Source organism: Hippopotamus amphibius, chromosome 7 (assembly GCF_030028045.1).
Source record: "Hippopotamus amphibius kiboko isolate mHipAmp2 chromosome 7, mHipAmp2.hap2, whole genome shotgun sequence".
Taxonomy (NCBI): Eukaryota; Metazoa; Chordata; class Mammalia; order Artiodactyla; family Hippopotamidae; genus Hippopotamus; species Hippopotamus amphibius.
Window position 1 is genome coordinate 94,180,799 of NC_080192.1, and position 72,089 is coordinate 94,252,887.

Consider the following 72,089-nt stretch of genomic DNA (forward strand, 5'->3'; position numbering starts at 1 on the left):
GAATAACATGAACAGAAAAAATGTTTAAGGCATGAGTGCTACATACACAAAATGGAAGAGAAAGATAATCTTCAGCCAACTCTTTTCTGAGATTAGACTTATCCAACACTTAAAAAAAAAACCCCAAAACCAAGAAATTGTCACACCATTTTAAAAGAACAGTAACTTAAAGGCAGAGACAGTTTTCCTAGCACTGCCTCCACCTGTGTGTTTGAGGAAAGGCAAATAGCAAACACGGATAGCCCGCAAACCCGGGTTATGAACAGCATCCTGCCTTAGGGGACCTTGTGCTTTTTCAGTCGGTTTTTATGTCATAAGAAATTTATTGATAGCAGTCATTAAAATGACTATTGGACATTATAAACAAACATTTCCACTTTTACAAACTTTGGGTCAACCCTGAGAACAAACAAGGCTTCTAAACATCTGATACGCATTTTTAGCTAACTGTGCTATCAGAGGTGGTGCTTAAAAGGCTGGAGGATATTTGCTGTGTGCTCTAGGATGACATGGAAAATGTAAGAGAAGCTGGCATGGTAAAAACAGTAAGAATGAGGAATGCAGGCAAACAAAGAGCAAGAAAATGCCTCCAGTATCAACCACACACTCTTCATCTACAGAAAACGCTAAAACTTACTTATACGGGCTACATAAGAATCAGGTTCAGAAGAGAAAAGCCACTTCCTACTCACCCAGAGGATCCACCAAACTCCTCCTTAGAGAGGGTTCCTGTATTGAAAACGAACCACCTCCTCACCTGCAGCCGCGTCAGGCACTTCATTGTTCTCTCACGTACTCACCTGCAGCTGGTTACGTAACTTCACTATGTAATAGCGGCACGGCCCCCTGCCTCCTCCTCTCGGCTTAAATCTCTGGCTAAAATTATTCCTGCCTAAAAGAGCACATGCAAGAGTCAGCTTTTATTTCTCTCTCTAGCAGCTATCAACTAAAATAATAAAATTCCACAAACTTCAAAATTTTGTAATGAACTGAGCTTATATTTGAAAAAACAAAATCAAAGCTTGAGACAACTATGTGTAGGTAGTCTCCACACTGCATCCAAGTTCGCTTGTATGTTAATTGCATGGAACTTGAACCAGGTATTTCCTCTCCAGAAGTAAAGCTCCATCTGGTAGATGGGCTTCTTGGCCAGACTACAAATCATTTCAGTCAAGTGGCTGAATCATAGTACTAGCTGGGCTGGCTTGAACCATTTAAGTCAGAAGTGAGGAGAAAACATCTCTAAAAACAATTTTGAAATAAGCAGTTTGCGCTGGTTATTTCACCACGTCCAGCACCCAACTCTCATCTACACGGGCCCCTAAAAAGTGAGCTTGCCCCTGTGACTTCTCTACATCTCCTCTGGAGCCTGCCCGTTTTCACCAATGGACTCAGGCCAAACTTACAGATCTTTCCTCCACTTAAATCACAAAGAGCTGCTAATCTTCACTAGGTGTCAGTTTGAGTCGCTGGACTTCCTTTTAACTCACACAAATGTGTAAATGACTGATGGTGCTTTAACCGTCCCAGAAGAATTTGCATTTTGAGCAAGAGTTATTATCACACCTGAATTGAGGATTTGTTTGGGGCAGTGGGGTGGAGGTCAGAGTTGGTTTCCAGGGCTTGTTCACTTCTGAACCTATTTGCTGAAAGCTCCAGAAGTTTTCAGAAGAGTGTGACAAGGGCATGCAGGTGTGGGCCGGGGGGAGTGGGCTGTGCTTTAGAGCCTGTTCATCCTGTTAATATCCTACAGCAGGGGAGTGAGAGCTTTGGTGGGGATCAGAACCATCAGTGCAGCTGGAAAATAGGCAAATCCTCAGGCCCCAGAGTCAAATTTGATAGGTCCAGAGTGGGGCCCAGGAACCTGCACTTTTGAACACTCCATGTGATTCTGGCTTCAGAAAGACATTAAGGGGTAAATAATTTGAATATTTTAAATATTCAATAATTTTAAATAATTTAAATATTTTTAAAGTTATATATAATTACACTCTAGCTACATCATTTTCTATAGGATACTTATATTAAATTCCATCTTGTGGGAAGTTGTATAACAAAGGGAGTTCAACTCGAGGATGGAAGATGCCTTAGAGGACTGGGACGGGGAGGGTGGGGGGAGTCGAGGGAGGGAGGGAATACGGGGATATGTGTATAAAAACAGATGATTGAACTTGGTGTACCCCCCCAAAAAATAATAAATAAATAAATAAAAGAATAAATTCCATCTAAACCGCTAAGCAAAAACAAAACAAGCAAAATGGCTTCCCTAACTGATCAAGATCCTTTGAATTGTACCTAGTCAATAGTTTTAGGTTCCAAACCTACATTCCTTGTCAATAGCTAATGCCAGACACTTTCACATGTAGATAAGATCTAAGAAAACATATACAAAACACACACATATTTGGAACTACACTGAAGGTTTCAAATTAATGGGTCAAATGTATATTATCAACTTACTATTTACATTTGAACCTCAGTTAAGGCCCAAATTTCTTTTCTTTTTTAAAAAACCTATATTGGAGTATAATTAATTAATGTTTTGTTAGTTTCAGGTTCCAGCAAAGTGATTCACTTATACGCATACATGTATCTATTCTTTTTCAAATTCTTTTCCCATTTAGGTTATTACAGAACACTGAGCAGACTTCTCTGTGCTATACAGTAGGTCCTTGTTATCTATTTTAAATATAGCAGTGTGTACATATCAATCCCAAATCCCAGTCTATCCCTCCCCCTCCCCCGCCCCCATAAGTTGTTCTGTTTTGTAAATAAGTTCATTTGTATCATTTTTTTAGATTCTACACATATGCGATATCACCATATCCAAGTTGCTGCAAATGAAGGCCCAAATTTCTTACTCTTCAAACATAAGTTGGCATGAAATATGAAAATATAAACTTAATAAAAATAATTCTTACTCAGGAAATCCTTAGATTTGATTCCCTAAAGTAAGAAAAGCTTTGCAAGTTTCTTGTGCATATGATAGGCCTAAAATAAAAATTCCAAAAACCCCTGCACATCAAGGTACCCGTTTAACAAAAAGATCGAATTAATATTGTGGCAGGTCTTAATCTCAGAATTTCCTGAAATAATCGCTTAAAATGTCAACCTTTACATTTGAATATTTATAATTACTCTTTTTTATGCATAGAATTCTTGCTCTTGAGAGCTGGGGCCCTTTTTTGAGCCTCTATTCAAGGAAGTACAAAGCATCTGACTAGTTTTCTTTTCACTAATCTTTTTAAAAAAAAAAAAAAAAAAAGCATTCAACAGGTAAAAGCTCAGCTTGACCTTAATGACAAAGAGCAGTGTTCTCAGAAGTCTGCCTTGGGCTTGAAAACCATACCTTATCCTTGTGATTGGTTTCGGCACTTCCCAAACCCAAACCTTTCAAATGGTCCATGTAAGCCTAAAATACTCTCTAATTCTTCTATTTCAAAGGAAATTATCTGCCGAGTCCTTTCCAGTCTTTCCTTTTCCCTCCAGCGGGTGGGAGGAACTGAGAGATAGGATAGGAACTCTGTTCCGCCAAGGGGAAGAGAAAGACTATTTGGATTCCTCCTACCCAGTCAGGTATTTTACATCTGCACATAACACAAACTGAGATCCTTACAGTACGTACAAGACTTATTTTCTGTCACTGCCATAGTGCAGATGACTTAAACAAAAGTATAATAGCTTCTTCCTCCCCAACTTCGTATGTTATTTAACCAATGCGGAGCAAGATGCTTTAGGGTGTTTTTAAAATGTTATGCTTAACGTGAAAAATCACTGGAACTTACATACAGTCGGCCCTCTGTAAGGTGGGTTCTGCACCTGTGGGTTCAATCAACAGCAGATTGAAAATATTCAGGAAAAAAAAAATCCAGAAAATTCCTAAAAGCAAAACTTGAATTTGCTGCATGCCCCAGCAACTACTTACATAGCTTTCACATTGTATTATTATAAGTAATTGAGGAATGGTTTATAGTATACAGGAGGATGTGTGTAGGTTATATGTATATGCCATTTTATATAAAGGGCCTGAGCATCCTTGGATTTTGATATCCTGGGGGGATACATGGGTGGTCTCCTGGAACCAATTTCCTGTTGATAAATACTATTAAGAACTGCCTTATTTACATCCCAACTTTATTTTTATTGTATAGCTAAAGTAACCGCAATATGGTGGGGTTAAAGTCAGTAATTTGGTCTTTACAAAGTACTGAACACTCGCAAATATGCTTTCCCAGGTTCTTCCCCTCTCCCTCCTCCACTCACCTCTGATGTGGTACTTTCAAGCTCCTAATAAATAGTTCAAGAAATACAAGCTGAAGGAAAAAAGTGATTCTACAAATACCCGCAGGTACTGTGGTAGTTGGCCAATTGGTCCAAGGTTAGACAGCATGTTAAATATTGAGCTAAAATCAATCCCCAAGTTTCTGGTTCACTTTAGTTGGATACCCTCCTCGATGGTTCTAAAATTAGTAGTTACTAACCACACTCAATTGTACAGCGGTCAAGGTTTTGGGTAAAAAAAAAAAAAAATGAAGAGCACTGAGACATTCATTCCATCAACAATGACACCTAATACAGTGCCCAGGATTTTCTTCCTCCGTAACAGAGATAGCGGTCACACTATTCTTCTGGTGACCAGGAAGAGAATGGATAAAAGACACCAGAGGCAAACCTCAGGAAGTCCTGGGGAACTTTGGCCATGAAGGACAAGGAAAAACAAAAATACATTACTTTCCAGACCCCATCCTCAAAGGCTAGTATAAAAGTAAGAAAGGGTCAGGGAAGCTTAATAAATTTGCATCTGTCTTTAGTTGCTTTGTAAAAATAATATGCCTAAAAGTCTGCAGATGGGCTCAAATGTCCTTGAAAAGAGGCATGTTCCATGTCGGTCTCTCGAGCATTCCTAACACTGCCGAAGCCTTCTTAAATCTTGCGGGAGACAGAACAGTCTCCTAGAAGGAAAAAAGTCTCTAACAGAGCTGTAGCTGTCTTGCTCTTATTTCCAGGTTTTATTTTTCTTATGTACTTAAAATCATATCAGAAATAAAGATCATACAAAAAAAAATTTTCTGTCAAATAGTAGAATGTCACTGAACCAAACTTGGCCTAACAACTAGCATTCAGTTTGTAGATCCATCTTGCATTGGCAAAAATGAAAATATGAATAAAAATAAGAAAATGAAACCAAAGAGAAATACTGTAAAGAGAAAAACAAAGACAAAATTCAAATTTACTTTGAAAAATCTGATTTTATTTTCTGAATCAAAAAGAAGTGTATTCATGTTAAATTTAGAATGTTTAACTTTCCATTGATCTCTCAAAATACCTTCTAGATGTTGACGACAGTGCTCAGAACCGTGTAAAAGTTAACATCCAATACCACATTTTAAAGAAAAAAGTTTAAATGCAGGATCTATCTCTAAGAAACCCTTCTCAAAGGTCAAGGCATTGGCAATTCTAATTTTAAAAGAAAAGAATTTTAATCGTTATTGGAAATTTAAGTGACAATGGTTTTCAAGAGCTATAAATCAGACCTCTTTTTAAAAAAAAGAAAAAAATTTAATTTCTGAGGGACTCATACTGACAACTCCAATTAAACATATCCCCCCCCAAATTACTAAATGCATTATTTCACCCTGGAAGAGGAAAATTATAAAATATAATTTAAAAATCATTCTCTCTATATTAATACATCACTTTAACTGTCACATTTGATAGCAGAATTATAAAATTAAAACCAAATTCTACATTCAAGGGACAAATGACAAATGCTTTCATCATTTTATTTAAGAGTCTATCCCATTCTTTGTTGTTTTCTACCCCCATATTTTAAAATCATGACCAAAGGTCAGGAGTTAATCCATTTACCTGAAATGAACAACTAGTAGATACTGGTCCTACATCTGTGTCCTTTAACAAATCAGTATTCAAAAGGCTGGGGGATTTATAAGAACATGATTTAGGAGCACTTTAGAACTCCAAAGTGACTCTGACACCCACATCCCTAAAATCTAACAGACATTATTCATAGGCTATTCATGTGTACTGAAGCATGTCCAGCATGCAGCCAAAATTCTTTTATTTGTTCAAATTGAGGTAAAACAGACAAAAAATACATAATATTAACAGAAGCTGCATAATTAAAACTAACCTCCTTTTGCTGCTTATTTCATAGAAACTGATTTTTAAGTTTTTGCACACAAAAAAGATGCTATAGCCAATAATTTCTCCAATTTCAGTCACCCAAAAAAGTAACCTTCTTCTTTCAAATAAAGAATGTTTCGAAATGAAGGAAAACATTTTTCTCCAGCATCTGCATTTTGTACTTGGAGTGATACAATTTCTTATTACTTTATTTTTTTCAAATTTAGAAGGAATTCAAGTCTGGGTACTATTTGATTTTTTTTTCAGATACCAAGCAATACCGACAGGATTCATAAATATGATTTTCTGACAGGAAAGTCTGCTAACATTTACAAAATATCAACAACTCTTCTTTCAAGCGTTAGATGGCTGAGATTTAGTAGTTATGATTAGTTTTTCAGTACAAATACACATAAAAATCTTGATTTTTTTTTTGGCCAACATTTTAAATAGTCAAAGATTACTCCACTTTCAGGTTTTAAATCAAAACATACCAACCAAAAAAACTAGTGAAAATTACCCAACTGGCAACAAGTCCCATATTTCAATGTTATTTTTAACCCAATAAGTATAACCTACTGCCAGTAATTATTTATGTGTAGCTACTTGTCTTTATTAAATAAGCACTGGTCGGTTATATAAAAGAATCTTGCAAGAATGGTACTTGGCACTGGGTTACCTTAATGCTTCTGGTATAAATAGAAGCACTCAGAAAAATACCAGCTCTTAAGCACTTTTTGTCTGTAATTTGAATTTCCAAAAACATTTTTTCAATGTTACTTTTCCACTGATAGATTCTAGGGAGTCTAGTCCTGGCTGACATGGTTGATTTTAAAAAACAAATAAAAAATCACTAAACCACATAATAATGGGACGCTACACTTGCTTTTTACATCATAAGGAAAACAGTTCCAGGCAGACCAAAAGTAGAAGAAAACCTGACAAATCAAAGTATTGTAAATAGAGTTCATCTTATGTACCCCAGAGCAGAAAAGCTCAAAAATCTAAAAATTAAAATCAAAAGACCACCCTATCCCTCCACACAAAACCCACCCCAAACACTTTAGTTCCGAGCCTACCATTTCCCTAAATTGTTAATACCAGAAGCTTTAAGGTACTTAACGCTGCAGCAGTAATCGTGAAAGCGCCACACTACAGAGGAAGCGCCACAAAGGCTTCAGCAGCCGCCCACCCCACCCCAATAATATGTAAAAGCTCCTGTTAAAGTTTTTATTCTTATGCTAATAAAGGCATACCACCTAGTGTGCTAAAGACTAAAACTAGCAGCATTAGAGCAGTAAAGTGAAAACAGGAAGCCTACAGGAATGATCTAAAAGCCTACTTAGAAGAAACAAAGCAGAAGACAGGACTCTCGCCCTCTTGTGTTTGCAGGGAAGTGGTGGAATTAAGCAGTCAGATTTACCCACATTAACACAAATTTAACAAAACTTCTGCAAGACACCAGAGTAAAACCTGACCTTTCCAGTCAAAGGGCACAGAGAGGCCTCTTCCATGTCCTGGAGTTGAATGAGTTCAAAGATTGGCAATAAAGGAAAAAAAAAAGCATTAGGGGCGTGATGGGGAGCAGCTTCGCAGTTTATCGAACGGTCACCCCGAGTTTCTCCAGCACACGAACACCCTTTTCTTGGTATTCCTGTCGGGTCATCCAGAAGTTGTCTTTGTCCTTCATGATGTCCGCTAGAACTGCGCCACCCAGGAATACCATGTGCTTTCTGCGGGGTGGGTCTTCGATGCGGATCTTGAATTTCTACAGGTAAAAGAGGAGATGACAAAACGTCACACATGCATGGTGCTTTCTGCTTTATGAAAATTACTTTTTCTTATATTCTCTTGTTGAATTCTCACAAAGGTCCTGTGATGTAAGTATCTGAGGTAGAGAGACATTTTGTAATCTGCCCAAAACTCACAGCCAGGATATCACACGTCCATCCCAGTGTGCTTATCAGAACAGTCCCGATGTACACCTGGGGCTGCATCATTACCTGCACCCCTTGTCACTCTCTAAAGCACCCTGATTTGAACAATGAATTCCATGGTCGCCCTACCAGGAGCCCAAGTACCAAAGCCCTGACTGTGACAGGTCTCCCACTAATGGGCAAATCACCTGGCCAGCTGTCAAATGAAGAACTGGGATGAGAGGACTGCTATAGTTTCTTCAAGGTCTCATGCCCCTACAATTGTAGTCCTGTGCAACAGAGTAAGCTTTAAAATCTTTTCTTATAAGCAAAACTCACTTTCTATTGTCTCAAATTCAAATGAAATGTTCTCAAAATAAAGAAGACCAAATATGGTCAAAATAAATTATGAGGATGTTGGAAAAAATGAACACATTAACCAAAATTAAAGAGAAGGAGGGGAAGTTTTATACTTTGTAGCCACTATTAACTGTCTAACAAGGACAGACCTCCATCTGTATGGTCAGTCAACACCATAAAGGAGAAACCTTAAAATGAAGTAGCAGTTTTATTTACAACGTCACAAATCCCACAAAAAGACTCAAAATAACCATGTCATTCTACATTGTCTTTAAGTCACATAAATGAACGGTAGGATCTGTCATAACATACGACACAGAAAAACATCCGTTTACTTATTAATTCATTCTGAGGCTAACCTGGTGCTCTAATTGTTCTAGTTATTTTTTCACTCTTAAGCAGTGGTCAGCAAACTTTTCCTGCAAGGGACCAGAGAGTAAATACTTGAGGCTCTGCGGGTCTCTGTGGCAATACCAAAATGTGACAATAGGTGACATATCATGTGACAAAAGAATGGGTCTGGCTGTGTTCCAAAAAAGTTCATTTATACAACAGCCGGGTTTGGCCCAGGGCTACGGTTGGGCCAGCCCGCTCTCGGGGAAACCTGGCTAGCCCCTGCAGTTTTCTCAACTGGCCGCTGCTTCTCTCTCACTACCTGCCTACCCCTGGAGGCTGGGTAACAGTAATCCTTCTACTTCACCGCTGTTTCTCTCCCTCCTCCCTGCAAGGCCACAGCCCCCCGGAAACTCATCTGATCAGACTATTCCATCCAGCACCCCTCTCCACCCAGGGCATCTACAGATCCCCAGGTTACTTCTCCTCACACCTGCTCTGCAGCGCGTGCGCGTGCTCTCTCCACCACGTCCTGACATCATCCTCAGTGACCCTGTCCTTCTCTCCCTCACTCGGCAGAACACCAACTCAGGTGACAGCTCTCTGCTCTGCCGCTGCCCTCAAGCAACTGAACAGTGGGGAGAGAAACTCAACTTCCAGCTTTAAATGTTACCTCAACGAAGCCCCTCAAGGCTGCGTGGCAATCCCATGACATTTCTCTTCTCTTCCACTCTCCAATACACCATTTCACACCTATTTTATAAACCTCTACCAGCTCCTCCCTCCGAGAGCCTCCTAACCAGTCTTGTGACATCCATCTTTCCTCCTCCCTTCCCTCAGCAATCTTTTCACCACCCAGACTTAACGATCCTTTAAACAAGTCAGGTCCTACCATTTCTCTGCGCAAGATCCTCCCTCCCAAGACTTTCTCTCTCAACAGGAGGAACGCCAAGCCCTTCACCATGGCTGAACAAGACCTGCGTCCTGACTACCTTTCTGAGCTCCCCTCCCTGCCGCTCCCTTGCCCACTCTGCTCCAGCCACCCCTGCACACTCCCGCCAACTTGGGGCTGTTCCTGCCTGAAAGATTCTTCCAGAGAGAGTCAGGATGCCCAATCGTTCACTCTCTTCAGGTCTTTGCTCAAAAGTTGCCTTATCTCACTGGCGTCCTTCTCTGATAACACTACGTGAAGGAGCACGCCATTTCCCCCAATCACCGTGGCTTTCCAGTCCCTGACCTGACATTTCTGCACAGCGCTCATTACTAGTGATAAACATAAAAGCGGGGATCTTTGGTTTTGTTCACCACTGTTTTGTTTTGGCTAGCATCTAGACAAGTGTTTGGCACCCAGAAGGAGTTCAAGAAGTACTGCTGAATAATCATCTGAGACTGATTCTAAATTCTACGTATAACTCAATAAAATCAGACAAATGAGTGAAGTACTTAGACAACGTGGCTCCTTTTGAGTTTTTTAATTTGTTGAATGTATCAGTCCATACACAATTTCATTTCGACAATTTGAATCACAAATGAAAGACATAACAGTGTATCCAATACATACCGCCCTTGTAGGATGTAACTTCATTATCTAAAACAACTGATCAAAGTTGGTGAGATGAACCTCAGAGATATATTTAGAATTAAATGACTCTTAGTTGAGTGCATACTATGTATAATGTACTTCCCACAGCCCAGGGTTTGTTAAAAAAAAAAAAATCAGTGCCAATAACCAATAACCACCAACTACTACAACTAGTTTAAAAATTTCTTCCTACTCTACACATCAACAACTATCAATTAAAAGTCTGTTTCAAGAGCTATGACAGTTGACTAGGATGCAAAGAATTGGAGACATGGTGTTTTACAATGTGACTGGGGAGACGACATATGCAAGAAACAGCCAAAAAATAACTTAGGATCAGAAATATGAGACAGTCCAAGAGTAGCACTGAACACTGATTGCATATTAAAAGCACAAGTTAAAAAACCCCACAAAACCCGAGGGGGCCTTTCTCTCTCCATAGTACAACAGGTTCTTTCCACGCACTTATAGGCACCTCGGTTGCAGGTTGTTTGCTACAGATGAACCAAAACATTTGGCCCTGGACCTAGTTTCTTCCATCCACTGAATACAGAGGTGAACCGGCACTAGGACCACTCTGAGAAAAAGCTCATCTTGAACTATTTACTTGTTCCTACCTCTTCAAGGGTGCACTAGACTGCATTAGCAATTTGTTTAGGAAGAGTTCTTGCTCCCTCTGGTGGCTGACAAGATTCACAAGCTATTTTACAGGGTTTTAAAAGTATTTTACTGGTTGGGTTATTGATTGATACTTACAGAAAGTTTTTCCACATCTCCCTTCAACACTCGTTCTAAGTAAAGCTGTTTAAGCTCTCGTTCCAACCGTGATGGCAGCCCAGGGTACATAGTAGACCCTCCAGAAAGCACGATGTGCTTATAGAATTCAGATCTAGAAAGACACAATAGGTATTCATTAGGGGTTTCAGATTAGGAAAACAGTATCTAAGAGTTGCTTTTATTTATATCTGCCTCAGGTGGCTGCTGGGAGAATTAAATAAAATTCAACATGTAAACCACAGGGCTGAATGTTTGCTATTACCACTGTTAACCGATAACAAAACCTCTTTATATATGAAAGATTTATTATCATTTTGATAACAATACTTCTAAAGCACATAACACATTTTTTTTGCAAATGCAATTGAGTTTTTTAATAATGACCAGTTTACACTACAAACTCGCAGTGTTTGGACTGTGCTATCACAGTGCTTCCGTGGAGTCACTTAGATGTGGTTGTTTACTATAATTTAACCATATTCTACCATGATTCCAGTTCTTGCTTTTGAATTTTTCCATTTGCCTTTTGTAGTTTTCCGTTTTGTTCCTTAGCTTTGAGGCTGTCAGCTGTACTTTTGGGTAGATTGATGTGCTGGCTTCTTAGAGCAGTCCTCTCTTTCTTCCTTACATATGCTATTGCGCATGATAGCAGATAATCAAATCTAAAATAACTGCATAAGTAGTAACAGTGATATAATCTGAGCGAGGGTCTGAGGAACTCTTCTAGTAAAGCTCAAGAGCTAAGTCACATCTATTTTGGCTTTATTCAAACTCGCTTTCAGGTTTTTATTACTTTCAGGTTCAAGGGCTCAGGCTATTGTAATTCTAGCTCCTAGAAGAAGTTTTGTATTGTATTTAATCACAAAAGTATGCGCGAGAGTGTAACATAAACTAAGCAGTTGAGTTATAACTACACGTGCTATGCGCCCATGAGCGTTTACAGGCATGCTTTCAACACAGAACATGCAAAACAAAATTTGAGTTGTGCTACTTTCCAATGCTAGCAAGGTGGAGAGGGTGCCGAACCTGATTCCAGTGCTTTAGGAATGCCAAAACTTTAATCACCACCAACAGGAATGCACTTTTAAATGCCCAATTTTGCTATCAGTGATCATTAAATCAAGGGACAAAAGCATCTACCCAATCCCTACTATAAGAATTTATCATAATTATTAAGTCCAGATTAGACTTTTGGCCATCTTCCATTAGATTTATAGTTTGTTATAAGCTGACTGCTATTTTTATTAATTTCCATTACTTGGCTGTTCCCCAGCCATCCCACAAAAATTAGGTGGTTATTTCATTCAGGGTTAAATAAAGAACTAAGCAAACACTTGCTTAATAAAATGCTTCTGCGTGAATTTCTCAATAACTTGGGTATAGATGAGAGCTTTCTAACTATGACTCAAACTCTAGATGCAATAAAAGATTATAAGTCTTTTTATATAACTAAATGAAAATGAAATTTTGTATGGCCCAAAACACCATAAGCAAGAGACAAAGAAAAAATTACAAAATATCTGTAACACTATCACAGAACTGATATAAAAGGAACTTTTTTAAAAACCGAGAGAAAAAAAAATTACAAAAATTCTATAGAAGAACAGGCAAAAGCCATAAACTGATAATTCACCAGGAAAAGATATAAAAATGGCCCTAGACATAGAAAAAATATATTCAACTTCAACATTAAGAGAAACGCAAATTAAAACTACATCAAGATGTCATTTCCCACTCTTCATACTGACATAAAAGTAAAATCCTGACAAACTGTGAACAAGTTGTGGGGACACAGGTGCTCTCATATTTGGCTGGTAGGAAAGAGAAAGGGTACAGACTTTACAGAAGGGAACTGAGCAATAACAAAACCACATGCATTTACCCTTCAACCCAACTATTCCCTTCCAGACATTTTTTTCAGAATATATATGCCCAACAATACAAAGACACTGTGCACAAGGTTATTAACTGCAGCATCATCTGTCAGCACAAATACTGGAATCTACCTAAATAACCAGGATTCACTGAAGAAACCACAATATGTACACACTGGAAAAAAGAGTACGGACAATCCCTAGGAAGTGGTATAAGATTGTTTAGAATATATTAAGTGAAAAAAGCAAAGTGCAAAAGAGTATTTACAGTACGCTACCTTTTGTGTAAGAAAATAAGAAACAGAGGGAGGAGGACTAGGGTGAAAAGACAAGGGGTGGGGAGAGTAATACTTCTGAGTACACTTTTTTTGTATAGTTCTGACTACCTATTCAGAAACCAAAGTTAAAGATGAGCCGGGAACATCCTGTGCCACAAAAGAGAATGAAACAGAATGTGCTCAAAAAGAGATGAGGGCACAGCAAAGGACAAGGAGCTTGCTTGAAGGGGCTCTCACAGGCAAAATCAGGAACAATTTAGCACAAAATGAAGTCAGGCAGTAATAAATCATAATCCACTGAATAAAATCATGAATCCACACTGATAATAAACAAACAAAACAAGGGAGAAGGAAAAGCACTTCCTTATGCTAGAATGCCAACTAACAAATATAGAAGGAATGACAATTAGAAGAGGTACCTTTTTGCAACAATCACAAAAAAAATGGATTTTGGCAAGAATCATCAACAGATGCCTAAAGGGCTGGGGGGCAGAGTCTGACAAGGAACAGGAGATTTACACAGTCTCAAAGTGTTTCCCAAACTTGTAAGTCAGGAAAGGAAAACAAAGCAACACAAAACAAAAAAACCTATACAGTGGAAAAAACAAGAAACTTCATTAAGAGTTTAACACTAATATCACCAATCAGGCACAAACAGACATCACTTCTGGGTGTGATAACCTGAGAAGGACACATCACTTAAGTAGTGTTCTAGACAAAAATGCACAATCTAAATCTAATTATAAGGAAACATTCAAGCCCAAGTTGTACCCTGCAAAGATATCAATGTCATGAAAGACTGAGTGAGGAATTATAACAGATAAAAGGTGACTGAGAGACATGACAACTAAATACAATGTGTGATCTTAGATTTGATCCTTTATTGGAGAAGAGAAAAACTGTATAAAGGCTATTATTGGGACAGTGAACGAAAGTGAAATATGGGGGTGGTAGATAGAAGTATGTCAGTAATCGATCCCCTGAACTCGGTAACTGCACTGTGGCTGTAAAAGCATAGCCTCACTCCTAAGAAAAACAAAGTGAGTAATAAGGAGTAAAGAGGACTTACCCATTCAACTTACTCTCAAATGGAGAGGGAGAGAGAAAGAGACAGCAAGCAAGCACACTTGCAGAATGTTAAAATCAGTAAAATGGAAAGAAAACTGGATAGTGTACAGGAGTTTTGTTTTATTCCTGCAACTTCCAACATTTAAACTATTTCAAAATAAGTTTAAAGAGGCATCTGAGACACAATGATATACGCTGTTCAACAACCAGTGTCATCCTATCAAAAACCTGAGTGAGACAATAGATAGCTTGGTCATTCTAGCTATTTATATTCCATCTATTTCTGATAAGTAATTTTGAAACAACCATTTCTAATGTACCTGGTATCAATGTCAGCTGCCTGGATTGTGTTAAAAAGCAATTCAGCAACACCTACTCCCTCAACGTTGATTAAGTGAGGCTGAAACAAAGCTTCTGGTGCTTCAAATCTCTCTCCCCCGACTTTGATAATGCGGCCATCTGGGAGCTGGAAACCAAGAACAATCAGGTAGCAGCACAAGATTTTAGAAGTTCCCAGGGTTCTTTAGACGTTAGTACTTATAATAAACACACCTGTTGTATAACCAAAATCATTATCAGCAATACATTTCTCCTAAAATACATTTTTGGAAAAAAGACAAAAAAGGTAAAATAAAATACCTTAAAATAATTGTTTTTATTAATTATCATGCTCTGTTCTGCTTTAAAAACGGTACTTCAAAAACAAAAAACAAAACAAACAAAAAAAACGGTACTTCATGCCCCCAAATAGCAGGAATTTTTGGGAGGATTCGCCAGTGCACGAGCGTGTGATGTTCCACTGGTGTGTGCAGGTGAGCACTGCAGGCAGCACTCATCACCCACGGCAGCCGGGTTTTTGCTGGAGTGAATGCTGCCTATCATTTTACCATGCATTTATGAATATTTTTACCATGGAGCACAGATCAATGAAAAATTTTAAGTAATTTCTTTCATCAAATAAGTACTCTGGGAAACTATTATTTTGCCATCAAAACATTTTATTATCATGCGTGAAACTTCTATCAAATCATTTAATCCAAAAAAAATTTTATGATCAAAACAGCTTAAGGAATATTGATTTACACTTTTTTATTAGGCAATTCTATTGTATCCTACTTACTAGGTCCTATTAAATTTTAAATGATGGATAAATATGATTTTAAGAAAATGAGATTTAAACAACTGGTCAGATACCATTACAACATGACTTTGTGCAGAAAACTCTTAATTTACATAATGTTTATAAGTTTATATTTAATTAAATGAGAATTGTTAAACAAAAACTCCTTCACAATTCACTGAGTTGACCTAAGTAACAAGCAGGCTTGTATACGCTGTCATTTGACACATTTCTGTATGACATACCAGAATTAGTTTTACATTAACATTTCTAACAGTATATTTATTTAAAATAACACAATTACAATAATTATATTTAGATTCCAAAACTGACTTACTAATATGACAAAGTACCACAAAGCAAGTTCTTTAAGACATTTACCCCTTGTTTGCTATAACTGTTTACAAGTATGTGCAAAGCAATCACTCCAGAATTATCTTTTTAATAAAACATATCAAATTTCTTCAAAAACAAATTTATGCTTAAAAAAAAAACCACACCGGGGACTCTCCTGGTGGCACACTGGTTAAGACTCTGCACTCCCAATGCAGGGGGCCTGGGTTTGATCCCTGGTCAGGGAACTAGATCCTGCATGCATGCTGCAACTAAGAATAAGCATGCCACTAAGGAGCCTGTGTGCCACAACTAAGACCCAGAGCAACCAAATAAATAAATATTTAAAAAAAAAATGTTGTGGCTTTAAAAAATAAATACATAAATAAAAGAATCTGCCTTCCAATGCAGCGGACATGGGTTCAATCTCTGGTCAGAGAACTAAGATCCCACATGTCAGGGGGCAACTAAGCCCCCGTGTTGCAACTACTGAGCCCATGCACTCTGGAGCCCACGTGCTACAACTAGAGAGAAGCCCATGAGCCACAAAGAAGAGCCTGTGTGCCACAATGAAAGATCCTGCATGCCACAACGTCCCACATGCTGCACCTAAGACCCGACACAGCCAAGTAAATAAATTAAAAAAGAAAAAAAGAAAAAGAAATTAATTAAATAAAAACAAAACAAATACAGCCATCCACTGACTTAAAAAACCCGAAATTGAAATCACCCAATATATATGGAAAAACTTCACGTGGCAGACTATTGTTAGCAAAACCTCTGTACCCTGCCCTTCCAGCCTTTGATGGTATGGCTCTTCTCAAAGCTCTGGTTGCAGGCCAGCCTGGGACCACCCACTCTAGGAACTACTACCTCTGGGAACTGTTAAAAATATATGCTTCCCTGGGCTTCCTAGGTGGCTCAGTGGTTAAGATTCCGCCTGCCAATGCAGGGGACCTGGGTTTGATCCCTGCTCCAGGAAGATCCCACATGCCGCAGAGCAACCTAAGCCTGTGCGCCACAACTATTGAGCCTGTGCTTTAGAGCCCGTGAGCCACAACTATTGAGCTCATGTGCTGCAACTACTGAAGCCCACATGCCTAGAGCCCGTGCTCTGCAACAAGAGAAGCCATGGCAATGAGGAGCCTGCGTACCACAACGGAGAGTAGCCCCCACTCACAGCATCTAAAGAAAGCCCACGCACAGCAAAAAAGACCCAACACAGCCAATAAAAGAAAGAAACAAACAAACAAACAAACATGCTTCCTGTGTCTTTGCACCAAATCTTACCCTACACTTTATTTGTTCACTCTTATCCCTCTTCATTTACTCATCAGTTCACTGTTTATTTGTTGCATATACTTTTGAAACGTACCTTAAACTTTCTGAGAAAGGAGGGAAAAAATAAATAAAATACCCCTTACACTTCCAGTTCCCTTATCCTCTGCCTCATGACACTTTCTTCCAAAGTCATATAGATGAAAATTATAAATCTAGGGGAACTGTCAAGAAGGCTTCAGGAAAGAATCCCCAGGGCAAATCTGGAGATTATTAAGTTGCAAAGTATAGTCTTATTGACTATTTGGATCAGTATCATCTAAAATTAAATAATATAAATATTTTGTTTCTTTGTTTGTTTGTTTTTGTTTTTTTGGCCACACCACGCAGCATACGGGATCTTCCCTGACAAGGGATCAAACCCATGCCCCCCTGCAGTGGAAGCACGGAGTCTTAACCACTGGACCACCAGGGAAGTCCCTATAATTATTTTTAAAATGACTATTTTGTACATAATTTGTGACATGTTGAGTTTACATGAATCAAATGGTTTAATAATACTTGCTTTTATTGCCTATCACTCACTCAATTAAATTTTTGTAACTACTAGATCAAAGATGCAGTTCAGAGTGCTTTATACCCAGATGAAAATGACAGACTTAATAAATTCAGGGAGGATCAACTCCTCTGGTGTAAACTATAAAGGTTCTAAGTCTCATTAATTACAATTTCAAGTTAACATTTGTTTTCAACATCTCATTAAGAAAATATTAAGTCAGGAAGACTGCCACCTACTGAATTATTAAAGCAATCCTATTAGATGACCACTTCCCAAAGTATCTTAGACCAGTCCCATGAAATGCTGAAGAACTACTGTAGTCATGTACAAATGAGCAAATCAAAGGCTCTGAGAAGCCTGTTAATAAAGTGAAATCAACTCTCTCCCAAACTTATCTGAAAATATAACCCCATTTTAATTTCTGTGAAATACCTATTAACATCTCAGAGAAATAACATTATGTACAACCCACGTTGAAAAATGCTGTTTCGGGTACTAGAATCTCAAAATTATATCTCATATCTAATTGTATCCTAACGTAGAAAAGCAATATATGATTTTTGCCTTATTTCACGTTATATGGTGTTCTACAATAATTAAATCATAGAATCATAATGTAGAAAGATATTAGAGTCGCACACATACATATTATAACTACCCAAACCAAAAATACTGGATTCCAAGAAAACCTCCTTAAGCACACATACCACATATATTGTACACAATGGAAATACTTACTGTGTAAGATTCAACTAACACTGTGGTTTCTAAGGCCAGTTTCTGCTCTTGCTCAATATTGTAGCCCACATAACACAATTTTTCTTTGATCATGCGAACCGTTTCAAAATCAGCAGAATGGTTGAAGGCGTATCCCCGCAACAGAAGCAGCTGGTACAAAAAAAAATAGCAGTAAATCCACAATTAATCTGAATGAGTTCAACTCTGCAGAAGTGATGAAGGCTCTCTAAAATAAGTCACATTAATACCACATGCAATGGAGAGTGGCGCCTTAGCTCTTACTATTTCAGAAATGGGAATATTACTTGCCACAAAAGGATCTGTATTTCAGTTTCACAGAAAAGTTTCACAGAGAGTAACAGAATTAACAGTTCATGAATAATAAATGGGCAAAATGAGCAAAATATCTATTAATAATACTTTAGCACTGGACTCCTATAATTCTATAATTCTCAGGAGGTTTCAGCCCTAACTTCTAAGTACTAGGTCTGACACATATTAGACAGGCAACAGCATTTGTTAAAAAAAATAAGAATTCAACCTGACGGGGAGAAAAAAAACCCCACGTAACACATCATTAACTGGACATTTCATATAAAACCTTAAAAAAACAAATCCCCTTATCTTTGTGCTTATGTTCAAAAGATATCCCTTGGGCACTCCTTTGGTAGTCACTTGCAAATAGAATTTTGGCTTAGAATGACAGTATTATAATTCTCATTAACAATCTTATTATTACTTTAAATGAGACTAAAGGAAGCCAATATCAAGGTGAAGACTTCATACAACCCAACTTATTGCACAGACTTCACCCCAGAACAGTCTCTCCACAGCAGCACCAACGACATACTGGACCTTACAATTCTTTGTTGTGGGGGATGCCCTGTTCATTGTAAGATGTTTAAGCAGCCTTCCTGCAAAGCTGTAACAACCAAAAAAATGTCTCCAGATATTGCAAAATGTCTCTGGGGGGCAGCATCATCCCTGATTGAGAGCTACAGACCTGGAGAGAACACACTAACTATAGGATTCTGGTACACACAAAATTCTAAACCTCCCTCCCCTCGCCCCACCCATTACAAAAAACCCACATGCCTCCAAACAGTGGCCTTATATACTTTATCCAGCAATGTTTTAAAGAAAATTATAACTAATTATATTCACAAGTACACTTTAACACACACATCCTCAAAGAAAGGTTTTATGGCAGAAAAGGTTGCCTAAGTTGTTTCAAGGAAGTTTTAGAGTCTTCTTCCATCTTTGAAATACCTCGCTACCCATTCCTCAGGAATAGTAAATATAATTATGTAACAATGAACTGTCACTAGTATACAAGAGATCACGTGTATGAATCTCATGTGGATTTTCTATGACTAATAAGGTAACTGGGCCACTTCTCTGGTGCAGATTCACTAGAATCCTAAGGTGATACATTCAATTTTGTGTTAAGTTGGTACACACAAACTACAAAATTGAATTCTATGATATTTTCTTTTGCTTACCTTGATAAGATATCTAGTAATATCCCTCCCAGCAATATCTAGTCTCCTGGTAAGGTGAGGGAGAGAAAAGCCTTCATACACTGGGCAAATGTGAGTCACACCATCTCCAGAGTCCACCACTACTCCAGTTAATAAACCTGTGGAAGAACCATGAGGTTGCAAATAAAAAGCCAAATCAGAAAAATCAAAGCCGGAAAATTTCAAATATTAGTAAAGAAGCCAGACTAGAAATGTCACCAACCAGAATGGTCTAAAAGCCAGCATTTCTTTATTATTTGTTTATCTCGCAGTCATGTTCTAATACACAGACACTAAAGTCAGTGTTCTCTCACATGCCTCCTGTGAGACTTTTAGTCTAATCACGTGCTACCCCAGGAGATGGGAAGAAACAGACCCCCAGACCTAGGACTGAAAAATACAACATGGTCTTTATTTTTCTTTCCAACTTAATCTGGATCCCTAAGTTCCCATGAAGTAAAATTTTCTAAAGCATCATAGATAACTTTTATGAAAACCACTGTGAAAGGTAAATATTATACAAGTTGATAGTGAACCTGTTGAAATAATCTAGTTCTTTATTATTATTATTTCTGTCATATGACAAAACTGTGTTGTTTGGAAAATGTGTTGATACTAGATAGCTAGAAAGCTGAGAACAATTCATCTTGACTAGCCAATTATTCCCCAGAAACCAAAAAGATAATGTTAGTTAAATCTTTTAATAAAAGAACAGCAAAGAAGCTGCCTTGTTTCTAGTATGTGCTACTTAAAGGTATAAATGGGGACTTCCCTGGTGGCACAGTGGTTAGGACTTCACGCTCCCAATGCAGGGGGCTTAGGTTTGATCCCTGGCCAGGGAACCAGATCTCACGTGCATGCTGCAACTAAGAGTTCGCATGCCACAACTAAGGAGCCAGTGAGCTGTAACTAAGGAGCCCACCTGCCACAACTAAAGACCCTGTGCAACCAAATAAATAAATACCTTAAAAAAAAGTATAAATATAAATGGCTGCAAATTAGTGTTTCACTTTTTGTGCCAGGGTTAATTCAGGAAAAACAAAACAAAACAACTTTTTCTAACTCATGTTTTCTAGTAGTTTTTAAGAGTCTAATAATATTTTTAGCAAAAAAATTTTTTGACCAGAATATGCATTATGTACAATTTGCTTAAGCATTATTTTATCACTGTGCCATCCCTGAGTAGGCTCTCTTCCTCTTTCTTATTATGCAATAAGTATCTGATTTATCTTTAAATACATTTATTCAAACCACCTCCTACTGAAGTTGATATAATTTGTTTTTCCTTGACTGATTTTTTAAGTTTCATAAAAATCATACACTGCCTCTTAAGGTTGCATTCTTTTAAACAAGAGACTTTCTATTGCAAAAGAGAAGAATCCACAATATTGATATTCCAAAAATACTCTCAAGTAATACAAACCAAAGCAGGAATTTACATATTTTATTTTCCAAACAGACCTTCCCATCCAACCTCACCTTATTTTCTATACTCCCACCAGGTTACATACTGGCCTTTTCCTGCATATTTGAGCAGTTTCCAGTGCCACACCCTTTTTGTCACTGCACTATCCATTCTTTCCACTTCAATTCCTAAGGATTCTTTAAAGCTCAATCTAGTTCTTACCTTTCCATTTATACCTTCCCTGACCACTTTAACCTCCAGCCCAGACTCCACAATTCCAGTTTTTCCCCTCTATCCTGTCTGCAAAATGCAGTCAAACATACTTTCCTGAATCATCGTGCCACCTCTCTTATTCAAAAACCTTCTCCGGCTCCCAACGCTTCTTCTTACCTTTTCTGGGTTTAACTGGTAGCACTAGCTACCTTGTTTATGGAGGAGAATTTTTCCACAGCTTAGAGTTCTTTTGATTAGTATTACTGGACTACCATTTCTCAAAATTAAGAACTCAACAGTTAAACAAAAATAGCTAAATATCAGGAATTAAGAGAGGATATCTTCTCCTTGGACAAAAATAAATTTATGAATACCACTAGAAAAATCTGTTAAGGTAAATTTTACTCAAATACAATTAAAACAAAAATTCATTTCAGCATAAATGTCCCATCCCCACCCCCTAAATGGAACTATTATCACCAATTTCAAAGCTTAGATTCAAAATTTTTAATATCTATTTTTCCAAAGTATTTTCTAAAATAATTTCTGAAATTTACTTTAAAAAAAAAAGAAACAAAATTACGTAGATGCAGACAAGCACTAATTACTCACAGCTGGGCTGTAACTGCCTTAAGGGCAAGGAGACCACAAGTAGCTTACTGAGTAGCTTACTCACTGCTGTACCCTCTGCACTAAACAGAAATCGAGGCACATACCATACTTGGTGAATGAATAAAGCCTCTTTAAAAATTTAACTCCCCCCAAGTATTTTCTTAGTATCTATATGTAGTAGTAAAGACAGTTTAAAAACCAAGTATGTATTTTGAAAAGTGATTTTTACTCATCCATGTGTAGAATCAGATGGATTATCACAATAGTAAAGTTTTGTTTCCTAAGTACAAGTGACACTTGAACAACTCAGGGGTTAACCTGCATATAACTTATAGTTGGCCCTCTGCATCCATGGTTCCTCTAAATCCCCAGAGTCAACGAACCACGGACCATGTAGTACTACAGTATTTACTATGAAAAAATATCCATGTATAAGTGGACTCATGCAGTACAAACCAGCGTTGTTCAGGGTCAACTATATTGTCATACATTGCTTAAGTATTAAGGCTTGAGACTTAACTCAGTTGTCACCTCCTTCAGAAACCTTCTCTGACATGCTGAGTCAATTTCTGTATCTTTTTCCTATTATATTCTAAGTCCTTGAGGCATCTTCACATTTAAAGTGCCTAAAAGACTCTGTGGCATATATCTGATGGCCCCTTAAGTTCTCCATAAGACCATTAGGATATAAAGAGTTCTCCCTACATGGCTATAATTTTATTCCCAATGGATAGGGAGGCAGTTACTAATGGCCATACCAAGAAAACACAGTAGGTCCCCTCCATTAAATCCACCTCAAAAGATAGGAAGACACTCTCAAACGTCTGCGTTCTCTTTTGTATTTAATCTATTATGTATTTGACAAACATGATTTATACTAACCTTTTTTCAACTCTGCCAATTCTGAGGACAAATTCCACGTTCATTCTCCACTTCATAAAAAATTTTTTACTTTAAATAGGGAACCTCCTACTTTTAAAAAAATTGAGAAGTTTCTTTTTACCTTAAGTCCCTCATTGTTTAGTAAAGAAAATAAAAATGTGTATGTTTTATTTGCCAAATTTTAGAAATTGTGGAAATATTTGAGTATTTAAAATATTTAAATAAATATACATATATAAACATCATGCTCTCCTGGGACTTAAAACTTACTGAAAAATCAAATTCCTCTGACATAAAACATACTTAATAAATGTTTGCTGAATTGATTATACTAAAAGTTAAGCTTCACCTACCTTGAGCATACAAAGTCAAAACTGCCTGGATGGCTACATACACGCCAGAAAACTGGTAAGTTTCAAACATTACCTGAAAATGTAAAAGGAAAGGGAAAAAATTAGTATTTAGAAATTACATAATAAGTATTTATAAGCTTTCTTGATGGTCAGAGTGGATTAGCTGTTCAAAATAGAATCAAAGAACCCAAAAGAATCCTCCCTTCCCTTCAGCTCTTCTTGTCTCTATTAAAGTCCTGCTGTCACAGAGCTCCAATTCTGGGGACAGAATTTTGAATACACACTGAGTCCCCAAGCATTTCATAAATGCTACAAAGCAATGATTTCTGAGTGTTTTAGTTAATGGCAAATTAGAGTGAAAGAAAGCGTTCTGCTTTTGAACAAGGCTTTCTCAATGTCCCTTAAGGGAAATATCTTTTAATTTGAAGACAAACTATAGAAATTGCTCAACTGTTTACATCCCCATCCCTCTCCCTCAACCTGGGCCAAGCAAGACTGTGGCCCTACCACCAACTGTTTAAAATAAAAAGGTAATAAAATGGTAGGGCAGGAAAAATAAAAATAAAAACAGTAACTCTTGAAGGCTGGCACATCCAGAAGCTGCTCAGCAGCTGAGTCTGCCCTCCCCACTGGAGCCAAGGCTGCGCGCCACTCTCCGCCAAGGTGCACTGCAGGGAGGAGTTCCCTCACGCCCTCTCTGCTCACAGCATCCTCTGTGGCGAAGGTTGGCTGGGAACATCCTATAGGATTTTCTCTGTCGTCTACAGTGAGCATTCCTTGACTGGCTACCAACTATGAATATATGATATTTAGAAATTTTACAACTATACAGAATTATACAGAATTAAAAATTTACAACTTTGGGGAATTTCTTGGCGTTCCAGTGATTAGGACTCTGTGGGGACACAGGTTTGATACCTGGTCAGGGAACTAAGACGCCACATACCTCGTGGTATGGCCAAAAACAAAAACAAAACTGAATCACTGTGCTGTGCACCTGAAACTAACAAAACACTGTAAATTAATATACTTCAATAAAATTCAATTTTAAAAAATTAAAAAATTCTCAAATAAATACGTAAATGAATGAATCAATTTTATAACTCTGAAACACACATTCATCAATTAAGCAACTAGATATTCTAACTAGTATTCTAGTCCATCATCCTTTATTCCCCCCCACAGGGATGAAAATGGAAAAGTGATGCTATACAGCTGACCCCTGAAAACACAAGTTTGAACTGTGCAGGTTCACTTCATTGCAGATTTTTTTCAATAAATAAATACTACACTACTACATGATCTGAGATTGGCTGAATCCAGGGATGCAGAACCTGTAAAAGAATGAAATCAGGGATGCCAAACCTGGAATACAGAGGGCCAACCATAAAGTTATACACAAATTTTTGACTGAGGGGGTTGGCACCCCTAACCCTGCATTGTTCAAGGGTCAACTGCATTTGCATGTATCAACTTGACAGTTTGCTAGAATTTGTTTTTTACTTATAAGATCATTTAAAAAGTGTACCTCAAAAACTGGTACAAGAGTGTAAAGCAATTATATTCCAATAAAGAGCTTAAAAAAAAAAGTATTTGTAGTTCTAAAACAACTTTCTGGATGACATTAATGTAGGGCATTATCAGTCACAGCCAAATTTGCACTTATGAGTAAAAAGAGCATTAAACTAAGATGAGACCTTAGAGTGCAGTAGGACTAATTCTGTCATTTTTTCAGATTAAAAAAACGTGTCCTAGTCAAATAGCCTAGTCAAACAGGCATTATACCTGTCATCCACTAACTAGCTAATGTCATCTCCCTAACTTCTGATTTGAAAGAAAACTTGGTCTTCATTCTGGTATCGTGTTACTTTCCGAAAGAGGCTTCCTTGTGTAGTGACCTTTTGATTTAATGCAAAAATATCTCTGCACTCTGATTTTGAAATGTGCTGCTAAAAATAAATAGAAATTACAAATGACTACTTAACCATCACCAAGTATCAGTGATTGTAAATCATTTAGAAAGAGTAAAATGCAAATAAAGTACGAATGAATACAATAAGGCCCATTTTTTGTAGTTTTAGGGGTGGCTAGGAGGGAAAAAAAAGTAATAAAATATGAACCATAAGAAATGATATGGATTCTGTAGCTAAAACCATGATCTTAAAATTTTTACACACTTAATACAAAAATTCTAAATCTCTTCCAAAATTTCCATCAACATCTAAACACAGTCACTGAGTAAAAACAAAGTATGTACATTAAGCAGTATCTGAAAAGCTACTAAAATACAAAGCAATTGTTTCTATCTCATATATAATAAAATGAAAGAGAACCTTGAAAAGTTACCTATTTAAACTATTAAGAATGTAGACTTTCTGCTCTCTGTAACTGCCTACCTCATTAAGCCATTTCAACCTCCCTTCCCTAGCCCTCCCCTATCTCCCTGGTCCTTAGCCTTCTCACCACTGTCTACTATCACTTCTTTGGTGACCCATATTATCTACATCCTCATGAGTCCTAAGTTTGTATCTCCAGTCCCAGACTTTTTCTCCTGAACTTGATCTTAATAACCATCTACTCGACATTTTTGCTTGGATGTCTAATGAAGACCTAACATGTCCAAAACTGAACTCCTGACCCATTTCCCTCCCAAATCCTGTTCTACTATCTCAGTCTTTCCCCATCCTCCAGTTACCCAAGCAAAACCTTTGGCGTTATCCATTACCTATATCTAAGAAACCAGAATATTTTTTGGCCCTACCTTCAAAACAGAGCCACAATCTGGTCACTTCTCACTATCTTCTCTGCTATTACCTCTAATCCTAAGCATCATTATCTTGTGCCTAGATAACTGAAAAAGTCTCCAAATTGCTCTCTTCTACCCTTCCTCCTTATGTTCTATCAATACATTCAACACAGCAGCCACAGGAACCTAAATCTGAGCATGTCCCTTCCTTGTAATAGCCCTACATTTCACTTGGCGTTTAAATCTAATTCCCTCTAAGAGCCTACAAGGCCCTAAATGATTTGGCCCCATTACTTCTCCCACCTCATCTCCTGTTGCTCTCCCACACTGGCTTCCTTGCTGACTCTCTAACACGCCAGGCTTGTTCCCACTTCAAGACCTTTACACTAGCTACTCCCTCTGCCTGGAATGCTCTTCCCACATACATTCTGGCTAACTCCCTCTGTTTAAAGACACATACTACCACATCCTATGAAAAATGCACAGACACATACTTCTCACAGACACATACTACCACATCCTATGAAAAATGCAGTCTCCCTACAGTCCCCATCCCCCTTAATCTACTGTTTTTTCCCTTTAATATCTATTACCTCCTAACAAATCATTCAATTAACTCACTCTTTTTTCTTTTGGTCTGTTTTCCCCTGCTAGAGGGTAAACTTCGAAATTATACTATCAAAGCTTTAGACCAAATTTTTGGCAGCAGGATTTCACTTTGTTTACTAGTATATTCTGCTCATAAATAATGACTAACATACAGTTAGGTGCTCAATAAATAGGATCTGGGAGAAAATAACAACTATTCTTATTCCCTTTATTCTTAACAACAATGGTAATTAAGATAAAAGAAAAAACATTTGCTTTAACAGCACATCACAGAAACATATACACACAACTCATCTAAAAACTCACCTCTACAATCTTCTCTCTGTTTTTGGTTGGGTTCATAGGAGGTTCTGTGAGTAAGATTTTACAATTCCTGGTATCTATGTTAAGTTTCTCTGGTCCAAATGTATAGTCCCACAGGTGTTTCATGTCATCCCAATTCCGTACTATGCCATTTTCCATAGGGTAATTAACTTCTAACATTGAGCGTAATTCACTTGCCTCGTCACCAACCATAAGATCCTAGAAAATTATAATATCAAAGTTTTAGACCAAATTTTTGTATAAAATAACTTCAGAAAATTATCCTCCCATGGTATGTTGGAAAACTTGGGAATAATTAATTTTAATCTTTCTGGCACTTTCAGATAAAGTTCTTCATTCCACAAGTTAAAAAGATCTTTTCTTTCATGAACAATGCCTTGCAGATCTTAATCATGAATAATAAATTTTTTATGTACAACATGGTTTAAATCAATAAATTGACCTTACCTTTAATACATATGTTTCCAAAAGAAGAGCATTAGCACAAATAAACCCCACATTTTCATATTTTGGAGGGTTTTGTATGAGGTTTCATCTGTTTCTTTTGCTCAAATGTTCAAAAAATAAGGCCTGTGATATGTGAGATAGTACATCAGGGAAAAAAAAACTTGTAGAAAAATGCTCAATGCATGCAGCACATTTTTTTGCAGTAAGTATCAAAACGATAAGTGTGAGTATTACAAAGCATAATGAGAAGCAAAAAATAAAATGATTTTTATTACACTATAATAATGGATATATGCACCAGAAAACTTGTAAATTTCACAAACTTCTACCTACATATGTCTCAATAAGAGTTCAAATTAAGTTTCAACATGCCTCACCAAGATGAATAACTTGTAGATATACAAAAAATTAAGACACAGAGAAGCAATTCTTCTTTAAAATTATCTCATGAGCAACATTTTCAATCTTAAAATTTAATACCGAAAAACTATGCTATCACACATGAAGCAGAATACTCACAAGTCTTGTCTCCAATGAGAGCGTACTTAAGATGACTCACATTTTGAAAGTCAAATTTTAGGTGTATAATAAGGCTAATGATGTCCCAGAATCTAAACTTCTTTTAGAAATCGGCAAGTCAAAATACTAAACAATCCTGATTTCTACATATACTGATGAATTCAATTAAAAAAAAACCCCCTAGTATCAGAAATAGCTACTATAAATGTTTTAAAACAGAGGTTTAAACATATATATGACTTTAAAACTTTTGAAAATAACAATTAAAAAAAGAGATAAGAAATAAACCAGGATGAGGACTCTATTAAAAATAAACAACAACAAAATCAGATTTCTGGAAAATCCGCTGAAAGCAACAACAAAAAGGAAAAACAAAGTTAAAGCAGATGCTAGAAATGGTCACTAAAACTTTTCTGTTGCAACAAATTTCATATAAAGTTAATTTACCATAACTCAATACTCAAATTTCTTAAATATTAATTATTTAGAATCATCTGATAGGAAAATGCAAAACTAAAAATCTATATTTGTGAACTCTAGTAAATGACATGCATCTGCTGAATTACTTAGCGAGAAGTATACTGATAATTTCAAGTATCAAAAGACAAGATACACTGATGGATTGACAGATGGATAAATGGATAGATATGCGATATATCAGTGAAGTAAACAATGTCAGAATCTAGGTGATGGATGTATGTGTGTCACTGTAAAATTCCTTCAACTTTGCTGTGTATTCTAAACACTTCTTAATAAAATGTTAGCGGGGAGGAATCTACACCTTGAAGTACATAAATTACTTCTGGCCATCAATATAACTTAATATACAATTTTGTTACTTTCTTCTATAATATATCTTTCTTTGTGTTATACAAGGTAATAATAGATTAGATAATTACAGGGTTTATATCATCTATATATATTTACAACTATATTTCAACAAATTTAACAAATATTTTTCAATAAGTCTTGTCAGATTTCATTCGACTATTCAGTTTCTATTCCATGAAAGAATAGGGGTTTACATATGTCTGATCTAATGCCAACTCAAAATAAAAGTGTCATGTATCTACTTCTAGGACACACATACTATAAAGAATTAATTGAAAGAAACATCTGACATTGAGTATCTTACCATCTCTCTAAACAAAGAGGACATTTAAAATGGAAGAAAACAAGTATTACCTTATCAAATCAGTGCAAATATTCTTGAGTAACTCAAGCTACCTAATTCAAAAATTTATCCATATCTAACATTTTATTTGAAAAAATCCTAAAACATACAGTTTTCCTTAGAACATTTCAACTTCCAAAACCCCCAAGTGCTAATTATGTAACTTGCCCTCATCTGCAACACCAAAATTATAAGCAATCAGATCAGGCCTTAGTTTTTTTACCACCCACCTCATCACTGGACCTCAAGCCTAAACCATCACCTATCACCTGAAAGAATGAAAAATTACAGTAACTGTCTGAGAGCTGTTTTAAAAGCATTTAAAAGTTTTATGAAAAGCAGGCAGTGCAGATGAGATTTGCCAAGAATCATTCTGAACAATGTCACCTCAAATTGGAAATTAGAGCAAATATACTTTAAAACCACAATTAAATTCCTAGAACAAAATTTCGTAAAAAACACTAAATTAAGGCTACACTGCTCTCTACAAGTACACTTTTTTCTTAATCTCTTTAGGATTTTAAGACAAATGCATAATCTTTTATTTAGGATAAATATAGGAATCTCCACTTTTAAATGTTTTTGTTTATTCAAAAGAAAACTTCACAAAGTTAGTTACTAGTTAAAATACATATCACTAGAATGGCCTGATATTCATCTCTGTCAAAGTTGTTTATAAATAATATTAAAAACAAACTTGAAAATATCTACTATAGAAGCACTTAGACTATCACAGAAAAATATGATAAGAGTCATTTGCCTGGGATATGCCTAGTTCTAGTTCAAAAATAAAAGGTTCCACACAATGGTATTTATTTAGAGAGAGAATCTATTGTCTATGGAAAAAATCTCACAAGACTTCCACCTTTTCTTATTTATACTCAGATAATGCAAAATCTGCTCATCAATAAGGATAATATAGGAAACAAGTCAATCTCTTTTTCTCCCCCTTTATTATTTATAGTTCATTTGCATATTAAAATTTTACTTAGTTTATTAAGTACATATATGATACTGTACTGGATGCAAATATGTATACACACACACACACACACACACACATACAGGCTATGACAGGCAGTGTTCAATTTAACAGTGGCCAATAAAGTGGATTTATCCAAATGCAACTTCACCCCAATTTTCTAGATCACACATATCCTAAGTAAAGCCACCTGGTTTCTAATATAATGCACACCACATTCCATTTCAACCGTAACATTTATCTACAAAAAACACAAGAAAAACAATTCAAAGCTATGTTAGTAATTAGTTCTGGTTTGGTCCATTGTATGCAATCAGGAAAGTATAGGACTTAATTAGTTGCTACCAAATTGAAGCAATGAAAAAGGTTAAAAATCAAAGTACTTAAAAATTAAAATATGGAATTACCCCCCTCCCCAATACTAAAGGGACACAAAACAACAACTACTGTCCCACCAAGCAAAAGTGGAAAACAAACAGAGAGCATGTGTGTAACCTCACTTACCATCTTTTTGTTATTCTACTTCAACAGGTCAAGAAAGGTGAAGAGAGAGAAGGTAGAAGTAAGAGTCAGAAAAGGCCTAAATAAAATCCTCACTGAAATTTTTAAACATACAAGCAATAGAGACAAATTAGGTTGAGGTCAGATGCAGTACTACTATAGTTTACGGAGTTAATAATTAGGGCCAAATTAACATGGACAGCTATTACTCCTGAATGAAAATAAACAGATTAAACAATTTAAATTTCCAGTTTTTAGTCTACCACATTTTAGCTAACAAAACACAAAAAGTATAAATCAATCCACTAGGCATAGGAACTCCAAAAAAGTCAATTTTCTTTAATTCATTACTGAATTTAAGAACCTTAATTAAGGAAAATAAATAGCAGAAAAGGTTTAGCTGAGTAGGTAAAGGGTGTTCAGAGTTGATTTTCCAAGCTCTAGTACTCAAGTTAAATCTGACACAGGTCTCTTTCCTTTCACTGTTTTCTGCTGGAGGAACAAATTAACTTGAAGGACTTAAAAGATTAAGCAGATTGAACAGAAGTGAGCCAACTAACACAGACTGACAAAGCATACAAGCAAATGCAACTAGCGCATTCCTCAGCAAAAATGTCTTCTTCGAGTATCATCTAGTTTATCATTTCTATCACTTGGCCTTAAAAAAGCAAGAAAGTGGGAGTGAAAAAGATAGGTAGTTATTTGTGACTACGCTGGACAATAAAAATAGCTATATGTGATGTTATCTTAATAACTCAAAAATGTTATTATCCATAAAATATATAAAAAAGCCATTCTTTAAAAGGTTGATACTGAATAAAAGTGTGACTTCCAACATCATTAAAAAAAGTTTATCCTTATCACTATTATTAGCTAAATTTTAAGCTGAAGTTCCTTTAAGATTGAATTCAATCACAACAAAAAGAGTTCACAAAAAGAGATTATGGAATTCCATAAAATTCCCAAAAGACCTTTAAAAAAAAACCCAAACAATAAAACTCTCATATTGAGTATCCCTTCTGATTGTAACATAACAAAACAGAGGCCAGAATAACTCACTCTTTTAAGTCTTTAAAAAATTAACACAGAACCTAAGTTTCAGTTTACATTTTTATTCCTTGTGTAACTCAATTCTCTAGTTCCAACAGTAGAGAGCTACCAGGTAGCAAATCTCTACCACCTGTTACCACCTTCCCAGACATCTGAAACAAATGTCCCAAAGAGGTACACCCTAATTCATAATCTAACAGTGAAGTCTTGCCAAGAACTGTCTGGATACGACCAACAATGCTAGTTTGTTCACAAATAATTCAGTAAGAGGGCCCCTAAATTCTACTGCATTTTGTATAACCTGATCCTAAGGCCACTTGAAAAATTTAAGTCAAGTGGTCACCACTGACTTTTGATTGTTCTTTTTTTTCTTCTAAAATACTGTAACTCCCACTTGATTTCTAATCCCTTAATAGAAGATAAAAATCTATTACCCTTAATGTCCAGTCTCTCACATTAAGTACAGTGTGTAGGCAATGACAATGTTCCCTCCTCTCTCCCTGGGCTAAGATAAATAATGCAAGGCCAAATAAAAATTTGCACAGCTTCCAACTGCACACTCATTGGTTACTATATTGGTGAAAAAAGGAACCAATAAGATTTATATTCTGTGTTTTCCTGAGTAGCTATATAAAAATGTAGGGGGAATCAGGCCATGAAACATGGGAAGGAAAAGTCTTAAGTCCCAACGAGACACTAACAAGAATAACAAATATATGGAATTGAAAGACATAAAAATACCAGACTGATTTTTAAAAAAAATTATATCATGTAATAGGACTTTAAGTCACTAATACAGCAGTCACACTGACATAAAAATCTTAAGTATTTTACTGCATTCAGAGAGCAATGGCATCAAGCCATGCTTAAAGTCAGATGAAATTAACTTCAGTTTCTGGTGCCTTTCTTCAGGTGTTGATAAAAATTTAACTTATAAGAAATTCGGCCCTCCTCCTCTGCTTTTCAAGGCATCACATTTTAAAAACTAGTTAATTCAAAGAATACCTCACAGGTTTTGCTCCTCATTTATCAATAAATAAAATATTACCTTGATTTCAATGTTTCCCACTTTGGTGGTTGATCTGATAATAGGTCTTCCAACCAAAGCTGGGAAGATGTGTTCTGGAAAGTTAGAGCCTGCATATCCACACTTCACAAACTGGAAAAGAACAGTAAAAGTGGGTTAGTGTCAAGGTATTTACGATATTATCCATTTAAAAACTGCATCTGAAAAGTACCGCTTTGCATTTTACACAGTATTTTAAACTTTCGGTGCTTTCAAATTACCCAAAGTAGTCATCCTGTTTATCATATCCTCCATTTATTTCCTTTACAGCCCTACTACCAGAGTTCCCGTTTCTTTACTGGTTAACTGCTTATTTAGTGGCTAGGTCTCCCCACCACAGAAAAAGCCTCAAGAGAGCAGGGAGCTAAGCTGAGCAGTTCATGCTGGAGCTCACTGCCTTGATGCACAGCAGAGAAGGGACAAGTTCATTCAACAAATGCTGAGGATTTTAAAAGAGAAAATGTCAGTAAATGAACAGAACGAAAGCAAGCTTTTATTCATGTCTGGCAAATTCTCTTAAGCAGCCCCATTTCCCCAAATGGGAAAATCAAATGGCATCTGGACTAATATCAAGTTAAAATGAACATTTATTAGGCATTTTGGGCTATTTACATTTTTATATTTAGACAACATATTTAGTAACACCAGGTGACATAATTTCATATTCAGACTGTACTTCTTCAATGAGGACATATCAATGATTCTAATAACACTTCCATTTTATGAATAAGAAACTGATATACTAGCAGATTTAACAACTGCAGTGAAACTGAAAATAGAAGCAAGGGTTTTTAATTCTTATACCAATAATAGTCTGTTTAGTCTTATTTTTAAGACCAGCCATTACAAGGAATAGGCAGTTAAAAACTTCAGGGTGGGAGGAAGAAGCTATATAAGAAAGGAAATGTAATCAGTCTCTACCCTCTCCCTTAACAAGCCTTTATTCAATGTATGGTACACTGTGCAAGGATTTTTGTGTCTACTGATGAATCCCAAGCACCTAGAACAGTGTCTGACACATACTAAGTGCATACTATTTGACTTACCTAAAATAGTAAAAGTTTTGCTTTTGCCTCAACAGTACAATACTATGATTATTTTAATATAGAGAATATGTTTAATATTGAGAAAGTCTATTGTTCCATGGCTTCAGACACCATATTCTCTCAGCAGAATTAAAGAGAAAAACAGTCTCTGAATGTGACACATGATGGTAATAACACAAAAGTGGACAGAAAGCTGTTACGTATAAGGAACTGTTTTGTTTGATGGTGGTAAAAGTTAGCAACAACCTGAAACTCACTGACTTCTGACTAACCCTCCAAAATATAAAATTTTTCTATTTCAAAGACAACCTGGGACTTCCCTGGTGGTGCAGTGGTTAAGAATCTGCCTGCCAATGCAGGGGACACGGGTTCGAGCCCTGGTCCGGGAAGATCCCACATGCCGCAGAGCAACTAAGCCCGTGCACCACAGCTACTGAGCCTGAGTGCCGCAACCACTGAAGCATGTGCCCCTAGAGCCCCTGCTCCACAACGAGAAGCCACCACAAGCAGTCAATGAAGACCCAAAAAGCAGCCAATAAAGAAAAAAAGAAATTAAAAAAAAAAAAAAAGACAACCTTGTTGGAAATGATGTTGATGAACCACATTTAATTATAAATAGCCTAGAACATTCTGCCATGCATAATTTCTAGTCTTTTATAAATAGAGCTTTTAAAAATGTTAGTCAAGTCTTTAACAGACTAAAGCTACTAGCATGAAAAATCTAAGATTTAAAAATTGCATACTTCCAACACCACCTGAATTCGTATCTCCTCAGTTCACATTTACATTTCATAACCTACATAAAACATACTGTTTAGATAGCTTTTCTTCTAAACCCATAAAACCTAGTCCTGCTCAGTTCACCACTGAGCCACGTACCCATTTCTATAACTATGATACAATGCTTACTGGATCACCTTCCAAGGCAGAAGTTAGTGTGATATGATGGCATGTGCAACATATAACCTGCTTGCTCTTCTCTCTCTCTCCATTTGAACAGTGGTTGATAATAAAGAACAATGTACCTCCCACCCTAAAAAAAGTGCTTAACAGAATTCAGAGGTGCTAGCCCATTTTCCCATAATGTCTTCCCAAATAATTTATCAACGTGACCCAGAAAGACGTGGAGTGACAACTGCCACAGAGGAAAAGAATAATACTTAGTATTTTCTATCGTATTCAAATTAAAAGAAAATGAAAAAACCTCTCACACTCTTCTAAATCAAACTCTTTTGTCCTTAGGTCAAAAGCCAGCTCACATGATGTGAACTGAAATCAGATGCAATACCAGAGAATCTCTTCTCATTATCCCATCACATCCAAATTTCTACATAAATAAAATGTGTCATGATCACCAGCCTAATATCAGCTTTAGTCATAATTTATACATGTATTCCAAATATAGAAAGCAAATACAATGCAGACATTAAATTCTTATGTATTAACATAATGAACAGATGAGGACACTGGGTGGGTCAAAAGTAATGAACAGATAAGGACACTGGGTGGGTCAAAAGTGTCCATTCACCAGACTGAACATGCTCACATGGGTATAAATGTTCTTAAAGAAAATTATAGAATGAATGAAAAAAGAGCCTACAAAAGAACCTACAAGTCTGCAAGGGCATTTTTAGTATATTAAATGTAAATAAATGATTTAAGTGAGAAATCATAACACAAGGCGAAGGAGGGAGGAGGAGCCTGGGATAGGGCATAAGTCAAGTTCTGGTGTGGAAAGGAAGCTGCCAAGGCTGATGTGCCTCCCCTCATTCCGAGCCACACACACTGGGAAACGTGCACCATGGGAAATCCATAATCACATCACTCAGTGTTTACTGATTGTAATTTGAACAATTATAGATGGGTAGTTTGCATCTTAAAATTCTTGTCTGAGTATATTTCAAGGGACAAAATATTTGCCAAGTGCCTAAAGTAAGAAGACAAAAAATTAAGAATTCCTGAAACTATAAAAATAATTGTCAACTACTATTCCTGTACTTTATAAAAAATGGAAATTTGGCTTTTAGTTCAATTTAAAGATAGCGATCACTTTTTAAAATTTTATTTATTTTTTGGGCTGCATTGGGTGGGCTTTCTCTAGTTGTGAGCAGGAGTTATTCTTCTTTGCGGTGTGTGCTTCTCATTGTGGTGACTTCTCTAACTGTGGAGCACGGGCTCTAGAGCACAGGCTCAGTAGTTGTGGTGCACGGGCTTACTTGCTCTGCAGCATGTGGGATCTTCCCAGACCAGGGATCGAATGTGTCCCCTGCATTGGCAGGCAGATTCTTAACCACTGTGCCACCAGGGAAGTCCCAGCAATCACTTAACTAATGAAATTATTTATGCTGCTTAAGCAGTAGTTTATTGGAAGCAGATGCTGCTATAGTAATGCAGTGCTAACATTCCTACAAGGTACTAGTGTTCAGTGAAAATGGCAATAGCTGTACTTTTTCACATTATTTCAAATGTGAAAGCATTAATAGATATAGTGACAAGAATATAATCACAAAGATCTATTTCTCAATAATATATAACCAACAGACAACCTGGCATTTCCATTCTTGAAAAGGTCAGTATTTTTTGAAAGATCTAAACCACGATGTAATAAAATACAAAGAAAATGTTATTTTCTAAACTACTTGTTTGGTATCATTTTAATCCTTGAAATACCTCCCCCCACTCCAATCATTTTAAGACTTGGTGACTTAGTTCTCTCTTTGTGTGCAATAAGGCTGTGTTTAAGAAATAGATTTTACCATATATAGTTTCCTCTTCACAGCACTGTGGTTTAAACTGGCTCCCTTACTTCCCACTGAGTCATCAAACGGTAAGAACATGAACAAGATAATGTTCTCTCAAGCAAAAAAAAAAAAAAGCTCATATACATTTGCTCTGAAAGTACCTTTCTCCTTTCAAAAAATAAACTGGGATTTATAAAGCCTCATTTGGGCTTATTTAATTTGTATTTTTTCCTTTATTAATTTAAATTGATGGTACTGATATATTAATTTAATTATACAGTGATTACTCTGATCTTAGACCACCAAAATATTTATAATATTTACTCCAAAGCATTTTGTAGGGTGAAACCAAATCTGTTTTTGATTTGCTTCTACTTCAAACACTCCTGAATTCATCATATAAATTTGTATAAGCCTGATAAAGCTCACCATAATCAACTACAAATGTGAATTGTGAAAGTATAATTATCTTAACACTATAAGCTACTATCACTAGACCCTAAAAATTATACCAGTCACACGTAGGCACTCCAGAAGTCTTCACTGTCAGTGAACTCAATGTTGATGAAATCACCCAAGTTTGGTAAAAGAATACACAACACCAGGGGCCTGGGCCCAACTCTTGAAAGGCACCTAAGCCTAAGCAGATCTCCACATTTTCATCTATCTGGCCACTTTCCACAGCTCTATTTTAGGTGGAGGTTTGGACAAAGGCTCCATTTTAGCTTTGAATGGTTATGAGGATGACGTGCATCAAGTATTGGAATCAGATGACCTTTCTTCCTCTAGGAGGCCCTAAAGAGACAGTGGTCAGCTTGGGAGCTAGTGAGGAAGAGGAGCGGGACCAACATCTGGCACGTGATCACAGGAAGTCACCTACTCTTAGGGCATTTGATTTAGGGCCTGCCACAGGCGCATAAAAAAGTTCTCTCAATGAAAGTTCTTAAAAAAAAAAAAAAGCAAAATAAACCCAGTACGTGTTAACATATTTTCCCAAATAAAACAACCGGTATGAAAAAAAAGAAAAAATCAAGTTCTCAAATAGCCTATAATTTTAAAACCTAAAATGTGTTGAGGTAAGTTGCTTTAGAGTAACAACTATTCTCATAAGTTTTTAGAAATTAAATTTTAATATCTTCTTTATTTAATCACAGAGGAATCATAAGACCTTCAGGTACCCAAATAAAATCAAAATGACTATGAAGTATAACCATAAGAAATACAGAATCTAAGTGGTTCCTAATTCTCTAAATGTTCATTAATATCATAGCATTCCTGACTACATACATCAGAGTTGTTTCTTCATTTGAAGTCAACTATGTCCTATAGAAAATCTGGATTAAAATTTTAAAGTAACTAGAAACGTTAACACCAAATGCATAAGTTTTTGTTTGAATTAACTATACTTTTCTATTTATGTCATAGTAACTGATTTTTTGTCTTAAGGAACAAGATTCTTAAATTATGGATTAGACCTAAGACTAATCAATAATATATAATCAGTTTTCTAACAGATAAACTATTTAAGCAGTAATATAAAAACTAAATATTATGGGAGCTTCCTGGCGGTCCAGTGGTTAAGACTCCACGTTTACATCACAGGGGGCACGGGTTGGAGCTCTGGTGGAACTAGGGATCCTGCGTGTTGGGTGGCCAAGAAGAAAATTTTAAAGAAAGAAAGGAAGGGATGGGGAGAGGGAGAGAGGGAGAGGAAGAAAGAGAAAGAAAGAACGAACTAAAAATTATGAAAAAACATATACTACAAAAACAGGGTTCACTGTCCTTCAAAGAGGAGGAATCCATTAAAATATAACTGATTTCAATTTCTAAAGAAAAAAGCTGACATATTCACAAAACAAAATATATTAATATCAACTTTTACAGATTTACATTTATTTAGAGGTCAATTTGAGACTACAGGGGGAATCAGGCTAATATTTTTTAAAAAGCACCTTAGAGTTTTAACTGTAAAAGTAATACATGTTTATAGTTAATTTCATTTAAAGATAGTTTAACAATACATGGTTTGTCAAAAAAACAAAGAACATTTTTCCAGTAATTCAGAAGCGTCATGAAGTCCTTCCCACCTTAACTCACTCTTATCCCTAGTCTCACAGGTAACCACTATGAACATACATTTCTTACGCATTCCTCCAAAACTTTCATATACACATACACATTCACGGACACATAAATATCTTCAATAAAGAACACGCACATAAACGAAATTGTTGTAAAACTTTTTTTTTAACTTAACAATAAATCTTAAAAATGTTTCTATCGTGGTGGACCTGCCTCCGTTTCTTTAAGTACTATTCCATTTTGTATGGATTTCACATTAAAGGATAACACTTTTCTTACCGTCATCCGTTTTTAGTCTAGGTCAGATAAAGCTAATATAATCACTGCTTGTAAAAGTATGTAACAAGTTCAATCAAGGACAACATTACGGCAGTCAGCATCAGCTCTTTTTGCCCCTCAACAATCCAGTTTCCAAAGTGCTTTGAAGTTCAAATAAAATCTATTTTAATTCATATATCACATTTATAGACGGAAGGGGATAAAAGTCACAAAATACTGCAGCTCCAAAATGGTTAGAAATTGTTGTAATGTAGGGAGAAGTGATCGCTACAGAACTCACCCAAAATAAATAACATTTCTGTCTCCTAATTTGCTGACTTTGCTGCCCCCAAAGAGACTTTTTTAAATGGGGGGAGGGGTCACTGAAAGAAACAACTTTCTAATAATTTCTAAACCGGTGTTTTACTCAGATTTTTACCATTATGTGCATTTCAGAATCTTAAATACTAACCTGTATTCTGCACGTAAGGAAAAAAAGGAGGAGGGGTACCCAACTGATTAACTTCCCTTAAGGTTAGTGGAATTAACACTTGGGCCTTAAGGGTGCAAGATCAACCACCGGAACACACTGGTCCCTGTGGAGCTGCACCTGGGCCAAATTTCCAGCATGCCGAACGAAAAGTAAATGATGCGCTGCCGATCTGGCCTCCCCCTCAAAAAAACAAGAAAACAGAAAAACAAAACCCGCAAACACTGCAAAAGGACTGAGGTTCACTGCATGACAGCACTTCCCTTTTTTCTTTAAACCCGTTTCCTGCCTCCCGTTCCGGATCTTCAACTGTACAGGAAGAGGAAGGCCTCTCGGTCTTTCTCCCTTTTCACACACCGGCCACCCTGGCAAATGGAGCCCTTCTGGAACACACAAACCCAGCCTTTTACCCCTCCGGCCCTTTACCCAAAATCCCGCGGCTCTAGCGCGGGGCTGGCCCCGGCCGGGAGGCAGGTGGGAAAGCCATTCCGCGGCGGCCTCGCCCTCCGTCCTGACCCCGAGCCGCGGGAGGGGCCGGCTCAGGGAAACGAAGGGCAGCGGCCCGCTCGCGCCCCACACCCACGCGGGTGGGGTGGGGTGGGGAAAGCGCAGCCCCGCGCCCCTTGGCCCCGGCGGCCGAGGGCCCAGGGGTGCATCCCCGGGCTCTAAGGGCCCGGGCGCCCCCGGCACATCCCCTGCCCGAGCCAGCGGCCACTGCAGCCTTCCCGCCGAGCGCTTACCCCGGTGCCGTTGTCGCACACCACCACCTTCCTGCCCTGGCTATCCATCGTCCGCCCGGAAGAGAGCCGGAGCCACCGCCGCCGAACAACCTACAGCCGCCGCCGTCCGTCCGTTCCCCTTCCTCCTCCTCCCTCTCCCCGGCCCCTCCTTCGGCCCGACTTTCTTCCCCCACCCGGAAGTGGCCGCCCGCCACCTACTGCCTGCCTGCGCGGAAGAGGCGGGGACGGGAAGGAGGAGGCCGAGACTGGCAGCGGTGGGCTCCAATAAGAAGCAAAGGAGCCCGAGGCCCCACCCGCGGCGCCGGCTCCGGTTCCGGTTCCAGGGCTGCCGTCGCAGCCACCGCCCACCAGGGTACTTCCTGTCGGCGTCTTGTCCCGGCACTTCGCCGGGCATTCGTGGCCGCCGAGTTGGCGGGCGCTGCAGCCTTCTCCGTAAGGCTTCGCAGGAGTTGGGGGCGCCGCTTACCCGGCTGCAGGAGGCGCAGGCAGATGAAAGAAATCGGGTCTGTGTCGAGATGGCAATGGGATGTGACAGAGAAGCCTGCCGGGAGGGCGGGAGGCGGCAGACACCCTTGCTAACCCAGTTATTGAGTGAGGCTTGGTGTGTTATTGGCTTTTAGGCCTTTTCAGTGGACAGAGCCGGGGTGGATATAAACACATGAAATCGTACATTTATACCGATATCTCCAATTCCAGCCCAGTCAGTCTTTGCCCGGTTTGCCCTTAGTCATGTGAACAGGAGTACCTGCTTAGGTTTCCAGCCTCATTGCTCACCACTTCCCTTCCAGCAGCACCATGTTGCTTCACACCTCTTCAGTATGTGTACCTGTTTGAACCCAGACTCTCTGCTTTGAGATCAGACAGCCCCAGTTTCAAACATGGCCCTGCCGCTCAAGAATTCTGTGATCTGGGCCTACCCTACGTGAACCCCCAGTTCAGTATTGTAGTGCTAGACTGCCTCTCAGTTTCACTTTGTTCTTTTATTTGACAGTGGTTTTCAAAACTTATAAAGGGATAGAATGCTTTATTCAAATTTAATTTTATATGGAAACCCAATATATAAAAACAGATAAAAATATGGGAGTTTCTTGGTGGTCTAGTGGTTAGGATTCCTAGCTTTCACTGCCAAGGCCCAGGGTTCAATCCCTAGTGGGGGAACTGAGATCCCATAAGCCAGACAGCTAAAATTAAAGAAAGAAAGAAAGAAAGAAATAAGATCAAAGTAAAGCTGCCATAGTTGTTGGAAGTTTGAGAAGTTAGGATGGGTAAGAGGCCTCAGGGGAATCTGTCTTCTCTGCATCTGCTTCAGTAGTCACTGAGGTATCTCAGTCTGCTGAACTTTGCAGTAATTCATAAATTACATGTCTTACTTTTGTGGCCCCAGTGCCTAGCATTGTGCAGTTTTTCTGGAAGTATATTTAATTAGTCTCAGCAAATTGAATTCAAGCATTTCTCTGTCATTTTACTTTTCCTCTTTATGAAATTAAATGGATGACTAATTTTTACTTTTTAAGAGGTAACATTTGTTTACTTCTGATTATAAAGTCACTATATGCAGGTGATAGAAAATACCAACAAACATCTATTTGCTACACTAATGAAAATGCAGCAAAACTCCTTGATTATGCAAATTCAGATATAATGCTATTGGTGACTGGCTCCTGCCTTCTACATCAGGCTCATCCTGGTCATTTCACTTTCCTCAAAATAATGTGACCTCACATTTTAGGTGACTGAATTTTTTTGTTTGGGGGAGGGCTTCATTTCTAGCTGCCTGCTGAAATTTGATGTATATTATTCTGCACAAAAGTCTTGCCAGGCAGGTATTTCCTTTTTACACATGACAAAATGGGGACTTTAAAAAATTAAGTCTAGGGCTTCCTAGGTGGCGCAGTGGTTAAGAATCCGCCTGGCAATGTAGAGGTCACGGGTTCGATCCCAGCTCCAGGAAGATCCCACATGCCCGGAGCAACTAAGCCCATGTGCCCAAAATAAATAAATAAATAAAAAATTAAATCTACGAAGATCTACATGCAGAAATCAATATATTTATATATGCCAACAGCTAATAATCTGAAAATTAAGTAAGGAAAACAATTCCATTTACAGGAGTATCAGAAAAATCCAAATAAATGTAATGAAAGTAATGCAAGACCTATACACTGCAAACTACAAAACATTGCTGAGAGAAATCAAAGATCTATGTAAATAAACATACCATGATCATGGATTGAACACTTGTTGACAGTTCTCTCCAAACTGATCTACAGATTCAATATAATCTCTATCAAAACCCCAACAGCCCTTTTTTCTTTTTAGAGATTGAGAAGTTTGATTCTAAAATTTATATGGAAATGCAAATGAACCAGAATAGCCAAAACAATTTTGAAAAAGAAAAGCAAAGGTGACAGACTTCTGCTACCTGAATTTGAACACTTATTATAAAGCTACAGTAATGAACACAGTGTGGTGTTGCCACAAGGATAGACATATAGATCAATGGAACAGAATAGACAGCCCAGAAATAAATCTTTACATTTATGGTCATTTGATTTTCAACAAATGTGCTAAAACAATTCAATGGGGAAAGAGGTTTTTTTTTTTTTTAAGCAAATAGTGCAGGGATAATTGAATATCTCTGGTGGGGGTGGGGGAGAAGAACTTTGACCTTTGCCTCACTATACATAAAAATTAATTCAAGTGGATCATAGACCTAAATGTAAAAAAGCTAAAACTCTATAAATTCTGGAACAGAACATAAAAATCTTGTATTTTGCTTGCTTGGATATGACACTGAAGTCATCCATAAAGGAAAAAATTGACAAATTATACTTGAATAATTTAAAACTTTTAATTTATGTATTAAGAAAAGACAAGCCACAGACAAGAAGATATTTGCAAATCATATATCCAACAAAGCACTTGTATCCAGAAAATATTAAGAACATGATAACAATAAGACACATTACCTAATTTAAAAATGGGCAAAAGATTTGAATAGACATTTCACCAACGAAGATTTATGAATGGCTAATAAGCACTTGAAAAGATGCTCAACATCATTAATCATTAGGGAAATGCAAATTAAAATCATAATGAGATACCACTTCATACTTACTAGAAACTAGAATCCTTATACATTGCTGGTAGGAATATACAACGGTGTAGCAACTTTGGAAAGCAGTTTAGCAGTTTTTCAAAAAGTTAAACATAAAATTACCACACTCAGCAATTCCACTCCTAGATATAGATGCCAGAGGAATGAAAGCATATATCCACAGACTTGTGTCCAATGTTCATAGTGGCATTACTCATAATAGGTGAAGAGTTGAAACAATCCAAATGTCCTTCAGTTTGTGAATGAGTAAACATGGTATATCCATACAATGGAATACTGTTTGGCAGTTAAAAGGAAACTACATGCTATAACATGGATGAAACTTAAAAACAGCTGCAAAAGATGATGTATTGCATGGTCCCATTAACATGAAATTTCTAGAAAAAGTAGATATGTAGATACAGAAAGCACATCCATGATCACTTGGGCTGGGAGCCAGGTTTGGTTGAATATAGGCATGAGAGAACTTTTATGGAGTGATGGAAATTTAAAACTAAACTTTGGGGATGGTTGCACAATAGTATAAATTTACTAAAATCATGAAACTGTACATTTAAGATTTGTAAATTATACTTTGTAAATTCAACAGAGTTGTTTTTAAAAATTGTTACCTGCCCAATTCACCAAACTATCGTATATCAGAACTAGGAATAGTCACAGGTATGCCTGACTCCAAAGTTCCGTTTACTCAGGATTTGGGGGAACTTCAGATCTGTTGTGAAAACCTGAACTTCAGATCTGTTTCAGTTGGTTCCCAGTTGGAGATGACTTTCTTAGCATTTCACTTGGCCCTGATTTAGCTTGTGTGCTTAAAGGGAAATGGACCATTATGTTTTTATGGTTACAGAGCAATATAATGATTGTTAGAATACTCTTACTCATTGATATGTATCCTACTTGAGAAGGAAAACAGTGTCTACTAGTAATTGAAGTAAAGTAATAAAAATAATTAAGTTAAAAGAATTTATGGATGAGAATGATTTCCTTGCATTCTTTTAAAAATGCAGTTACTTGTATCCACAGTTTCTAATTTAATGAACACAAAGTCATGTTGGGAATGTATTGAGTAAAACTTTAATTCACTCCAAAGGTATTCACTCATTTTAGAATCTGATAGTGTTACCACATATATTACACCTTATTCTGTATCTGAAGAGCTCAGGAAGAGGTTGATATATCTCTTAAGATTATTTTAGTTTAGAACAGTTCCCCACCTCTTTTTTACACTATATTTTGGGTGAATAAACTGGATCATTTGTCCTCTAGATTTTCCCACATTCTGGACTTGGCTGATTGTATCCACATAGTGTTGTTTTTCTTGTTCCATGAGCCTCCGTATTTTTTGTAAACTGGTAGTTAGATCTATTGATAGAAGCATGATTAAAGTTCAATTATTTTAGCAAAAGTATTTCATAGGCAGTAGTATGTACTTCCTATTGCATCACATTTGAAGAAACATAATGTCTGGGTATCCTATATTTAGTGATGTTAAGATTATTCACTGGATTTTGCTGTTACCAAATGATCTATTACAGAGTTCCCCATGAACTCGTCACTTAGGAGTTTAAGCAGCCATCAATTATTGTTGCCAGATTAGACCGAAAAACAATTTCAGTTTGCCTGACCCACAATTTCTCATTTCCAAAGCTAACAGGTATTGACCTAATTAGCCGCTGTAATTGCTTTCAAATAAGAGTTATAGTTTTGAAACTAGGCTAGTTAAATGATTTTTAAAATAAAAAACAAAACAAAACAAAAAAACTAAATCTCACAGACATTAAGTATATAAGCTGTAATTTTAGTTGGCATTTTAGCTGTGATATTCCTCATTCAAAAGGTTAATCCCCGCACCTCACCATATATAAAAATTAACTTGAAATGGATCAAAGATGTAAACTTAAGAGATAAAATTATAAACCTCATAAAATAAAACATAGGGGGTAAACCTTCATAACCTTGGATTAGGCATTGGTTCCTTAGATGTGATGCAAAAGCACAAGCAACAAAAGAAGAAACAGATAAATCGGACTTCACCAAAATTAAAAACCATTTGTGCTGCAAAAGACATGATCAAATGAGTGAAAAGACAACTCACAGAATGGGAGAAAATATCTGCAAATCATATATCTGAAAAGGGACTTCTATCTAGCATATTAAAAAATTCTTAAAATTCAATAATAAGACAAATAACCCAATTTAAAAACAAGAAAAAGTTTTGAATAGACATTTACACAAAGAAGATACACAAATGGCCAATAAACACATGAAAAGAAGCTTAGCATCATTAGCATCAAGGAAATCATGAAGTAAATGCAAATCAAAAACCACAGTGGGGTTCCACTTCACACTCACTAGGATGGCTATACTCAAAAAGACAGAACATGACAAGTGCTGACCAGGATGTGGAGAAATTGGAACCCTCATACATTGCTGGTGGGAATGTAAAATGGTGCAGCTGCTTTAGAAAGAAGTCATTAAGTTTCCCAAAAGGTTAAATATAGAGTTAACATATGACTCAGCTGTTCCACTCCTAGGTATATACCAGAGAAATGAAAACATATGTCTATATAAAAGCTTGTACACAAATGTTTATAGCAGTATTATTCACAGTAGTCAAAAACTGGAAACAACCCAAATGCCTATCAACTGAAGAGTGGATAAACAAAATATGGTGGTATGTCCATACAATGGAATACTATTCAGCCATAAAAGGAGTGTAGTACTGCTACATGCTACAACAGATGTGAACCTTGAAAACAATACACTAAGAAGCCAATGACAAAAAGCCACATATTGTATGATTTCATTGATATGAAATGTCCAAAATAGGCAAAACTTTAGAGACAGAAGTTAGATTAGTGATTCTCTTATGATTGTCAGGGGTTTGTCAGGGAGTAGCAGAGAAATGGAGAGTGAGTGTCAATGGTATGGGGTTTCTTTTTGGGATAATGAAATGTTCTAATATTGCTTGTGGTGATGGTTATACAACTCTACTATTATAGTGGGGTTTTTTTTCTAGTTTTATTGAGATGTAATTGACATACAATATAGTATATACTTTAAATAAGTGAATTGTATGGTTATGTGTATATCTCAATAAAGGTTTGTCTTTAACTTTCAGGATAAAAATTAAAGCAGTTCACTCAGAGACAAGCTGCTCTGCTGTTTATGATGGACTAAAGCTTCAATTCACTGATTCTATCAGTACTTCTTTCAATCCAAAAGCTATTCTTCCTATCAAACACTCTAATTCTGTCACTGAATAAACTCCAGGTCCTAAATGCTGTCTTGCTTCACCAATTAAAGCTTTCTGGCATAAATAAATAAATTAAATAAATGAATGGATGGATGACTGAATGAATGTTAGTGTTCTTCCTAAGTTAGTTGAGGGGATGTTCTAAAATATTAGGACTATAATACTGAGAAGGATAGCCATGGAGGCCATTTTAGTGGTGGAATGGTATAGAAGTTAAGGGCTAAGGATCCAGCATCATAAAGACTTGCATTTAAAACCTGGTTCCCCTGCCTCCAGGCTCTGTCCTTGAGCAAACTGCTCAATCTCTCGAATGCATTTTCTCACCTGATCCTCACATCAGTCTTAAACTATAGGTATTGTTAGTTCCATTTTTTACAAAGGAGGAGACTAAAGCTCAGTTAATCAACTAGTCAAGTTCACCTTTCTGAAATGGTAGAACTGCTATTCAAACTTTTGTCTGCCTACCTTGAAAGCTATGCCTCCTAATCAGTTATAAACTACACGCCAATTTATTAATTTATGGTGGGAGACATACCTTTCGCTTGACTGAGAGGTTTAAATCATCTCTTCAAAGGCTAATTTTCTAGTTCCAAACACTTGTGAAATTGAATAAGTAATTAGAAAGTTGATATATGAGTGTGGACTCTGAGCAGAGAAAATTTCATGCAGGGAGAGTCTAGAGAATTCTGCCTGCTTTCCTAATACCAGTTGAGCTCTGACCAGACTAGACATCATTATTCACTTAACAAATATGTTTAGAACACCCACTCTAGGTCAGGTCCCATTCTAGGACCTGGATGTGGTCCCGACCTTCATGAAGCTTACATTCTAGTTGGGAGAGATGAATGTTAAAGAAGTAAACTTGAAAACACGATAAATTCGGATAAAAAGAGTGCTATAAAAAAAAATAAAAAATGACTTGGGATAGGGGACTAAGAAGGTAGCACTAACTTGAGCCTTTGTGTCTATTAGGATTAGATTCAGCTGTAAGTGACAGAAAACCTAGAACAAAGTGACTTAAAAATGGTGTTTATTTCTCTGCCACAAAAATGAAGTTTGTAGGTTAGCATTCTAGGGATGAATGATACTCTACAGCAACAGGGATCTAATCTCCTGCGTCTTGTTCCCCCCACCTCCCTGCCCTGTGTAATTCATGGTTGTTTGTGATCCAGATTACCGTTTCCACATGCCAGCCAGGAGGAAGGAGGAAGGCAGGTTAGGGGCATGGAGATGGTCAAGAAAGACAAGCATCTTCCTTTTAAGGACCTCTCCTGAGAGTCCCACATACTATTTCAGGTTCCATCTCACTGGCTAGAATTTGGCCAGCCATATATAGCTGTTAGAGAGGCTGGAAAATGGAGTCTCTTCTAGATGGCCATGTGCCAAACTAAAAATGGGGAGTTCTATTTCCAAGGAAGAGAAGAGAATGGATATTGGGGATGACTGGTGATCTTTGCCTCATATAATGAGAAGAACCTAGCTATGTGACTATCTGGGGGAAAATCTTTACAGGGAAGGGAACCACAAGTACAAAGATTCTAGGAGGGGGGAAAAGAAAAGAAAGAAAAATTGAAAATGAGGTTGTTGTGTTAATTCAAGGAACAGAGGAAGGCTAATGTGGCTGGAGTGCAGTGAATAAAGGGAAGAGGGGTACACGTAGAGCTTTACAGACCACAGGAAAGAGAGCAGATTTTATTCCAATCTCAGTGGCACACCTTTGAAAGTTTTGAACATTGTGGAAGGTTTTGTTTTAAAATTTAACTTGGAGAAATGGTAAGGACATCAGTTAAACATGACACATTTTCTCCACTTTCTCCCTAATTTCACTAAAATGACACAAAATGGTTTTTTGTTTGTTTTTTTAAGCATAAAACTCACAGGACAAGAAATGTGGAAAAGAGATAAAAGAAGGCTATCAACAAATATTTGTAAGCTGGAGAGCAGATGAAGAAATGATAGTTACTAGCCAAGGCCTAGAAAGCTGAAAATTTAATGCCTGAGGTTGCTAGAAAGCTGAAAATTTAATGCCTGAGGTTGAGATGGGAAAAAAGAAGCAAGTCCATTCACGAGGCAGAAACCTAAAAAGGAACTGAGTGAAAATAGGTTAAAATCAGTTGGACTCCTAAATATCCTCCTTCACCCCTTCCAGTCAGATGATACCCTGCTCTGCACCACAGACCTCTCTGCCCCCGTCCCACTTCTGTAATGGAATGGAGTGGCTTTACTCTAGAGTGAGTTAAAGTCAAAGGGACTCTGTTCTCAAGGACAGGCACCACTGAGGACAACAGGAGATTAAGGGAAAATCTACATCCAAAAGAGTGAGGCACCCAGCCTCTTTCCAACTGAAATGCCAAAAAGCTGGTAATCAGTTTTGCACCTCTATCTTACTTACTGTCCCACTCCACTCTTTTTCCTCTCTCAGGAAAAACAAAGCAAAACTTATACAGAGGTGAGACCCACTGATCCTGACAGCTGGGAATCCCCTAACAAAAATAGCCAGCCTCTGTTAGGTCACATTACAATAAAACCCACTAGTCAGCAAGACCTGGTGCCCAACAGGCAGCTTCCAATCAGTTTTTAGTGTTTCACTCTTAAATATCATTGGACAGCCTAGGATCATCAGACAATTGAGGAAAATGTCTAATACCTGAGACAAAAAACAAAACAGTGACAACGTAGAAACCAGAAGAGAACCTTTTTTTAAAAAAATAAATTTATTTATTTACTGGTTGCATTGGGTCTTCGTTGCTTTGCATGGGCTTTCTCTACTTTCAGCGAACGAGGGCTACTCTTCATTGCAATGTGCAGGCTTCTCATTGTGGTGGCTTCTCTTGCTGTGGAGCACGGGCTCTAGGCGCACTGGCATCAGTAGTTGTGGCACACAGGCTCAATAGTTGTGGCTCACGGGCTCTAGAGCACAGGCTCTGTATCTGTGGCACACTGGCTTAGTTGCTCTGCGTCATGTGGGATCTTTCCAGACCAGGGATCGAAACTGTGTCCGCTGCATTGGCAGGCGGATTCTTTTTCTCCCCCCATAAATTTATTTATTTATTTATTTATTGGCTGTGTTGGGTCTTTGTTGCTGCACACAGACTTTGTCTAGTTGCAGCGAGCAGGGGCTACTCTTTGTTGTGGTGCTGGGGCTCCTCATTGCTGTGGCGGCACATGGGCTCAATAGTTGTGGCTCACGGGCTCTAAAGTGCAGGCTCAATAGTTGTGGTGCACAGGCTTTGTTGCTCCTTGGCATGTGGGATCTTCCTGGAGCAGGGATTGAACCCATGTCCCCTGCAATGGTAGGTGGATTCTTAACCACCGCACTACCAGGGAAGTCTCAAGAACTTTTTTTTTAAAAGTCATCCTAATTAATATCTTCTTATCCTCAGAAAGATAACATTTTAAATATGATAGAAGAAAATATTCAATAGAAAAATTAGAATATAAAATTCAAGAAGTTTTCCAAAAAGTAGAGTAAAAATACAACAGAATGGAAAATAAGAGAAAAAAATTTAAAATTAGAGGATCAGGACAGAAAGTTTAATATCAGAAAACAGAGGGAAAAATTATTTGAGAAACAGTACAAGATTATTTCCAAGAACTGAGAAACAATTGTCTAGACATGCTCTATTTCTCAGAAGGTTACTAAAGGATGTCTTCCTGGAAAATGAAGGAGTTATTCAAGAAATATGAAATCATGAGAACTAGGAGACCAGGGATTTAGGACTTGAGAGAAATAAGAAGAATTCCATGAAAAATGGTGGGACAAAAATCCCAAGTAACAGGACTAAGTACTTCAGGAGGGAAATTCTCTCTCTCTCTCTCTCTCTTTCTCTCGCCTGCCCACCCCCCACCCCCACCACACACACACACACACACACACACACACACACACACACACACACTTAAATTTTCTGATGTATTTTAAGTGTTTGAGAGATATATACTTCTAGTAGAGAGTTTGGTAGTGAATTAGTTATAACTTATTAAACAAAGGAAAAATGAGGCAATGATTAAATCCAGGGAAAATTTTTAAAATTGTAATACAGAGGAAATGTCATCATGTATACTACATGGCTCAGTATGAATGTAAATACTAAATAATGGTCTAATCACATAGCATGACATGTTGATGTTAGGAGGATGAGGAGAAGGGAAGTATGTGTGTATTGGGGAGGAAATGTAAGAGAGTGAAATGATCTTTTACAGTAGATGGTTAATAGATGATGTCTAAAGTGAGAAAGATCAGGAAATAGCTGAAGAAGCACGTTCAGAAATAAGGAGTTAAATATCAGAAGAAACAACTAAAAGATTTGAAGGTAGTTGCCTTGGGGAGGCAGATATTGAGAGCAGATATTCATCATTAAAACTTTGTTAAACCATTTGACTTTTTAACCTGTGTGTGTGTCTGCGTGTCTGTGTATGTGTATTGATGTAGATGGAATAGTCAGTACTAAATAAACAATGGCTGATTTTTTTGCTTTTTTGGTTTTCTTTTTATCAAGTCTTTATTACCTGATGTAACATAAATTGTAAGATCAGAGAGTATCCTGCTTAAATTAAATTTTAATCCTGGATTTGAGAGCTTCCTAAGGCTTTTAAAATATAGAAGACACTACCATAATCTCATCAGCAGCACTTTTACAAATTTTGAAACTTCATTATGTATGTTGCTACCTAAACTCAGCCACTTACTGTTGATGTTTTAAAATTATTATTTAAAAAAAAAATTTGGCCACGCCACATAGCATGAGGGATCTTAGTTCCTGAACCAGGGACTGAAACCGTGCCCCCTGCAATGGAAGTGTGGAGTATTAATCACTGGACCACCAGGGAAGTCCCTTTTGTTTTCTTTTTCTTTTCTTTTTTTTTTTCTTCGTTTTTTTTTTTTTTTTTTTTGGTACCCCAGGTGGGACTATTGATTCTTATAAGCTTCTATCTTGAGGTTTAATTCTCTGTCCTTGAGTCTTGCTGACCGTCAGGTACACAATGATTCTTTTGTTGTATAAGTTTTATTACAAGTTGTATAATAGATCTGTACTATAATAAAATGTATATCACATGTATAACACATATGAGTAAACATATATATGTGATAAACTTCTCTCTGTAGAGTGTATTACAAAATGATGTATAATTTTAGTGATGTTATTAGAGGTTTCTTAGTGATATTGTTGATACCCAGTATTACTGAAAGAAGCAATGCAAAGTCTATTAATCCAGACAGTTTTAAAAAGAGCACAGAACTTAAAATACACACACACCATGATACTATATATTTTCTATATGTGCTTACTTAGGTATGTAAATGTATGTAAAAAGGATAAACTGACACTCTCTTGGGAGAGTACAAGACTTGAAAGGGACCAAAAAGGATTTACCCTAACTAAAATATTCCAGTTTTCTTTTTTTACAGAGGGGATGTTTTCATGTATTTCCCATGTAATTAAAAATTAATGTTTAGGGTTTCCCTGGTGGCGCAGTGGTTAAGAATCCGTGTGCCAATGCAGGGGACATGGGTTTGAGCTCTGGTCCAGGAAGATCCTACATACCCGGGAGCAACTAAGCCCGTGTGCCACAACTACTGAGCCTGTGCTTTAGAGCCTGTGAGCCACAACTACTGACCCCACACACCACAAGTACTGAAGCCCATGTGCCTAGAACCCGTGCTCCACAACAAGAGAAGCCACCACGCTAAGAAGCCCGCTCACTGCAATGAAGAGTAGCACCCGCTGGCCGCAACTAGAGAAAGCCCGCATGCAGCAACGAAGACCCGATGCAGCCAATAAATAAAAAATAAATAAATAAATACATAAATACATAAATAAATAGATAGCCAGTGGGAAGTTGTTGTATAACAAAGGGAGTTCAACTCGAGGATGGAAGATGCCTTAGAGGACTGGGACGGGGAGGGTGGGGGGGAGAGTCGAGGGAGGGAGGGAATACAGGGATATGTGTATAAAAACAGATGATTGAACTTGGTGTACCCCCCCAAAAATAATAAATAAATAAATAAAATTTAAATAAATAAATAAATAATAAAAGTAAATAAATAAACGCTCCCCTTAAAAATAAATAAAAATTAATGTTTAAATAAATGTATAGAGTTTAAAACAAATTTTATTGAGGTATAATACACATATAGAAAAGTGTAAAAATGACGATTTTCTGGCTCAAGACATTATCACTAAGTGAACACAACTATGTAACCACACCCACATCAAGAAAGACAATATTGCAAACACCCCAGAAGATGCCCCCACACCTGCTTTCCATCACTGTCCCACCTCTCCTCCAGAGGAAAACATTACTGAGCTTCTAACAGCACAGATTAATTTTGCCTATTTTTCACTTTGTATAAATGGAATCATCACTATAGATTCTTTTGTCTTGTTTCTTTTGCTCAGCATTATGTTTGTGAGATTCATTCATTCATATGGTTACTTGAAGCTGTCGTTGCTCTCAGAATTTAACTATTAATAGACAACTTTAAATAAGGATCCACTACGACTAAAAAGTTTTTAAAATAACCAAGTAGGTTTGATTTTCTCTTTTCACATGAGTTAAGGGGAAAAGTGTGCCTGACATCCGTATGCAACATCAAAATGTAAGCGCCCGAACTCCAAGTGATCTGTCATCAGTGAAAGAAAAGTAAACTCTCAGAACAGCAAAAGTTTCAATTTAAGAATCATTTCAATTTTCTACATAAAATGTATAAAATTGGGTTAAATTCAGAATTTGTAAATCTTTAACCTAAATAAGATACTCTGTTACTTCAAAATTGCGATTAAAACCTGGTGTTAATAATTCGGTATAGAAAAAGGAAGAAACACAAGGCTTGCGGGGGCAGTGATAAATTTAAATTTCTAATGAAAGATGAAAAAGGAATATGTTCCATGGTCAAATGCCCCAACAGCAGCGTGTGGAACAGCATGAGCTTTTGTCACAAGCTGTTTGGGGCTTGAAGCTTAACAAAAGAATCTAAAATAAAAACATGTGAGTTTATGGAAATAAAAATAGAACTAAATAAGACAAAGCTCAAGCCCTGCCTCTTCCATTGGCCTGGAGGCCTATGGTCGGCTTCTTCTACCTTCCCGGGATCGCTTCTTATCTGTATTCTGGTCTTTATAAGTTCAGCTGAGATCTTTATTTACAATTGCCAGAGGAAGCCGTGATCCCTCTTCAAACTCTGACTCATCTCCTAGTTCTGGCCTTCAGAGACAGTGTAGACAGAGAGAGGAGTGAGCGGGAGTTAACTCTCTTTCTGCCACTGCTAAAGCAACATAGCAGTCTAGTCCTGTGGTTTCCAACCTTCCAAGCACGAGGACCCCACACAGTACACTTTGCTGCTTAATTGTGGCTGTTGCTCTGAGCTGCTGCGGGACAGAGCACATCCTCTAGGTGTTCATCATGCACAGGTCTGACATGTGCTCCAGTAACCGTTCTGGCACACCTGGAAATAATCAGTATCACAATCATGGAATAATACTTTGGCAGAATGTTGAAAATAGCCCCCAGATGCCCACGATTACCTTCAGACTTGTTACCACCCCGTCCTTTTAAAGATGAATCGACTGAGGTGCAGAGAAGTTAAATGATGGAGTAATGGATATAGCTATATCATAGAATAATGAATCTAGTGGAAAGCATCTTGTACCACGAATAAGAAGACCCGGGATCTAGTCTGCATTTTAAGAATATTTAACGTTGTGATCCCGAACAGACTTTTTAAGCTTTTCTCACTTTATACAATTCAGTTTGTTTTTTTGCCCCCAATAAATGCATTACTCTGTTAACTTATAAAATATTGTTATTAGTTATTATTATTATTTTACAAATCACAGTTTTAACATTGAAATTCACGTTCCCTTTTATTTTTTCACTGGGTGAGCATTAAGATTATTAGATAGGCTCACCTCATATTCTTGTTCCTTATTCTCCTTCCTATGTTTCCTTTTTCTCTATAATTATCAGAATAAGATTCACCATGTTCACCCCCATGACCTGTATTAACATTTCTAGAAATGCAATCAGTTCTTTATATGTGTTCAGGTAAACATGGATAATTGACACATTACACTTGAATGGAATTCACGCTGTAAATGAGAAATGCGACGTGTTGGCACTTTGAAGAGTGTTTGCAGTGATGACCAGACATCAACAATGGGAGAGAAACCGAAGTGTGCTGAAGTAGACTAACTCATGTTGGAGACCTGTCACTTAATTTTGGTGACATGGCACCTTCATTTATCACATAGTGCAGAGAGCTTGAGTTTCTTTTGAATATCTGGATGAGATTTCATCTTGGAATGTAAAGTTGCCACAGCGAAACAGATCTGTTCAAACCTGTTTGGGCATTCTTAAGGATAAATGATGACTCTTTACTCCTTGGTTAAGATTGTGGGACAGGGATACTTTCCATTGTTAATTTGTTCTAACAATTACACCGATGTAGAAGAAGGCTTTGGTAAGCGTTATAAATATTTTTGTAAGTTTCGAAGACCTCAAGGAAAAGAGTTTACTAGGGATTTGCTGGTGTCAACTTTGTACAACCTAAAAGCGTAACCTATTACTCATTTAGGAAGCATGGAATGAAATCACTAAGCATGTTACAGCATGATACTATTCCTGAAAATGAACACTAGTCCATTTACTGGAGGTTAAGCAGAGTCAAAGATCTAAATAAATTAAATACTAACAAAGTCTCATTCTTAGTAGGAATAGCTTACTGCTATTTATTGAGCAACTCTTTTCTGTCACATACTGTAGTAAGCCCCTTTAAGATATTACTTAATTAAACTAATTCCTCACAACAATCCTATGAGGGGAGCGCTATTATCCCTATTTTACACTCAAGAGAAGTAAGACTAAGAGAAGTTAAAATCAACTACCTAAAGTTCACACTTTGCAGGAACATTAGAATTCAAACCCAAGTTTGTCTGATTTGAAGTCAGAGCTCTTTCCATGATAAAATACTCCTTCTGTTTTTTATTCTGTGCTTTTATGTTTTTAGTTAGTAATTAACTACATAAATAATACATGAATTCATTCTTCTCTTAAAATATAATGTATTACAGGGCTTCCTAGGCGGCGCAGTGGTTGAGAATCTGCCTGCCAATGCAGGGGACACTGGTTTGATCCCTGCTCCAGGAAGATCCCACATGTTGCAGAGTAACTAAGCCCCTGCACCACAACTACTAAGCCTGAGCTTTAGAGCCCGTGAGCCACAACTATTGAGCCCATGTGCTGCAACTACTGAAGCCCACGCACCTAGGGCTCGTGCTCCACAACAACAGAAGCCATGACAATGAGGAGCCTGCACACCACAATGAAGAGTAGCCCCCACTTACCGCAACTAAAAAGAAAGCCCGCACACAGCAAAAAAGACCCAACACAGCCAATAAAATAAATAAATTAAAAAATATATATGTAATGTATTGCAGATACACTTTAAGTCCCTCTTAACACTCATCATTAACTCCAGTTCCTTCTCACTTTCCCAGAAATAATACTGCTATAAGTTTCGGTGGATCCTTAGAGATTATTTTTTAAATATCCATTAGATTCACAGGAAAAGATATTCAATATCACCAGCCATTATAGAAATGCAAATTAAATCCACAACTAGATACTATTACACACCTATTAGAATATTAAATGACTAACATAAAAGATAGTGGTAATATCAAATGCTGTGATGATGCGGAAACTGGATCTCATATACACTGCTGGTCAGAATGTAAAATAATACACTCAGCCTGTCAGTTTCTTATAAAACTAAACATCACTTACCATACAACGCAGCAACTGCATGCTTAAGCATTTACCCCAGAGAAATGAAAACATACATTCATTAAGAAACCAGTATAGGAATGTTCATAGCAGTTTTATTTGCAACAGCCAAAAACTGGAAACAACCTAAATGTCTTTTAATGAGTGAATGAGTAAACAAAATGTGGTACATCCAGATTATGGAATATCACACAGCAATAAAAAGAAACTATTGGTATACACAGCAACAACTTGAATGGATCTCAAGGGAATTATGCTGAGTGAAAAAAAGCACTCTTAAAAGGGTGATATACTGTTTAATTCCATTTATATAACATTTTAGAAATGACAAAATTTTAGAGATAGAGAACAGATCAGTAGTTGCCAGGTGTTGGGGATGAGATGGGTGGAGTAGGATGGGTATGATCTTTATGTTGATGGAGCAGTTCTGTATCTGGATGTATATATACATGTGATAAAATTGCGTAGAAGTACACACATACATACAAATGAGTGCCTATAAAACTGGTGATATCTGAATAAAATTGTGGATTGTATCACTGTTATTTTCCTGGTTTTGTTAGTGAACTACACTTATGTAATGTGTTGATATTGGTGGAAACTGGATCAAGGGGCCTTGCTATACTATTTTTTACAATTTCCTGTAAATCCGTAATTGTTTAAAATTTAAAAAGTCAGTACAAAACATATCCATTACATCTATCACATACATCTGTTCCTGTGTAAAATTTCTAGTATTGACTTTGTATGTAGGTATTTTTTCTGTATAAATACTATCATGCTGAAGGTATTATTCTGCAAACTTGATTGCTAACTCAACATTCTGTTTTTGAGATCCACCCACATTAATGTATAGAGACCTAGATTTTGTAACCCCTGCATACGATTCTATTATAGGAATGTGTCATGTTTTATTTCTCCCTGCCCAATTATGAACATTTAGTTTTTTTCTGATTTTTTTTCCTATTACAAAACTTGCTGTAATGCACATTCTTGTACGTGATTTGTGCACATGTGTGAGAGTTTTTCTAGTGTAGTATTTATCACACTTAGGGGTGATAATATTACTATGACTGGTGAGGGAACTGAGAAGTTAACTAACTTACCAAAAGTCACACAGCCAGTAAGTGGCAGAGCCAGAATATGAACCCTTCCTGTACACCTCTGACACCCATGTTCTTAACCACTGAAGTATACTTCTGCCTCCAGCAGCGCTCAGTGAAAATCTTCTGGTCTTTCCTGAACGTTTAGCTAGGTGTCCTCAATCTATTCCTTGTAATTTAATCTTTCAACCTAAAATGGCATCTTTTAATTTATTCTGGTTAATTACATCATCTTGATTTGAGACCATAATTCCATCATGTTGAGGTAAATATTTATTTCAAAAGCAAGGGTTTTTAGAGCTTTACCTAAAAAGTATTCCTGCCCCCCAAAAAAGTTGAACTTGAATCTAACTGAGCTTCTAGTGTTAACTTCCATTTAGAGGAAATAAAAGGTGTGGAGGAATAGTTAAGTGATACCACAGGGAAGCAGAATGACATACCCATAATGTAAAATATTCTATAGGACAATTAACACAGTTTTTGCAACAAATCAATGCTATGAAAAAAAATATGTGCATAAGTGTGTGTACATGAGTAGGGGGACTTCTCTAAATTAAAAAAAAACCTTAGACACAACAACCAATTGTAATGTGTAGTCCTTATTTGCACCAAAATTTAAATAGATCAACTTTTAAAAAGGACACTTTTGAGACAATTGGGATAGATGGTACAAGAGGATACCAAAGGATTACTGTTAATTTTGGTAAGTGCTATGAAGGCATTGTGCTTATGTTAAAAAAAAAGTCTATCTTAAAAAAGAGATTTTTACCAAATTATCTGCAGGTAAAATAATATGATGTCTAAGATTTGCTTTAAAATACTCTGGGGGAAAAATAAAGAAGGATGGATTCAGCAAATGGGCAAAATCTCGATAATCATTGAATCTGGAAGATAAATACATAGGAGTTCATTGTACTTTTCTACTTTTTACTATCTTAAGCAATTGTATAATAAATTTTAAAGTGCTTTATTATAAAAGTAATAGAAAACATGGCAAGAGGAGGGTAAAGTTTAGAAAAGTAAGAGAAAAAAATAGAGCTTACAACCAACTACCTTGAGACAACCACTGTTAAAATTTAGGTGCATGTTCTTCTAGTATTCTTCTGTGTGAATTTTGATTAGGTTTTCATAATTAAGATGAAAAGCTGCATATAAACTTGTGTTCCACTTTTTCCCTTTACACGTATAAGCATTTTTAATACTATCATGGATTTTTTTAAGCATCATATTTAATGATGGCATAATAGTCCATTGAGTAGTTAGAGCCAGGCTGCATTTGCTACCTCTCCTCTGGGCTCGCATTAAGATTTCTAATAAGGCATTTATTCTGTATCATTTTTTTGTGGGGGAGGTACAGTCTCCTCCTGTATACCAAACCTAACACAGTACTTGACACATACTAGATGCTTAATAAATATTTGTTAATTAAACTTAAAAAATCAATACTTTATTTGATTATTCAATTAGCTGCACACAATGGCCCATGTTACTTTATTTTACCAAGCAAAATATCATGAAAGACCATGTTGGAATTCTTATTTGAACTGGTATTTTACTGCATTTCAGAATATTAACCCAATCAAAAATTAAAATGACTTTTCTTAATAAACCTCTACTGGTTCTTATTGCCTACCACCTCTCTTAGAAGAACTTACCAGGCATTCACATAGCAGTCTATTCTGCAGTTGTGCTGGGGATCAACACCAAACTTGTCTGGCAGCAAACAGGTATTCCATGAATTCCTCACAAGAATGCCACAAAATTTTAACTAATGTGAAAACTTAATATTTTCCATAACTGAGTATACACATGGTCACGGTGATGCCTGTCTGCCATGACCTGGAGCTGAGAAGGTGATGTGATACAGCACAAATCGACATCTCGCTTGCTTTGAGGTAACTGCCTTATAATGTGGCAAAAAGCAGGCACAAAGAAAGTTTGCTTGTATCCTAGACCATTAATAAATTAGCTGTGAGAGCATAAGATTGTCAGAAAAATCACAGAACAATTCAATGAATTACTAGTATGTTTTTTTATTTGTATGCTAGAAAGATAAACTGACTGATTCTATCGAATACAAACAAGAACAGGATTCATATAAGGAAAATGGGAAAGGGATGAGAGAAAATACAGTTTGAGAGCAGTGAGCTTTGTTTTCCTTTTGCTTAGTTAAGGGCTGACTGGAGGCAGCTAGCAACAATTTAAGTTGTTTACGGATTCTCTAGAAAATCTTGAGAGGTTAGCTGTGGGATATTCATGATGGACCATTGCAATAGAGAAGAATGAACCTGACTCCATATTGGATCTATTCCTTTAGCTCTAACCCTGGTGCTCTGTTGCCTGTGCTTGGTCACGGGGGCTGTGCACGCTTTGCAAAAGAATGTTGCCTGCAGCCTGAAATGTATATGATAGCCCATTCTCAAGGCTCTGACTTTTAAAGGTGTAACACTTTTCCATTCATATAGAGATAAAAAGTTGCAGAACAGAGAATAACGCTTGTCTTGCTGGAGCTTTATAGGAATATTGTGACCAGACCTACAGTGAACTACAGCTGCAAGAACATAGGATTCTGTCCCCAAGAAGTTTGCAACAACCAGCCACACCCCTTCCCCTTTTCATAAAAGAAGCCTGACTTCTAACTTGGGTAACATGGTTCTTTTGGACACGAGTCCACCATCTTCTGCATCTGCTGACTTTCCAAATAAAGTTGCTGTTTCTTGTCCCAACACCTCATCTCTCGATTTATTGGCCTATCGTGCGGTAAGCAGCACCAGCTTGGTCGTGTTGTCTGTGTGATATCTACCTGTGTCCTTCGTTAGCTCACTTTGTTCATCTTCGTTAGCCCAGGTCTGCACAACAGCAGTTCTCCAGGGTTCACAGGTGAGAAGAGTAAATGGTCCTACTCAAATAGGACATAGAACTGAAGAGTAACCAAGTTAAAATTTCATAAGGGAATTCTCTCTCACGAGTGATTGGCTTAATTAAATTAAATTAAGCTGGCTTAATCTGAATACAGAACTGAAAAGTGTAGGGGTGGACTTCAAGCATAATGTGATCAGGAACTCAAATAATGACATAAGGACTCAATTTCTCTTTCCCCATCTCTTGGTTACATTGCTACTGTGTTGGCTTTATCTCAGGCAAGCTTTTATTTTGAGATGGTAAGATGGTGTCAACAGTTCTCCATCCTATATCATTCTGAGTTCAAAGTCAGTTGAAAAGAAGTCTTCTCCCATGACTCACTGTCATTAGGCAAATATGGTCAAATTAACTCCTCTGAACCAATCGTCATGATCAGGGAATGGAATTCCAACACTTGGCTGGTCCTGGTCACATGCTCAACTCTGATGGAGGGAAGGTACCCATTTGCTGCGCTTGGACTAAGAACAGGAATTCCTAACAGGACACCAGAGTGAGGTTACCAAAAAAAGGGGAAACGGATGTGTGCTGGACAACCAAGAAGCCACAGGAGGCCTATGTTGCAGTCAGCACTTTTTCTGACACAGTGATGAAGTAAAGTCACAAATTTTTCTATGGCAGGACAATCAAACTAAGACTAGAAAGAAAAATAAACAAATAACATGCCCCCTTTGTGGTAGGCCTTTCCCCAACATACAATGTACATCTGCATTATACATTAACCAGACCACCTCAAAGCAGGAGGATGCAATCAACCTTTGAGAAAAATGGTCTCTTTCTTCAGACACCAGCACTGTATTTTTTTTTTTATAAATTTATTTATTTATTTATGTAACTTATTTATTGGCTGCATTGGGTCTTCGTTGCTGCACACGGGCTTTCTCTAGTTGCTGTGAGCGGGGGCTACTCTTCATTGTGGTGTGCAGGCTCCTCATTGTAGTGTCTTCTCTTGCTGTGGAGCACAGGCCCTAGGCGCGTGAGCTTCAATAGTTGCGGCACATGGGCTCAACAGTTGTGGCTCATGGGCTCTAGAGCACAGGCGCAATAGTTGTGGCGCACAGGCGCAATAGTTGTGGCGCAGGGGCTTAGTTGCTCTGTGGCATGTGGAATCTTCCCAGGGCAGGGCTCGAACCCGTGTCCCCCACATTGGCAGGTGGATTCTTAACCACTGCGCCACCTAGGAAGTCCCACTAGCACTGTATTTTTAAGATTAATATTTATTTTTCATCCCATACAGGGGGTCACACAGACCAAAGGCTTGCTCTGTACCTGTACAACTGACCGAAAATATCTTCGATGAACTTTACATACAATGTCAATACGATACATAAATTCTGTCTCAAAAATGTATAAAACTGCATATCTGCTGACCAGTGGAACAGTTCTCAGAGCTTCTAAGAATCTATTTTCTGAGTTACAATCCTCAGTTTAGCTTGAGTAAAATTCTCTTTTTTTATTTCTTAGCTTGATATTTGATTTTCTACCAACACTAGTAACAACAGTAACAACAAATCTAACTCAAGTTGTCTTTTAAAAAAATAAGAAAGGAATTTACAGGCGTCTGTTAAAAAAATGTACCCAGGATTTGTTTTAATCAGGTACGGTAAGACAAGCCCACATGGAAATGATTGTCAGGAAAGCTTGTACTCACAGATCCCTAGAAACAGGAGGCCCAGCATGCCATGTAGGGCCACGTGGGGAAGGTCCAGGGTTGGTCAAGGGGCAGAGAGGAGTGAGAGGGGAGAACATGACCCAGAGATATTCAAAGGGTTTTGATAGGAAAGAATGGGTGAAACAGGGTAGGTAATTGAGTAGGTTTAGGATTGGATAGCTTGACTAATTCCAGTAGGCTGTGGATTACTGGATGGTTTCTAGCCGGTCCTGGCCCGGGGTTGCTTTAGGGCAGGAGGAATATGGGCTTGGTGTGTGAAAGTTGGTAAAGGAGGTAATGGGAGCGGTTGGCTCTGGATTCTTTGGTTTGTATGTCAAGCGCACACGCTCTGGGTGTGGGAGAGCGAATGGGGAGAGGGAGTCATTTGCTATTCCTAGGAATTAGGTAGCCCTGGGAGGGGTAGTCTCTCCCAGGATCAAGGCCCCAAATGCCAGAGCATCAAGAATACAGAAAATCAGGAGGTATGGTCAACACAACTCCCATAACTAAAATGTTCAGAGAAATCAATTTCCTGGTAAAGCTAGATATAACACAGACAATGTTTTCTCTATATTGTGCTCAGGCTCCACCTGGTGGCTCCAGGCAGTTCCAGACTCCACGGCTGCCTTCTCCACACACTACTCTGTGATGCCTAAAAGAAGGCAGCAGCTCTCTCCAACATCTTTTCTGCTTCAAATCCGAAAGGAAAGAAAGAGCTTCTTTCCTCCAATAGCTAAACAAAAATCACAGTCCTCATTCTAACTGGTCAGGTTTGGACCAATCACTGTGGCCAAGGAGATGGGAAGTGCTTATTGACTTAGTAAGCACCCCTAGTGCTCTAAGCACATTGAGAGCAGAGGAGGGGTGGCTTTCCAGGGACATTCGGGTGTGTTGCTTTCCCCGAAGAGTGGGGAATGGATGCTGGGAAACCAAAGCAACAGCTGATCACTACACAATGAACCTCAGACATGTTTATCTTGGGGTGGCCAGTACCTTGTAGTTAATGCTGACCTGTTTCGTGTAACTTCGAGTCTTTCAATCCAGTCACGTGCGCCATCAAGAATTATAGTATTTAAAAATGTCTCACTGACACTCAGGAGTTGAGAACCACTGTCTTAGAGTTAGTTTAAGTTGCTATATTAGTTGACAAGAGTTGATCCTCCACCTACCCCTCACCACCCCCACCATCATATAATACTGTCTACATATGTCTAGTCTTTTGGTACTTCATTCACTCCTCAAGATTTTTCAAATTGCTATCAGCAGTTCTGTGATCATGTCTGCAAAGTCTTTTATTGCAATACAATGCAATTTCTCTTGCAATTTGAATTCTGCTATTATAGGCTTCGATTTCATCTTTAAGATATTTATTCTACCAACATCCATCCACTCCTTAAAATTATGTAGCAGCGACAAGACCCAAGGGGGTGTATTGATGGATCCTCATCCCCAGCTTCTAGGGATGGCTCTGATGGGTTTCATTCTCTCTCCCTTGCAGCATCATTGGTTCAAGTAACCTACATAGAAGCCAGTTGCATGGGATTGGCTGATCACTAGAATTGGGTCAGAATTGGCCCAATGAGGGAAAAAAATTGTTTGAAGATTCTAAAAATCCTATTTATTTCTTATTTGGATGGTATAGTGCATTACGTTCATTGAATTTATAGTATAGTTTAGAGATGAGATATAGGGATGAAAAGTGAAGTAATTGCCCTGATATCCTCTCTGGAGGATTCTTAACCCTCCTCTGATTGAGCTGCCCGCCCTGCTCCCGTGTCAGTTTAGATGGTGGTCATGGAGGAAGGCTCCAATATCTATAGAACACTGTAATTCCTTCTCAATTCCAACACCAGTATACTTGAGCAATGTGTTGATACTTCAGCCTTTAAGCAGCTCATACAGCAGTGTGAGTGTGTGTGTGTGTTTGTGTGTGTGAGTGTATAGCTATATCTTTGTTAGTCATTTTAGGATTGCGGGGTCTAAGAAAGATCATATTTTTTTAATATAGGTTTGTGTTTATTTCTTTTTTGGCTACGTTGGGTCTTCATTGCTGTGTGCAGGCTTTTCTCTCTAGTTGCAGCAAGTGGGGGGCTACTCTTCATTGCAGTGTGTGGGTGTGCGGGCTTCTCATTGCAGTGGCTTCTCTTGTTGTGGAGCACAGGCTCTAGGCACACAGGCTTCAGTAGTTGTGGTGTGCAGGCTCTAGACCACAGGCTCAGTAGTTGTGGCCCACGGGCTTAGGTGCTCCGTGGCATATGGGATCTTCCCAGACCAGGGATTGAAACCGTGCCCCTGCACTGGCAGGTGGATTCTTAACCACTGTGCCACCAGAGAAGTCCCATAATGATTTATTTTCATTAGCAAAGTTGAAGATTTTTCGTCTATAGATAGAACTTTATTAAATAATAAAGAACGTGTGCACAGATTTAGCTGCAAAAGATGCTCTTCAGTGTTTTTAGAAACATTTTATAAATGTTTTATACGAATATTGCAATAAGCATCTTTAGTAGTTATATCTTTGTATACATAATTATCTCCTTGGAATGTAAATGCCAAGAAGCAGAACTGCTTTATATACATATCTTTAAGACCTTTGTTCTGAACTACAACCACCTTAGTTTTCTAACTCGATTTCTTGCCTTTGACCTCTCCCTCCATTCTATCTTTCACTGATAAATGTATCTTGCTAAAATATTGTGCTTATTATTTTACATCCTCACTGAAAACCTGTCCTTTCCCCTTCCTGCAGCCCAGTTCCTTACCCTGATATCTGAGAACTTTCACAATCTGACCCTGCCTCAGATTTCTAGACTTTTCTGCCACCAATCCCCTGTATGAATCTTCCATTATAACTAAAGTCATCTACTCCCTACCCCCCATTGCGCCTTGCAGTTTCCCATCTTTGCACATCCGTGTATGCAATAAAGAAGTGGGAATTGCATGATAACAGAAATATTAGATTAGGAATGAGTAATTCAGTTTATCACAACCCTCTATAAACCTTTGCCTCACCTGCTTTTCCCCACATCATCCAAACTGTTGAGTCGTTCTCCCTTTGGTGCTGAAAACATCAAAGTATACGCGCTGATCCTCCCGTTCATCCCCGCGCCCTCCCTAGAGCCGAGGGCTATTCCACCTGCTGCCTGCCGCGTCCCGCCTCTTTTCCTCTCCACCATCAGTGTCTGGGCTCACCCTCCTCATTCAAGCTGCTCTCTCACTTGCTCACTTCCATCTCCACCTGATTCATTGCTCCTCTGTTCTCCACGTACAGACCTCTGAGTTCTGGAATTTTCTGGCCGTTTCTAATCTTCTCTGTTTCTGCTGCCTACCACTCTCTTTTTTTGGTCCGCTTTTCTTCTTTTATTACGTTTCTTGTCTCTCAGGTTGATGCTTCTTAGTCCTGTGTGAAGAGACAGGCCTTCATGGTGCAAGAGCATGCTTTTCTGTCATTTTCAATAATTGTCTTCTCAGAGTCCCTCAAGCAGAACATGCTTTTCCATCCTTCTAGGTTCTTTTCATCTCTGCCTTCCTTCCTTTCCATTCCTTCCTTGTAGACACGGCAACTGTTCCTGATGCCTGAATGCCCTGACCAAAAATCACACAGACCTAAACCTCAGTGGTGGGGTGAATTAAGAAGATGACATATAATAACTACAAAAGGTTTAAAGACAGAAAAAACATTATTTGCTTCATAAGTTTTTATCATTCTCAGTTTTGGTTTCTAGAGCACATTATAAAAGAAAGCATATGTAAATTCTCGAGTGTTATTAGACCCAGAGGGACAGATATAAATAAACTTAAAATAAAAAGGCTTACATAAGGCACAGCCAAATCGTTAACGACTCTGGAATTGTGACAATTACTAATCATAAAGAGAGAGTTTAGAAATAAAAAAAGATGTAATTTAGTTAGAGAATTTAGATCTAACCAAAGGAGACGAATACATAATTCTGAGACAGCACAGCCAATGGGTTTTAAAAAATAATTTCCTTAACTTCGTTTGACTGTCTGGGGTTCTTATTCCCATTAAGAGAACAGTTTAGAGATAAAAACAAGTGAGAAAACTTAGACTTTTGTATACATGGTAGGTTGTAGAATTAGATGATGGAGACATTACATTCTTTTTAACTAGAATCATTTTTCATAGCATACCAATTTGTAACAATTTAAATTTATATATATAATAAAATAATTCTTATTTCATTTGCTTCTATGTCCTTTGTTCATAGAGTTCTATTGAAGTGAAAAGACATAAAAATGTGATTTGTTGAGAGAAAGAAGAAAGGTGGAGAGAAAATAATTAAGAAGAAAAGTATCATTATCAGTATTTTTAATATCCTCATTGTTCAAACATCTTACAGGCTTAACTAATAATTTGTCACATCATTTCACAGTTTCTTAGGTAAGATTACCTGAAAGTACTATTTTCTTTGTTATTTTGAATTATCCTTTAATCAACAACTTTTTAAAAAATTGTAACTCATTTGCTTTTTCTTTAAACAGCTTTGTTGAGATATAATTTGCATACTATGCAATCTACCAACTTAAAATGTACAATTCAAAAAACAAAGAAATAAAATAAAATGTACAGTTCAATGGCTTTTAGTATATTCACCAAGCTGTGCAACCACCATCACAATTAATTTTAGAGTATTTTATTACCTACAAAAGAAACTCTATACCCCTTATGTATCACACCCAATTCCCCCAGTCCCCCCAGAACTAGGCAACCAATAATATACTTTCTATCTCCATAGATTTGCCTCTTCTGGATATTTCATGTAAATAGAATCATATACTATATGACCCTTTGTAACTAGGTTCTTTCATTTTGCATGTTTTCAAGGTTCATCCATGTTGTAGTACATATCAGAACTTCATTGTTTTTCATTGCTGAATAATTCTATCTTATGGGTATATCACATTTTGTTTATCCATTCATCGCTTGATGGACATTGTGAGTCATTTCAACTTTTTGACTATTATGAATAATGTTGCTATAAGCATTTGTGCACAAGTTTTTGTATATAAGTACAAGTTGTGCAAAGATATATTTTTTATTTCTCATTTCCTTTAGATAAATACCTAGGAGTGGAATTGCTGGATCACATAGCAACTTTATGTATAACCTCTGAGGAACTGCCAGACTGTTTTTTAAAGTAACTGCACCATTTTACATTCCCACAAGCAATGTATGAGGGCTCCCATTTCTCCACATCCTTGCCAATACTTGTTAGTATTTGTCTTTTTGATTATAGCATATCTTATTGTGGTTTTCATTTACATTTACCTGATAGGTAATGATGTTAAGTATCTTTTCATGTGTTTATTGGTCATTTGTGTATTTTCTTTGGAGAGTTGTCCATTCAGATCCTCTGCTCATTTTTAATTGGGCTACTTATCTTTCATTGTTAAGTTGTAATAGTTTTGATATATTCTAGATACGTCTCTATTTTATCTTTTGGTGCTTGTGCTTTACATGTCATATCTAAGAAACTATTGCCTAATACGAGGTTACAAAGAGTTAAGCCTGTGTTTTCTTCTTAGAGTTGTATAGTTGTGGCTCTTACGCTTAAGCCTTTGATTGATTTTGAGTTGATTTCTGGATGTGGTTTGTGGAAGGGAATGAACTTACTTCATTCTTTTGTGTGTGGACATCCAGTTGTCCTAGCACCATTTGCCAAAAAAACTGTTCTTTCCCCATTGGATTGTCTTAGTATGCATGTTGAAAATCAACTGATCATCAATGTGAGGGTTTCTTTCTAGACTCTCAATTATATTCCATTGATTGACATATCTATCTATATGCCAGTACCACAATGTCTTGATTATTGTAGCTTTGCAGTAAACTTTGAAATTGGAAAATGTGGGCCCTCTAATTTTGTTATTCTTTTTCAACATCATTTTGGCTATTCTGGGCCCCCTAAATTTTCATATGAATTTTAGGATCATTTTGTCAATTTCTGCAAGCTGGGATTTTGATAGCAATTGTATTTAAACTTATAGATCATTTTGAGAAGAATTGATCTTTTAACGATACTAAGTCTTCTGATTCATGGCTATGAGATGCTTTTTCATTTATTAAATGTTCTTTCAACAATATTTTATAGTTTTCAGAGTATAGTTTTGTACTTCTGTTATGAAACTTATTCTTAGGTACAGTTTATTCTCATTAATCATGAATTACATATTTGTGAATTTTTCTGTTCACTAAAATTTATTTATAATCCCCAAAACAATACTCACAGCACTTTAGCAGTCATTTGTAGACATGCAAGAGCAGCAAAATATTTGAACTGCCTGACATGAACATCCCAGCTGAAGTCAAATAAGGCAAAATTCTGCCTTTTTTTCAGCTCTCATGCTGTTAACAAGTGTCCTTTTCATGGTCTACTTAGAGCCACGTTTTCCACATTCTTTTGTACTTTTTGTTCTTGATTTCACATTTTTTAAATGGTCCCCAATTATAGTGCAGAAGTGCTGTCTAGTGCTCCTGAGCACAGAAAGCTGTATGTACCTTATGGGAAAAACGTGTTAGATAAGCTTCATTCAAGCATGAGTTATAGTGCTGTTGGCTATGAGTTCAATGTTAATGAATCAACAATATACACTAAGTCAGGTGTCTTTAAACAGAAACACACATAAATAAGATTATGTATTGATCAGTTGATGAAAATATTATGACCAGAGACTCATAGGAACCTTACAGCGTATTTACCCTGGGAGCAACGGTTCAGTATACACTAATTCAGTGTTCATTGTGACTTTACAGACATAACTACTGTGAATAACAAGAACTGATTATATTTTATTTTTTGATGCTATTGTAGATGGAATTGTTTTAATTTCATTTTTGGTTTCCTTGTTGCTAAAGTATAGAAGTAGAACTGATTTCCGTAAGTTGATCGTGTATTATATAATCTTGTTGAATTTATTTACTGCTTCTAGTAACTTTTTAGTAGACTCCTTAGCATTTTCTATATACAAGAGTATATTATCTAGAAATAGACATAGTTTTACTTCTCCCTTTCCAATTTAGGTGTACTTTATTTCATTTTCTTGTCTAATTGCCATCACTACAACTCTCAGTAAAATGTTGAATAAAAGTGGTGAAAGAGGATATCATTTTGTCTTTTTCCTGATATTAAGGGAAAGCATTCAGTCTTTCACCATAAACTATGATATTAGTAGATGATTTTTTATAGATATCCTTTATCAAGTTGAGGAAGTTACATTCTATTCCTAGTTTGTTGAGTGTTTTTATAATGAATGTGTTCAATTTTGTGAAATGCTTTTTTCTGCATCTATTGAGATATTCATGTGGCTTTTGTTCTTTGTTCTATTTATATAGTATATTATACTAATTGATTTTTGGATGCTAAATCAATCTTGTATTCCTGGGATAAATCCCCCTTGGTCCTCGTGTATAATCCTTCCTATGTATTGCTGAATTTAATTTACTAATATTTTGTTGAGAATTTTTGCATCTATGTTCATAAGAGATATTTGTCTGTAGTTTTCTTTCTTGTGATGTCATTGATTTTCATATCATGGTAAGACTGCCCTCACAGGATGAACTGGAAAGTGTTCCCCTCTCTTCTATCTTTTGGAAGAGTTTTTAAGAATTTGTATTAATTCTTCTTTGAATGTTTGGTAGAATCCACCAGTGAAGCCAGCTGGGCCTGGGATTTTCTTTGTGGGTAGGTGTTTGGCTAGTAATATAATCTCTTTATGTATCATGTCTATTCCCATTTTCTATTTCTTCTTGAATCAATTTCAATCATTTGTGTCTTTATAGGAATTTGTTTGTTTCAGTTGTTATCTAATTTATTGGCATACAGTTCACAGTATTCCTTTGTAATCTTTTTTATTTATGTAAGATTGATAGTCCCTTCTTCTACCTTTAAATTTAGTAATTTATGTCTTTCTTTTTTCTTGGTAATCTAGCTAAATTTTGTCAATTTTGTTGAGTTTTTTTAAAGAAGGAACCAACTTTTGGTTTTATTGATTTTTTTCTATTCTCAATTTAAATAGTTTCCACTTTAATCTTTATTACTTCCTTCTTCCTTTTTCACTTTTGGTTTAGTTTTCTCTTCTTTTTCCAGCATCTCAAGGTACAGGATTAGGTTATCAATTTGAGAACTTTTTTCATTTTTTTTTCTTTTTTCTTTTTTCTATTTTTTTAAAATTTATTTTTTTGGGTGCATTGGGTCTTTGTTGCTGTGCATAGACTTTCTCTAGTTGTGGTGAGCGGGGACTACTCTTCATTGTGGTACATGGGCTTCTCACTGCAGTGGCTTCTCTTCTTGTGGAGAGTGGGCTCTAGGCATTCGGGCTTCAGTAGTGGCACACGGGCTTTAGTTGCTCTGTGGCATGTGGGATTTTCCCGGACCAGGGCTTGAACCCATGTCCCCTGCATTAGCAGGTGGATTCCTAACCACTGCACCACCAGGAAAGCCCTATTTTTTTCTATTTTTTGGCTGCACCACACACGGCATGTTCCTTGAGCAGGGATTGAACCCACGCCCCCTGCGGTGGAAGTGCAGCATCCCAACCACTGAACCACCAGGGAAGTCCCAAGACCTTTTTTCTTTTTAAATATGGAGCATTTGGAGCTATAAATTTCCCTCTAAGCTGCTTTAACTGAGTCACATACATTTTGGTATGTTGTATCTTCATTTTCATTCATTCCAAAGTATTTTCCAATTTCTTTTGTGATTTCTTCTTTGACCCTTTGGTTATTTAGGAATATATTATTTAATTTCTGCATATTTGTGAATTTCTCAAACTTCTTTCTGTTGTTGATTTCTAATTTCATTTCCTGTGGCCAGAGAGTATACCTGCATATTACTTATATCCTTTTAAACTTATCAAGATTTGTTTTATTGCCTAGCATGTGGTCTATGTTGGAGAATTTTCCATGTGAGCTTCAGAAGAATTATATTGTGCTACTTTTGGATGGAGTGTTCTATAAATGACTGTTACATCTAGTTGGGTTTAAGTGTTTTAAGTTTTCTGTTTTCTTGTTGATCTTCTGCCTCATTGTTCTTTCCATTACTGAAAGTATGGTATTGAAGTGGCCAACCATTATTGTTGAACTATTTCTCCTTTCATTTCTGTCAGTTTTGCTTCATATATTTTGGGGTTTTTTTCATTAGGTGCATATAGGCTTATAATTGCCATATTTTCCTGATGTATTATTCCTTTTATCATTATAAAATATTCCTGTTTATCTCTAGTAAAACTTTTCCTTTGCCTCAAAGTCTATTTGGTCTGGTATTAGCCTAGCCACTCTAGCTTCTCGTTTGTATCTTTAAATCTAAAGTTAGTTTTAGAAACCCAACAATAGAATCGGGTTTCTAAAAAATCCAGTCTAATAATGTCTGCCTTTTGATTAAATTATTTAATCTGTTACATTTGACTTTCCTTTTTACCACTTCTGATCTCTTAATTTGTTCCTGTAGATCATAATTACCATCTGGTGTACTTTCCTTATTCCATAAAGCTTCTACCATCTCTTTCATGCTACTATTGTCAAATATAATACATTTCTATGCATTATGGGCCAAACAATACAATTATATACATATTGTTTTATACAACTGCTTTAAAATAAGAGAAGGTGAATAACACTATGGTATTGGCACAAAAACATACACATAGATCAATGGAACAGAACAGAGAGCCCAGAAGTAAACCCACACACTTATGGTCAATTAATCTATTACAAAGGAGGCAAGAATATACAATGGAGAAAAAAAATGTCTCTTCAATAAGTGGTGCTGGGAAAACTGGACAGCTACATGTAAAAGAATGAAATGAGAACACTTTCTCACACCATATACAAAAATGAACTAAAAATTGATTAAAGACCTAAATGTAAGACTGGAAACCATGAAACTCCTAGAGGAAAACATAGGCAGAACACTTTTTGACATAAATTGTAGAAATATATATTTTTTGGATCTGTCTCCTAAAGCAAAGGAAATAAAAGCAAGAATAAACAAATGAGACCTAATCAAACTTATAAGTTTTTGCACAGCAAAGGAAATCATCAACAAAACAAAAAGATGACCACTGAATGGGAGAAAATATTTGCTAATGATAAGGAATTAATATCTAATATATCTAAACAG

At 37.1% G+C, this 72,089-nt stretch overlaps 1 protein-coding gene across 1 annotated transcript; it reads right to left on the minus strand.

Annotated features, from left to right (window-relative positions):
* Nucleotides 1–5,229: 5,229 nt before the first annotated feature.
* ACTR2 (actin related protein 2) lies at nucleotides 5,230–40,300 on the minus strand. The gene is made up of 9 exons (XM_057741057.1): nucleotides 40,121–40,300; nucleotides 32,746–32,856; nucleotides 27,007–27,222; nucleotides 23,346–23,418; nucleotides 19,863–19,999; nucleotides 18,361–18,510; nucleotides 14,653–14,798; nucleotides 11,092–11,224; nucleotides 5,230–7,912 (listed from the first exon to the last, which is right to left on the minus strand). The coding sequence occupies exons 1-9, from the start codon at nucleotides 40,166–40,168 to the stop codon at nucleotides 7,742–7,744; spliced, it is 1,185 nt and encodes a 394-aa protein (XP_057597040.1). The 5' UTR covers nucleotides 40,169–40,300; the 3' UTR covers nucleotides 5,230–7,741.
* Between the last annotated feature and the right edge of the window lie 31,789 nt (nucleotides 40,301–72,089).

Coding starts and splice junctions, on each gene's coding strand:
- ACTR2 (XM_057741057.1), bottom strand. CDS start 40,168: ATGGATAGCCAGGGCAGGAAGGTGGTGGTGTGCGACAACGGCACCGGG. Junction 27,223..32,745: donor TGGGAAACATTGAAATCAAG/GTAATATTTTAT, acceptor ATAATTTTCTAG/GATCTTATGGTTGGTGACGA. Junction 14,799..18,360: donor TGTTAGTTGAATCTTACACA/GTAAGTATTTCC, acceptor CTTGGTTTCCAG/CTCCCAGATGGCCGCATTAT.